Genomic DNA, 68,396 nt, shown 5'->3' with positions numbered 1-68,396 from the left:
TGTTTTCTTTTATTTCTGACAAAGGCTTTAATCACCGGACGTTTCTGTGTGTTGGCTCTCTTTACCCTACACATGTATTTTTCAACCATTTATACGAGAATTGGGTCATGATTACATCGCCCACGGTCTCTGTCCTGAGAAATAGCACGAATCCAGCGTGGGAGAGAGGCTCCTCGGGGGAGAAGGGAGCAGTGAAGATCAGCCAACTGTCCATCTACAACTTCGTCTCTCCTGCAGACCCTTCTCGCCAAGCTAGTCGTCTCCCCATAAAGGTTTTGAAAATGCTTACGGCTCGGGCAGGACACATTTTACACCCGGAGTACCTTCAGCCTTTACCGTCCACTCCTATCAGTCCCATTGAGGTAAGCACTACAACGATTGTGCATTTGCGCACACGGCCATGAATAAAATGTTGGTCAATATTATCCGTTAGAGTAAAAGATGGGCAAGAATACGCTCCAAATGTCAATTCTGGACTTGATTTCCCGGTTGGGTTCAGAATGTTTTTTTTTTTTGTATTATTAGAATAAACTACGTTTTCTGATTTGGACTCACCAAAAATATCAATGACCTTTTTGTGTTCAAATTGATGTCCATGTTTTGAATGTAATTTTGAACGTGTGGCAGTACCATCCAATCTTATCGCCATGTATATCAGCTGTGTGTGCGCGCTTCCCATTAACGTGCCTATTATGCCGAGTTGTTTCGAGTTTCATCACGAGATAAGTTTATGCGCAGTGCGTAAAATACGCGGTGTGCGATTTACCACACAATATCACATGTACATGAGTTGTTGTTTTTTTATTAATCTCATTAATTTTGGTGTTTTCTTATTTCTCAGCTGGATGCCAAGAAGAGTCCGCTGGCTCTTTTGGCCCAAACGTGCTCTCAAATCGGAAAACCGGACCCGCCGTCCTCCTCCAAGCTGTCCTCCGTAACCTCCAATGGATCTAGTGACAAGGAGGCCAAATCCGGACCGCTGAAAATGAGCGACATCGGAGCCGACGACAAATCTAGCTTCAAACCTTACTCGAAATCGTCAGAGAAGAAGGACTCGAGCAGCAGCCTCAGTGGAGATAAAACCAGTTTCCGAGTGCCTAGCGCCACCTGTCAGCCGTTCACCCCTAGGACAGGCAGCCCCAGCTCCTGCACCTCGGTCTCTCCCCTACCGTCTGAAGGCAAAGCGGGGGAAAAAGAGGAAAAAAAGGAGTCCGACAGCAATAAAAGCAGTACGACAGAAAGTAGTGGCGGCCATAGAATAAGTGGAATTACCTCTGATGGCAACCACCAGCAGGAAAACACATCTGGATCCAAGACTGTTACATCAGACTCAACATCTGTAACTTCATCATCTTCCTCTGTCCTCGGCTCTGGACTGGTGGCCCCCGTCTCCCCCTATAAGCCCGGTCACACCGTTTTCCCCCTGCCACCTGCTGGTATTTCCTATCCTGGAAGTTTAGCGGGTGCATATGCAGGTTACCCGCAGCCGTTCCTCCCTCACGGAATGACCCTTGACCCCACCAAATCCAGCAGCCAGCTTTTAAGCGCACAGTTCGCTGCTGCCAGCTCACTGGGATGCAGTAAAGCAGGAACGAGTCCCTTAGCTGGAGCGTCCCCGCCGTCTCTAATGTCTGCCAGTCTGTGTCGAGACCCCTACTGCCTGAGCTACCACTGCACAAGCCATTTGTCCGGTGCCTCCGGCGCTAACTGCGTGCATGACTCTGCGGCTGCTGCCGCCTCGGCGCTCAAGTCTGGATACCAGCTCATGTACCCGACGCACCCGTTACACGGCGTGCACACCTCGGCCCCGTCTTTCAGCGGACATCCCTTATATCCTTACGGGTTTATATTGCCCAATGACCCCCTGCCGCACGTGTGCAACTGGGTGTCTGCTAACGGACCGTGCGACAAGCGCTTTTCCTCCTCCGAGGAGCTCCTCAGCCACTTGCGGACTCACACGGCCTTTGCCGGTACGGAGAAGTTGATATCCGGGTACCCGGGGTCAACGTCTCTCGCCAACGCCGCTGCCGCCGCTGCCATGGCTTGTCACATGCATATGCCTCCAAACGGCAGCCCGGGAAGCCCCGGCACGCTGGCCCTCAGGGGCCCACATCACCCCCTCGGACTCAGCAGCCGCTATCACCCGTATTCAAAGAGCCCCCTGCCCACTCCCGGGGCACCGGTGCCCGTGCCAGCGGCCACCGGGCCATACTACTCCCCTTACGCGTTGTATGGACAAAGACTGACGACAGCCTCAGCCTTAGGATACCAGTAGAGACAAAGAATTATACGTTTATAAAGGAGATTTAGGCCCAATGAGTTTTATATTGTACTTCATGCAGGGACTGGATCCATGTGGGGATCAGTGTATTTATTTGCGATAGCTTCAAGCGTGATTAAAATAAAAAATAATTATAATATACATTTCAAAAGCCTCAATGTGCATTATTTTACACAGAAGACAATACTGGTTTTATGTGATGTGCATCAAAAAGGTATTTTGGAGGAGATTTAAATGGGAGTTATTTTTTATTTGATTTTTTTTTAAAGTAATATGGATTTGAATTATTTTTTTTTGCTGAATCAAATATTAGTCTTTGACTGTGAAAGCAAAAGTTATTTTAATTGCTCCTCACTCAGACAGATCAGAGGGCCGCTTGTGCTGAGTGTTTTGACAGAGTGATGGACTGGAAAATCAATCAGAGCAGCTTCTTCAGAATTGGCATTGATTTATTTTGTGGTGAGCAAAACGTTTCATGAAGCCCGCTTTTACCTGGATGGCATTTTAAAGCTTCTTTCAGCTTTTTCAAGAGCGACTACTTTAAAAACTAAAATTATTATTATGCACGAAATGAGTTACAAGTGGGTCAAATCTGGTCAAAATCTTTAAGTTTCAATAAGAGCAATTTATCACTTTTTTTAGTTTATCTTTTTTATATTTGTTTTTAGGTGTTAGTGTGGCTTTGAAATGGGATCGCAAAAGCGCACTGGGTATTTTTTAAATTAAATATTGATTACAAATTTATTTAATTGATCTATATTTTATTTCTGGATGGTAAACATAAATGTAAAGAGTATATTTGATTTTATTGTAGAAATCCAGTCTTTCATTCATAAATGTGATTTTGGGGTTTGGTGTTGCCATGAGGCTGACAGTGGGGATTGTAAAGGGTCCACAGATGGAATATCAATAATTTCACAAAATATTATAAAACACAAAATATCCTGAATCAGCACGACTTCTTTAAGCATGGTTTCGTTAAATGAATTCATGGTGACAAGCTAAAACCTCTTAACATAGCAATGTAGCTACAGTATTTACAGTGTGTGTGTGTGTGTGTGTGTGTGTGTGTGTGTGTGTGTGTGTGTGTGTGTGTGTGTGTGTGTGTGTGTGTGTGTGTGTGTGTTCAGATGCAAAATCTCGTGGGCTCATCCAAACATGCTAAATCTTCCCAATCAGGACCTCATGGATTATCGCGCTATTAAAAAAAGACAAATGAGCTACCGATATCAACGAGGAGCACGCTAAACAAAGATTTATGATGACACCAGACGTGGGACGTTTGCCACAGCTCCCGTGATCGCTGTAATGAAGCCATGAAGCAGAGAGCATGAAATAAAGCGAGGCCCAGACTATTTAATCAGCCCCTTAAAACAAATCAACTAAATCAAGCCAACAGTGTCATTATCCATCCTCACTAAATCAGGCTGTTCTCCAGCAATAAAACCACCACCATTAACGGTCAGATGTCATATTCATCAAACCCACCCATCCTTCACGTAGACGAGTCCTAAACATAGCGCAGTGATAGATGGCAATAAGGCCGCTAACCCACAATTCAGCGCTGCAAGCAGTCAGCCATGAAGCCAGCGTGGATTAAGTGAGATGCATCTCTTTCCATTTAAAAACAGCACATTAATACGAGGTGAACAGTTTATTGTTTAATTGATGTGACACATCAGTATAAATTCACGCATCCTCTCATGTACAAGCAGAACAAGGCTATTCAGATTCAGATTATTCAGAACGTTTCATTTTACGGTATCAGATAAGTTCCTTTTGAATTTAAGGATGGACGTAGAAGTCTGTGGACTGCAGCAGAGCACCTGTTACATCTTCTGAAAATGAATATTTCCTGAACAAGACTTGGACTCTATAATGTTTGTTTCTTACGTGAATTCTAAATAAAAATCTTTTTCTAATTGTTCAAAGTATGTTATTAAGTGAGGGATTCATATATTAATAAGATTTGCTTGTTTACTGTTGTTTTTTTGGTTTTTTTTTTTTAACAGGAGGTCAAAATCAAGAGTTTTTGTCAAGAGAGAGACGTGACAAATTACAAACAAAACAAAAAAAAAACAACAACAACAAAAAATTACCACCCGAGTCAGCATCATGAACCAGCCAATAGGTTCAAGCACAGACAGAAATTCAAGCTACTGCAAATTATTAAAATTACCAATAAGGAAAACCTGAAAGTTCCTCAGATAAATAAAGTATCTCTGTAACACATTAACCCTGTCTATTATTTACAAGAAGCATAAACACACTGACTGAATCTTTATAAAGTGCTGTAACTATAGTCTACTATACGCACAGAGATATATATACACGTTTAATACGCTATTTCACTGTAACTAAGTCAAACATGTATAGACAAACACTGAAGGACAATATAGTTAAATATGTCTTCGTGGGAAGAAGCCCTTGAAAATTTGTCCTTCCATCTACGTACAATAAGATTTTGTGTTTTAAACCATATATTACTTGTTTACATACTACTCAAATAAATAGGGAGTTAAAGTAAAGTGAACTGCTGCAGTGTCTCTAAAGTTACGATGTTAAGATGTTTTATTCCAGTAAGGTGAGTAGTGCTGGAAACTATTTTACCCTCCTCAGAGTCCCTTGGAACGTTAAGTCAACACTATGATGTTGGTATAAAAAGTTATATTGTAAACAGCTGCTTTCCGAGTTGATTTCAACATCAGGGATAAAAAAATAAATAAAAAAACATTCTTAAATATAACGCTAACTTGAACAATAAGCCCTCAACAAAAGCAGTTGGGGGGAGGAGGGAGAATATTCATACAGCATAGTATAGCAATATTTTGCCTGTCAATAATAAATCAAAACCTGCATGCTAGGTTTTAATATTTAATTATCTAAATATCTAAATCTGTCAAGTGCATGCTACATTTATGAGATGATCCTTTTATGACGGTGCTGGTCGGTCTGTCTGCTCAACAAAAGTGACTGAGGTGATAAACGGACTGAAAATTGATTTAATTAAGAATAGAAAAGAAAGATGTTGACAAAGTTTTGCTCTGGGGGACATAATTTGCAGATGAGAAAGGGTATTAAATTGCAAAGTAATTGCAATTGTATGGTATCGTGACTTGAGTACTGTGATAACATCCTGAGGTCTCCGGGGATTCCCGCCTCGACTTAACAACGTAAACTGACTGCAGTTGTGTAAATGGTCTCCAATGAAAAGTCACCACATACATTATGGACTCTATGATGGTGTATGTGCTCTAATAATGGCAAAAGAAGCTCGTCTGCAGAATATGGATTCAAACAGTTCAATTTTATATTTAATAAGAAAGTTGGTCAGTACGACTTTTGTAACACAACGAGTGTTTCCCTGAATCAACGTTTTTTTTTTTTCGTCTTTAGAGTTTGAGTTGAGAAAAAGGGAAGCTAATTAAAATGAGGTCTTGAGGTCATCGGGGGCAGATGCTGCATCATATGGTCACAGGTAATGGGTATGTCTCTGTTTATTACATCAGGTGGCTCAGCGGACTCCGCGTACATCTCTCCTACCGGGATAAAGTCGATCTATCTTTTCCCTTGTGACGGAGGATGTCTTTCCCACATGTCTGAATGTAAAACGCTGTCAGGAAGATGAGACACTGCTCGGCTTTGTGACTCCATGTTGAATCACAGGGACGGCCCCACCTGCTCCGCTTTGAACTGCAGCGTGAGCGAGACTCGCCGCCTTTCACCTGAGGAGGAACAGATCAGCAGCCCGGCGCGGGCACGTGGTGTTGTTAAAAAAATGGCCACTCCTGCACAGCTGCACGCCATGTGTTGCCCTGTCCACGGTACCGTTATGGTCCATGGACAACATCACCGCTACGCTGAACCGATGTTCCTCCTCAGAACGCCCACGGTCAGGTATGAAAACGGACGTTTCCAAATGGGCTCATGCAGCAAAAACATTCATCAAACCGGCTTTCAAACAATTGTTACGAATGTTGAAGTCATACACCGAATTTAACACCCTTTTGTCAGCCGTATTAATGGTCCAATCAAGGGATTTCCTCATGGTTACATAAACATTTGCCGCTTAGAATAAACCTCCCTCAGTGCTTATGTGCTCTGGAAAGACAAGCGGATCTCTGTTTACAGACACAAAAGGAAAAACCGATGACCTTTTGCATGTTCAATCAGCTGAGAAGTGTGTCTTCCATCATCCACCGAAACGTGGTGGTTTATTTTTGCAAGGAGAAAGGCTTTTGCTTCTCCAAACAAGCCCCATATTTATCATCACTCCATCATTTCCTCCCTTTTGACAAGCAAAGTAAACTGTAGGAATACAGAGTTAAAGCTGGGTTTTACTGAGCCGTTGACCTTTGGAGCCTGTCTTCTTCTATTAACCCTAGTGCGCCATCGTAAAATGAAGGAAATGAGCGCGGTACACCGAGATTATGTGTGTGTGTGTGTGTGTGTGTGTGTGTGTGTGTGTGTGTGTGTGTGTGTGTGTGTGTGTGTGTGTGTGTGTGTGTGTGTGTACGTAGGAGGGAGGGGGGGGGGTATTCTTTATACTCACAATAAACTGTGTCTTTTTGAATTATGTGCCAGCCAATGGGAAATGGAAAAAAAAAAAGGGGAATTTTTCCCTTGAAGAGAGTCTGTCAACACACAAAGCAAAGGAAAGAGCAACAGTGAGTTAAACAGTGGGCCCTTGTCTTTCAGCACTCAACATGCCCTGTAATTTACACACCACTGACAGGGGCCATTTTGAAGTCTGTCATAGGCGGCAAACTTTTTGTCTCCGAACGTCTTGCTCACAGTGAGTCGACTCCTGCTCGTGTCCGGGTGATTAATGACTTATGGCCTTATTGTGTGGAGGTGGCTAATTAACTACAGGCTGACTGAAGAGACACGCTATAAAAACGCGCCTGTGATAACCCCGACTCCCCCCCCCCCCGCCTTCTTCCTCATCTTGGCATGTGGAAGCTCTTACTGACAAATTTGCAAGAAGCAGGCTAGCATTGAGTAAGATGAATGGCCTCTGAGAACAGTAAACAGCCTTTAATTTAACCGTGTTTAAATGTATGACACACTGGCATTGTGCTTCCTCGCTGTTCGTGCTCTCCGGTTGGGAGACGCAGCCAACGTTCCCCCGCTGCTGGTTTAAAATTAGGCTTGGCATATTCATGGAGGGAGTTTCTGGGTGCTCGGGCTGGCAAACATGTGTTCGTTGCCTCTTTAAGTTTTCAGCAGCCCCTTCGGACAGACATTCTGAGACAAAGACAATCAGTTGCTTTAGCAAACTGGTCTTGAACGCACTGATCAGGAAGCCAATGTGAAGGAAGTGTGACACCGTCGTAAACAAAACGCTTATCCTGTGGGAACAGCAGCGAAAGAAGAAAACATCACGCTAACGGTAAACCGAAGACACACAAGCTGCTCCTTAAGATCAGCGGCTCGTTGCAGCCGACACATGACCAGACAGAAATTGTGCAGCACAACCCCCCCCCCCCCACCACCACCACCACCACCACTACCACCAACCTACCCCCGCCTCCTATTATTAGGTTTGTTAACATACAGTATTGCCGTGTTTGCAGTCATGTCGACAGGCTAACTTAATCAAGTTACAATCGAACTCGTGGGCGTCGCCAGGCACGTTTTGGTTTTAGTGCCAGAATTATTGCCTTGACCTATGAGAGGAAATTAGCTGTGGACACAACATGGACACTTTTCTTCCTGGTGGAAAAAAATATATATATTTACACAGTGACAATGATGGAAAATAGGGAACAAAAATGCTCCTTCAATAACGTTGCAAATGAAAAATGCCAAGTGGACCCAAAGTGGTGCAAAATGCATAATGCCAGCTGGCAGACCATTACAGGTGATGGACATATCACTTACCTAAGTCAAATATAACAGACTGCTGTTCATTAATATACAGGAGGGCCTACAGAATCGAGCCTGCCATCTGCTTAAATCGACAGAGTAATCTACAGCTCGTAATTAGGGCTGAGGAGCAGAGTTTCTCTTTAATCTTTTTCAGCTTTCCAAAAAAATTCCATCTGCACCATGTGGCACGTCATTTTTCTTTAAGACAAATGGGTTGTTTTTGTAAGATCCAAAATTAGATCAGCAGAAAACAATCAATCTTGTGAAGGGCCTGGGAAAAGAATTGTGATTTGGATTCCTTTTTTCCCTCCTCTTGTCTTTAGCATCTCACCTCTCACTTTCCTTGCATGACTGGCTTCGCAGCCATCAGCATTACTCCCATGATGCTCTCTGCTCAGTGCCATCACGCTGCATATACTGGGCCCTGGAGTAATGATGAATATGAAAATGTGCCTTAATATATAGATCCATCCGCAGCTTCGTTCCCTGTGGCGCTCCACAACAGATGGTGACCTGTAACAGTCGGTGACACCACAACCAAAATCCACACAGGCAAAAAAGAAGACAAAATACTTCATGTCATCCTGTCGGCAAATTAGTGAGATGACACAACTGTCAGGTGCCAGCCTCCTGTGGCAGTCCCCCCCCTACCCCCTACCCCCACCATTACAGGAGCAGTGATGCTTTCACTGCACGACAAAAGGGAAATGGGTGCATGTTTTTTTATAGGAGACCTGTCTGTCAGCTGGCTCTCAAGTCATAACAAATCACCAGCACTCAGCTGAGGCTGAACATTCAGGGCGTCAGGAGGAAGACGGATGACCTGCAGGCCTTTGAAGTGCTCTGGCAGTTCAGATGGCTCAGCGGCGCTGACAGAGAAATATACACAACAGAGCAACCAATAATGAGAACATTAAACATTCCAGCCACCTGACAGGCTGACAAAAACAGCCTGGCCCCACATCAATCATCTACTGAGTCATAACCTTGACAATTAGTCCCCTCTGATACTGGCCCTAACCCCTGGGCCTGCACTCCACTGTGCCTTCACTTAAGCAAGAGAAAACCAAAGGGCTTAATCTAATTCCTTAATTCTGATTGATAAAGACATAGTAGCGACAGAGCCCGCGATATATGGGTTCAGCAAATGATGGATTCAAAATCAGTTGGCAAGCTCTTTGTAAAGTAATGACTTCCCGAGGATAGATGAGAAAACAGACAAATGCACATACTGTAGTTCCATTACTTTTCCTGGCTGCCTCCGAAGATGTCGCGGCTAAGAACACAAAAATGTATCCAGCATATGTTTATGGTTCTGCCTGCTCGAATATGTGTTTTAATGACAGCCCGCAGGCATTTGGAAGCTATAAATACTTGTAGCGGAGCCAAAACTTGCGTTTCAGTGTAACTCAAGGCATAGATCAGTAACATGAGCAGTTCTTTAATGTGTGCCTAATGAGGCTACATGTCCTACATCTGTATCTGTGTAAACATGTGCTAAATGTCAAGTCTGCTATTAAAAAGCTCTATAACTTTTGAAACACTAAAAGACTGAATATCATAAATGTTAAAAAAAAAAAAGAAAAAAAGAACTTGTTCTTTTGATTAGCACTGTACAAAATATTCTTTAAGTCTTAAGACTTTAGTCTGCACTCCGAATCCAAAGCAGTTGACCCTCTAAAAAAAAAAGCAAGGGGCCACGTTGTCATCACTCCATTCACTCTAACTATGTAGTTGCCGTTTGACAAATGAGCCACGTGAAGTGACATATCCCTTTTGCCTTCACACCTGTAGAGAAAAAGCAAAAGCGTATGAAAGAGGAATTGATGGCACGACCTAAAAAAAAAAAAAAATGTAAAAAAAACCCCGACTGCATCTCCTTCTCATTTGATGAAATGGAAAGAGCCGGGCCAGTGACTGTTTACAAAAACTACCTGAGACGGAGCTGCGGAGTTCCGAGCCCTGAGGATGATAAATGGCTTTGCTAACCCTGTGGGACTGCAGACCCAAATGAGGACGGAGCTAATTGCCGTGCGAAATACTTTGGCATGAATGGAAAGAAAATGCAGGCGATCGGCGGCCAAAAAAGAGCCCAGTTGCTGCTCTGAACTCCGAGTTGGCTTTTGCTTACAAGAGTTCACTTGGTGTCCATAAATCATGGACTGCTTACAGCTGAAACTGCCCTTAGTCATCAACATGCAATAGACTGAGTGACAGATTCCATCCTGACTACATTAGCCCCTGGTTCAAACGAGGCTCCTTTTTTTTTTTTTTTTTTTATAAAATCTCCTACCATCTTGAGCCTCACAGGAAATGAAAAACAGATGGCTGAGGATTGCTGTGTATAACATAAAGCTGAGCTCATATGAGAGAAAAAGACACAAGAGTCTTAAAAAAAAAAAAGAAAGAAAGAAAAAAGTGCGTATACATTGTTGAAGGAAATGACAGGGGTCAATTTGAGGTATCCAGGGTTTTAGATATCCTTCAAGTACTGCCTCAGATATGACTTTATCCTGAGGCTGTGATCTGCAGCACATTACTCATTTTCAACTGACAGGAGAATTGAAATGTGGTTTTCGTCTGTGTTGCTCCCACACAGGTGAGCACAAGTGCAAACTCCTCAGTCGTTTTTAGCTTTGTTTGATTTCTTAACTCCAGTCTTGAACTACCGAACCGTGTAACGCCCCCGTAGGTCCAAAGAAAGTTACACTTTAATGAGAAATAATGTTGTTGGTTTCTTTTCTTTTTTCTTTTTTTTTTTTTTAATCGCATCAGGATCTGACACCAGACACTAATGTGTTGCATGTGCCAGATTTTATGTTTCAGTAAGTGCAATAGTCAGGGGAAAGTGAATGCATAGGTTCAAATGTTAAAAGGTGACTTATCTCGCAGCGTCAAGAAGGCACCTTTTAAAATTCCTGGTTCTGCACCACTAACGTACCAGTTATTAATTGTTACTTTACCCAGTGGGAAAACTCCACACCAACTTTCACTGAAGTCAGTTGTGTGTTTTTAGTAAGTTTAATAGGTTTGAGCAATTAGTTCAATTCTTTCATTAAGAGAACTTAAGGGATAAAGCTGGTGATATTCTATAGTTTTTTTTTCTGCAAATCCTCAGAAAAGACTGAAACGAATGAGTTCACCCGTCTCCCTCTCAGGCAGCCTGTTTGTGGCTCTCCACGCTAAGCCTAATGCTTCCCACTGAAGCTGTTGTTTTGTTTTTTTTAGCCAGCATTAGTAGTAGTTTTAAGCAAGCATTACTTTACTATTGGGATCGTGTTTTGGGTAAGAATTTAATACATTATTGAGTAATTCTGGCAAAGTATCTGGGATTGACTCTAAATAAACGACCATGTCCTTGTTCAGTATAATAAAGGAACATGTTGCCCTGTGCTACGGTGTGGCTCATTCATGTGTTTTTAAAGGAATAACCTACGCAAGGCGATGGTTTCACTTGAAATACTTTTGGTCTTTTAATTGCATTTACTGAAAATGAAAAACATTTGGAATATTACCATTGTTATTGTTCCAGTATTTTGAGTCCTGTAAAGTTTTAATTCTGTCAATTTTGAATGCGAAATGTGTGCAGGAATGTTGCTGTTGCATTTTTTTTTAGCCATGCTAGCAGCATGACTGTAGGTAATGTTGGTATGTCGGTCCACCACTGCTATCAGCAGGTTGACATTTGGGCTTTTGCGGTATTGCCTCTGCAGCTTCTAGGATGAATTCTGCTGACTGGTGAACCAGCAAATCTTTCTCTTAACCGCACAAGTAAATACAAGTTTTCACTTGGTTTGGCTTGCCGGCTCTGGCAGTCATATAAATAACGACAAATCTATTGTGTGACTGTAGGGTTGGGGTTACGTAATGGGTCTACATAATCTGAAATGTTCCACGGGTGGAGGCAGGCTGGGTGGATGGTTCGATACAACAGTTTGTTTGGTAGGTCATAATCATCAAGATTGAGTTTTTGACACATTAAGACATCTACTATGTACTGCTAAAACAAAACGATACAATGACCGATCTTAAACATCCCTTTAACTGCCTAATGAAACACTGATACTGCCTATAAAATGATCAAATCATTTTCTTAGAGGACAAGTCAATATCCCCAGTTCAGTATTAATAAAGGTAATTAGCAGACTGTGTGTCACGTAACGGCACTTATTTATCATTTTGTAACTATGGTTAAACTCTGCCCCAAGGGATTCTGCCAATAAATATTCTATTCCTTTAACCCTCGTGTTGTCCTCGGGTCAAAATGACCCGCAGCTGTGTTCAACCAAGTCCTATTTTATTTTCATATTTTTGGGGGATCATTGGTGACAAGGAGGCTGTGAGAGTTTCTTTAAAGAATGATGACCAATGATCCCAAAAAATATTAAAAAATATAGAAATAAAATAGAACTTGGTTGAACACAGCCGCGGGTCATTTTGACCCGAGGACAACACGAGGGTTAATTTGTAATAGGTAGCTCTAAATGTAGCTTATAGCTCTAGAAGTACCGGCATGATTACACCTTTAAAAGTGTCCCGTTTGTGATCTATAATGTAAAAAGGCCGTGATGCACGTCATGCTCCGATGGTTAAGTAAACGTCAAAGAAACACCACAAAGAGCCTCATGTGGACACGGAGTGCTGCACTACGGGAACAAATGGCTGCAATATACAGGAAAGCTATTCATCATGCAAAGTGAAGCCTTTGTTTTTTTTAATAACAGTGATTTATATACATTTATCTCAGGAATCTTGACTTCACAATAGATTCCTCCTGCAAGCTGCAGTCAATTATATGTTTCGCTTTCTTGCCACCATCAAGCAGATCTCTGAAATATTCCCACCTGCCCTTTATGCTATAACATTATTTGCGTTTTTATATTTTATGAGAAAAGCTAGTTGTGACTCATTTTAATTCAAACTGCACGAACCGGAGGCACAATCTGGTTTTCATGTTCTCTGGCTGGAAACACCTGCCCTGTTCTCACAGCTAATATATTAAGTAGTAAGTGCCTGAGCAGATGTTGTGAGGTCAGCGGGGACTCCAGGGCCTATAGAGCACTCAGTATTTATTGGACTGGATCAGAAGGCAATGACATGAGCCGTCTTTTCTCTTGATAAATCATGTTTTGCATACAGGTAGAAGCTGCGGTGCACTCTACCTTCCCAGAAACACCTTTTCCAATTTGTCAGCTTTTATATTGTTGCAGAGGTCCGATCAGGTCATTTCTGCTGCTAAAAAAAAAAAAAAAAAAAAATGTGTTGCCAATCACAGACAAACCACTTGGAGTATTAAAACAAAACCAAAAAAACAGTTCAACTTTCCTCACTGGAAACCGTAACCCACTGGAATCTTTTATTTGTGTTTGCTTTGCAATCACTCACAGAGATCAAAGCTCGTGCTTACGGCCTCAGTGTCAGCGCAAGACATCAATGACATCTCCCATTCACACCGCATCTTCTCCTCACATCTCGCATGCACTCAGTCGTCACATCCCACAACAAAGAGAGATGCCCCGAGTTATCATCCATCAAACAAAGCCTTTTATGGCCCATCAAAAGACAATGAACTGCCAGAGTGAAAGGAGTGTTTGCAACATGAAGTGACAGCGAATACTCCAGACACAGATTAAACAGTGCTGGAAATGAGAGAACTACATAATGTTTGGGTAATTTGTGAGAATTAGACGCTATGATTCATCTTTATGAAGGGAGGGATGCTCAGATATATGTGCCACACAGGTCCCCGCTCTGATAGTTCAGGCATCTCAATTTACTTTGGTTTGAAATATAGACTTCACTTTGTTTTCAAACATCTTCACATGTCTTTAACGCCTTGGTTCTAAGGTATGAGCTACATGTTAGGATATAAAACAGACCTTCTGGGCTTATTTTTCCTCAAAGACATCCCATTTATTCCATCTACAATCAAAGCAAGGGAGGTTTAAGAATAAAGGGAGCTACTGGCAGCACACTACATCATTGTGTATTTGTAACGTAAACCATCAACAGCTCTTTGTATGTTATCTCCCATGGATTATTCCTCTCAAGTCAACCATCAAGCACTGCGGGTATGGCAGCATGCGAGCGTACATTGTGCTGAAGTGTTCAGCAGAGGCTGAGCGAAACGGGACACCGGCGTGATTATACTGTATCCTGTCTGTTTCTGATTTATTGTGACAGCGGTAACTCCCTGCAGAACCGTGTCGTCAGGTGCTAGGACTGGTGCTGTGGAAGATACTTGATAGGATTCAGGCTTTCGGTAAAGACCTTGTGAAAAGAAAAGGAAAAAGTCCCCGGAGACGCTGCTGAGAACACTCCAAAAAAAAAAAAAAAAAAAAAAAATCTTCATTACTAAATACACAACGGCTCATCGACTAATGTTGAACGGAAACAGGCCGCTCACGTTTGGCTTGCAGAGTAACAGCTGTGACTTTTTTTTTTTTTCCAACTGAAAGAGTTTAAATACCCTGCAATTCTTGAGATATTTCAAAAAGTAGGAAACAGATTTCAGTCAAAAAAAAACGACTGAATGGCCATTGACAGAGGAATGACGCTACATGTGGACATGTAATATCTCATCTTCAGCACAACTGAACTTCTGCACTTACTCGCCATGTGTCTCCTAACACTGTACTCTTATTTGAACATAGTAAAGAGATTATACGTTTCAAACAACTTCTCTTAAAACAACTACACATTTACACTGCTGCCTGCTCCAGTCGCTGCTGATGAACAGTTGTTGCTCTGATGTGTTCAGTCAGCAATTCTTAGAGACCACTTGTAAATAAAGGATCCTATCTCTTTTCCTAAAAACATTTTACTGACTGACTATTTTCTTTTTTCTGATGGAGGATTTATATTTATGTAATTGTACTAGTAAAAAAAAAAAAAATCCTAACTTGTTCTTTACGCAAATATTAAACTACATAAAAGCTGAATTGGTGCTGGAATAAATTACTTTAGAGTTTTAATTAATACTGTACATGTATGCCTCAAATTATATCTTGTTCCACTCAGAGAATAAATGCCTACTCATTCATCTTTACACCAGTGCTGGGCTCCACTTTAATGCTACAGTAAAGTATATATTTTTTTTGTACAATACTATAGAAAAATCAATGTAACTTTCTGTTTTGTACTTACAAGTGATAATTAAATATGTCGATCAAAAACCATGTTTATTTGCGTCTGCCAATTAAATTTCACAAAAAGGAGCAAGATTTTCTCTGGAATATTCCTAGAGCCACTTCACCATCATCTACAAGTAGTTTTTATCAATTTATTTATTTTTATAGATGTTTTCCTTTGAGCATTGCATTAGAACAGCTCTTCACATCAATTAAAGGTCCCATACTTTACACTTTCCTGGTGTTTTATTTGTTTTTTTATGTTTTATGTTAAAAAAAAAAAAAAAAAAAGTTGGGCTTTAAAAACTACGTTAATATAGTTTTAAAATTCTTCTCTTTTTTTTTTTCCCCCCCCCCCCCTTCAAGAACTCAAGGTCTTTAAGGCGCTCTTCAGCATGACACACACACACCTGGGCCAATACAGGTTTTTTTCTTCAGTCTCGTAGCTTGCTGGCTCCGTGAAGGAATGATGTGTTGTCTGCGTTTTCGTCCAGATAAAAGATCAGACAGTGGGCTGTGCTGAGGGCGAACGCCCGACGTGAGCGCGAGTTTGTGACCTCATAAACATGAGGGAAGTCTAAACACCGCATTTGCTGAATGAAGGCTGTGTGCATTTCTGCATGAAGAGAGCCTTTTAACACTTTTATAGTATTGATAAAGCACGTCGTCCCGCTTTATACTGAAAAAGTAATGGAAATGCGGAGTTAGAACATTTGGGACCTTCAAGAAGCGAATTAGAGCGGTCCGTCTTCCCTCGGCCGTGAAGATGTTGCTAAAGGAAATCGCCTCCTAAAAACCGGTCTGAACGGTTTTCCCGTGTATCTGGACACTGAGCAGGACCTTGTCAGAGTGGTGGTGTGGGGTCAGGTGGGGTCGGCTGGGGTCGGGGTGGGGGGGGGGGGGGCTGGGCCTTGGCGCTCCGGTCTTGTCACCTCCGAGAGGTGCGGCTGCACGATTTGAGGAGCCACTTCAGGAGTCTGGATGGAGGGATTATGTTCCACGGCGACCCCATCTGATCCTCCCTTGCGTTACACACCGGAACGTCTTAATCATTGCTTATCGCTCCATTGTCTCACGTCGCATGACATTATGCAGAACCCGGTGTGCTATTTCAGGGACGCCAGTGAACCTCTCTCCTTTTGTTTAGTAACACTCTGCTCTCCGCTGCGAAAATGACATTAAAATTGGTCTAATTAGATACTCAGCAGTAAATTATTCATGATAATATCTCGGTTTGTTCCCCTTAAGGAATAATTGAAAATATTCCTAATTAACACTTTCATTAAAAAGCTTCCCTGAATAATGTGCAATTGTTGCTTCTCTTCTGTCAGCCATAACATGTAATTGCGTAATATATGTTTGTCTAGGGGAAAGGGATGTTTTGAAAAAAAAAAAAAAAAAATACAGTCTGTAGCGGTATCACCTGAACACAGCACTTTGAGCATGAAGGGAGGCATTATTCAGAATAAATGGATTATCAGGGAAACCAGCATAAATGACTCAATAAAACTGTTAAGCAGCCAGCTAGCAGTGGCCAACATGATTAATCGCAGGCGCTCCAAGATTGGATTTATTTTGTCTTTTATTTCTCCTTTAATGACTGGCTGCGAACACCACTCTTAATATATCACCTATGTTTCTAGATTACTGGTGACTAATGAGGATTAAAAATGGCCGTTATCTACATTAATGTCTTTTTATTTGAAAAGTCAATACTGCCCATGTGTGCGTGAGGAATATTTCAGCGGGAGCTTCTCACGGTGATCCGTTATAAGCCTCCCAATTAAAAAGGGTTTTGCAAAACACGAAGGAACATTTATACGAGTGCACAGGTGTATCATTACATTTTCTACCACTCCTGACATTCAAATAACAAGATTTTGCTTCTCCACTTATAAGTATATTTAATGTTCTTCCACATGCATCTGAATTATTTAAAAGGCTCCAAGAGTATGTTGTCACCTATTTTCTCCGCGGAGGATCAATGTTCTGCATTCGGGGGATAAATGAAGCTATACTTTACATGTTGCTGTTTCCAGAGCCCATGGAGGTACAGTATATTCTTGTTGGAGGGATCGTAGAAGCTCTTGCACTGAAGCAGGAGAACATAGCTCAATTTAATGAAAGAGTCCGGCTCAGTAATGACCCCGGTGATTCATATATTCATAAAAGAAATCAATCCCACATCAGCTAAGTGCAGCAACAGGATCTTCAGCGGCCTTAAATCTTACCATTGTGCAATATGCACTAAACTGGGACTTTAAAACTGCCGCGCTCCATTGCTGTACACAATAAGACAGATGAAGTTCATTACACAGCTGAAAACAGGTATGAAGACAAAACACTGACTCCAATAACAGGGCTTTGAAGAGAATGTAAAACGCAGGCCTAAGGCAGTGTTTTGTCAGACTGGACTGTTGTGCCACCAGACTGTTGTTCTTTCCATCTATGATTTAACACAGCTGCGCATGGCTCAATGGCACCCGTGAGAGGACTTGATTTTCATGTTTGCCAATCTTCCTCTATACCTGCCCGAAGTGACCATAAATACACTTTTATGCCTCCCGGAGAAATGCTTAAAGAAGCAGTTTGTCCAAGTCCTGTGTGGACTCGCGTGGTAATATTCTTGATTCATGACAGCGGCAAAGTTTAGAAGACGCCCTGGAGAGTTTTTCCAATCTCGTTTGTTTGGGAGTTTTACATTTGAGCTAAATTCCCGCTTGGCTGCATTTATGTGGGTTTTGGAATCCTCTTCTCTGAGTCTTTTGTTCCCTCAGTTTACTAATGAGGGAGAGCACCACCAGTGGCCACGGTCAGCTCAAAGTGGGACGCTGAAATGTGGCCGCCTCAAAACAAGAACATGATCTCCGGGAAATCTTGAATATGCTTTAGCCAGTTGGTGGACCAATGAATAGCCCTCAGTCAGTTCACCGGATTCAGGATTATCAATGGATGGCTCAGCCTACAGGGCGGCAGCTAACAGTTACTGTCTATTCTGATTTATCGAGTTCCCTATATTAACTATAATTTGTCTGATTATGTACCGTCTAAAATGTACGTGGCGACTTAAAGCAGCTATTGTGACACGATCATGACAAATGGCAACAAGGTAGCTTTCACTAACCATTATTTATTTATCTGTCTATTATCTATATCTTTATTAATACGCTGTTTGGTCTATAAATGTCAGGAAATGGTGAAACATGTCAACCAGTGTTTCCCAAAAGTCAAAGTGTAGCCTAAAATGATTCGATTTTTACAGGGTGCATTTAAGATCAATACAATATGTGCTGATTAAAATAAAAGTCTGAGTACAGCCAGTTCTTACATTTTCTCCTCTGTGTGTGACAGCTGTTTAAAAGAAGCATATTTTAACGACATCTTGTCACCTGTTAAGCCCTCTGGATACTAAACTTGGACTAACAAACTGGGTGGTCTCTGTAGAAAATCTAATGACCCTCTGCCAAAATAAAAACCCCACTGGGCTAAACATAGGGAAGTGATATATGGTAGCAGGATGGCAGAGGGAAGCCATCACACGCAGAAGCTCTAAACTATCAGAAATAACTCCTGTCACATAGCTGGGTGTGTCAGTGCTGATAGAGTTGATCATATTTCTATACGACAAACTTTTCTCTTTGGGTTGTAGTTTATTGACTTTCAGTAGAGCAGTACTGCAATGATATGATCATTTCACAAAGATTAATAAATGATCCCAAATAAATTGACAAACAAAATCGGTGTTAGTTTCTACGTTACTTACGAGAAGAGTTTTGTAATTCAACATTTGAACATCAATTGGTTTGTGTTTGATATGTTTGCTTTTCCCAAAATACTGTATAAATAAAATAATTTAAACGGACTGTCGTCCCCTGAACCACGGCCGTACAGGTCGTCTGTGCAAGCAGCCAAATATGACCCGTGTTTACATTTATTGCGACCTCTAGTGGGCGTAGGAAATGAGACTGGAGCAGAGGAGGAAGTCAGATGATGTAGTATATAGAGTGTAGTATATAGAGTGTCGTAAATAGAGGGTAGGATATAGAGTGAAATATATTGTGTAGTATACAGAGTGTATAGAGTGTCATGTATAGAGTGTCGTATATAGAGGTAGAAAGTCGGCATAGGGTATAGTAGACCGTTGTTCTTGTGTAAAAACTAACTCACATTCTAATTTATATGTAGGTTAGCTTACGTAACATATTTAAGTTACATTATGTCCCGTTACACAACTTATGTAACCAACGTACTGACCTTTTATTAACCTTTACCAATTACTTTTGACACCTAAACCTGACCAAGTTGCGACCGTTTCACAGAAACTGTTTATCGCTACCGTGAATAGAAAAGGTCCAGTACGCCAGTCGAAGACAACCGTGGCACGCCTGAATGAAAGCATTGGTGCAAGTCTATCTGCTAACGGGACCTCCAGCCCCCCCCCCCCCCCCCCCCGCCAGAACAAAAGAAGTGATTATGTTATTTACCGAGAACCTGTGCTCCCGCTTCATTTCAGCGCAGTCTAAGAGTCCCTCATGCATTTTTCCATAACTTAATGTCGCGCTCTTCTGTTCGTAAAAGTTATGACTTGATTTAAAAACAAAATACATTTTATTTGATATTGTATTTGGAGCGAACCAAATATGACAAGCTTTTTTATCCCACAGCACACCTCCCGCCACCAACCTGAATCAGTTGTAACGCCTGAACAGTCCGTGGTGCCATTTTGCAGACTGTGTGAAGACTAAAGTAATCAAACAAGCAGAGAAGTCAAAACATCGTGATTTACCAAGTTGGAAAAATTACCGAAGTTTAAATATATTCAAAAATGACGGATAAACTGTTGAGACAACCACTAGTACAAATTCATAGTTGAACAAATCCACCAGGAGAAGAGAACAAAGCATAAACCTCAACAATTATGGGGTCAAGTCAATTGTATTTTTATAGCTCAACATCACAAGTTACAAATTTGCCTCAAGGGGCTTTCCAACCTGCACATCATGTGACCGTCTCAATCATTAGACCCTTAAAAGTTGTAGAAAAATAATATAAATTTATGTGGAAGAACTCCTTCACAAAAAAAAAAAAAAAAAAAATGTTCCTACAACCTGATATTTCCACGGTCAATGAAAGACCATATGAGAGAGAGAGAGAAGTGCCATAATGCCTGTTGTGTGATCTGGAGTAGAAACTCACAACGCTCTGAGCAAAATGAAGACTGAATGTGACTGAATAACTGGCCCACATGGTTAAACAGATAAATACACTGCTATATAGCACTCGGAGTCACATTACAGCTTTCAGTCAATAACAAGATGATTGGTTGGCAGTGGCATGTCTAGTTAGCGGGATATTGTTGCGCTTGACATTTATCATAGCTCCGGGGTCAGGAACTTGAAGCTAAACAGCAACTGAATCATTAAATTTGAACGGCGGTGGCGTTGCCGTCTCGGAGGCACAGACATAAGTGTTTTCATGCTGAAATGAGTGACTAACTTCCGCAAAGCTACACACGTCTTTGTTGAAACTGGGACATTATGCGCTAAGAGGGACGTATATTTCGGCTTTAGTGAAACAATGGCCGCTTTAACAAGCAGAATATTTGGTGCATTTGGTATTTATATCAATTACCGTTATTGATGGATGTCTTCCTGGAAATCAAGTCATATGTTTTGTCGAGAGAAGCTAAAATTTAAACATTTAAAAAAAGGAACCATCATTTCTATTTCATTGAAGAATGTAAAGGAGCATAATGATTGTAGCAGTCCAAAAAGCAGTTAGCATAAAGATCGAGCTGTCCTCAACAATACAAAGGAATTGCTCCAATGGCTTTACGAGGGGGTAATTTACCTCCGCCGGGCAAGATCCCAGTCACGTTTTGTTATCCTACATTTAAAAACATTTCCACTGCAGACAGAATGTAAAAAAGAAGACGGCTCGGTTATTAGATAAATTAATTCAGTGCAGATTCTGGAGTTCAATAAAACAAACCAAATAGCTGCCTTTCCACTCTTAAGCTCAAAGCAAATAGGATGCTCAATAAAAAACATTGCACTGGCCCTCTCGGTTAAAAAAAAAAAAAAAAAAAAAAAATCAATAGGTAGAGGACAAAGAACCTATAGCCATCACTTAATTCTCTTATCAGTGTGATTTAAGGGACAAGGATGATGTTAAATAACTGTAAATCCTTATCTTTGACTTTGTGGGTGGTTTATGGCAGTTTCAACAGCAGTTCAGAGACAGAATGTCCATACCTTCTGCTGGATACACGATTTATAGCTTTATTACTCTTTGTCTAAAAGAGCAGAGAAACATATAATTGAAAGGAAGAGATAGCAGCTAGCGAGTGGAAGAGCTGGAGAGGGGGCACGCAGGAACTGAGAATCATCATTGCAAGACACATATCACAGCGACAGTTTTATGGCTAAAGAGACGGCCCTCTGTTTTTTGGGGCTCGTTTTTATGAAACGAGCGAGATCCAATTTTCTGATTCATCTGCAAACGGTCCGAATTGAGTTTAGTATTCCGACGCCGGGGTTTCAAACTGGCCTACATGAGCGTAGAGGTCACCGGGAGGGCTCGGGGAGTTGAAGTCATGAGTTTGCGCTCACGCCGTCGCAGGCCTGCTCATATTTTTGCCCTCAGTGACAACAAGCCTATTGTTCTCCCTGATAAGGCTTCAGTGTGCACAGTAATGGGAATTAAGCAGGGCATAAGTCACAGAGAAATTGGGTGACAGCAGATCAATAGGCAGTGTTGAAGCCTCAGGGACCGTTAGTGAAGAGGACCCCTTTGTTTGTCCACTGGTGGGGAGAGTTAGTGGATCTTTGGTTCTGAACTAACCGAGAACACACGGAGCTCAAGAGTGAAGAGGAAAAAGGTTCTCGGTGACACGAGTTCACCAGCCTGACCCGTTTGTTTTTGTAAATAAGAGGAGGTTTCTCTGAGGTCAAATCAATCACAGGCAACGTACTATTGTTACAGACTGCAACAAAGATTGTTTTTTTTTTATTGCTTAATCTCTCAGCTATAATTTCAACTGCCGGCCTCCCGAAGTAATGGTTTATTTGCTGTAACATTTCCAGTTCTATCCTGGAAAATGAAAGTTTGACAGTTGAAAAGTCAATAGCAACAACTGATATTATCAGTTAATACTTGGTCATTGCAGATATATCAATATCCACATATTTGTTTAACAATACGTGCCAATTTAAAAGCTTTTTTTTTTTTTTTCCCTACAGAACATAAAGGCAGAAAAAGATGCTTGGGGAAATGTATAAATGGTGTCGTCACATAGTTTGTCCAGCAGAGCGCGCTTTACCTGCTCACAACGGTCTCAGCAGTGTCTGTAGCGTCCAGTGGCAGAGAACCGGACTCAAGCGTCATCTTCACGACAATTTACGAACTAGTTTGTAAAATACATTTCTGAAAAGTTAATAAACAACGATCCCTTCATTTCCCCAATTCAGTATCTCAAACACTGTATACTACATATAGAGATTAACAGTCGATATATCGCAATCAGAATTGATTTACACCCCAATATTAGTATCGCCTCCAAAAATCCAGCATCGGTTGGGCTCTTTCTCGAAAAAGTGTCTCGGTTACTCTGAATTTTCCATATAACACTGTGAAAATAATTTTCTTCGGGACTATTCACAGTCACAAAGAGAACTGTTGTATGTCTAGGATTTATCAAGCATGATCAGGGCGGTGGTTCTCGAAAAGAGACGTTTCTGTGTTCAATAATCAGACAGCCCTAAACAAAATAGCATTCTCCTCTATTGTATAATAGAGGAGGCAAAAATCCCAGAAGGATATCTCAGGACCTTACGTCTCTTGAAAGCCTTCGAAACGTTAAGGTACATTTGTATTTGTATCGTCTTGCTTTCTTTAAAATCATTTGCAGTATTTTACATGTTTTAATATGTTTGAAGTTCCTGTTTTGATTAATCCCCGAAAAAAACCTAAAAAAAAAAAAAAACTCTATGTCCAACCATCGCTCCACCCATCGTTGATGCGATTGGTTGCTCAGATTTGTGACACATGAAATCCTGGCTCTCTTTTGTTTGTGTTATTTTAGACTGTCTCTGGTACGCTGAACGGGGTCTCGAACTTATTTGACTGTTGAATTTTAAACCCTTGTAATTTTAAAAGGTACATTTTATTCCTAACAAATTTGGTTAATAACGGCAACTGTTAACTCTCCATTGAAGAGCAAATGCGGAACAATCTGCATGGCTAGATACATACAACACTAGTGGTAAGTGAGAATTTGGGTGAATCGCCTATCTATAAAAAAAAAAAAAAAGTCAAGTGTCAGAATATAACAGAAAAAAAAGCATTCAAGCCACTTTTCTTTTTTCTTTTTTCTTTTTAAATCGACCAACAGTCCAAAACCCAAATATATTAATTTGCCAAAATATATATAAAACAAACAATAGCAGTCTTACATTTTAGATGCCAGAAAAAGCAAATGTTTGGGTATTTCTGCATGAAAAAGAAATGACTATCAAAACCTAGGGTCATTAATTCTGACTGAACATTTCAGCACTACAGCCAATTTAGCAATTAGGCGAGAAATGCATTTTAAATCTTTGTTAGCAATGCTGCCTTCAATTCTATTTGTTTAAAGGTCGAAGTGCGTTACAGAGAGGGCGCGTGGCGTACTGTAATTGTGGACTGTGGGAAAAGTGTACAGCTCGATTAAAGATGCCCTGCAGCCCTACGCTGCAGCTAGAGGATGAAAATGCATTAGCCCAAATCTTTAAGGTGTTCAAAATGATTAGTTAGAACATGTGACAACTCTGATAAAACACATTGCCCCACTGAGTACTTAAGGCAAATGCATATTGTGGCCATCACTCCGGGACATTCCCACTTAAATGCACAGATAATTTGTTGTTGCAAATGTATTATTCCTGCCCCATAACCAGACCCCAGCCCAGTGGGCAATGTGCCAATGATAACGAAAGATATTAATTAGTATATCACGATTGTGGCACATGCACTTTCACTTTTAATGAATTCCAAGCCATCGAGTTGTGATTTAATTATAAATTATGTAAATGGTTGCCATGAATCATTTAGGTCCATGCATTTTATTAGCTAAATGGGGGAGCAGAATGTGGGCATATCACAATGATGAGGATTTACACACTCGAGTGATGACAGCACAAGCACAAGAATATTTATAGTGACTAGATCCGAACTTCATGTCGGCCCTCTGCTAATGGCAGAAAACATTTCAGATTGATTAATAATTGACTAAAAGATGTCATTTAATGGCTATTAAAAGGGTCATGTTTACCCATAGGTCTTGGGCTTGAAAACGTTGTCTGTGTGTGTTAAGATTTGAGCACTACATAATGCATCATCTCAACCAAATCCTTCACATCATATATTCTATATACAGTCAAGTAGGGCAATGAAACATTGTTGCTTTTGCTTTTTTTTTTCCCTCGTGGTTGGAGAATGTTTCCAAACCTTGGGCCTCGCTAAAAAATAAAAAATAAAAAAATCTGTATTGTCCACACAAAGATCCATTATTTAGTGGTTCAATGGATTCATCGTTCGGTCTGTAGCCGAGAGCCGATCTCCAAGATCGATACGAGGGCCAATCGAGGCATTTTTTTTTTAAACTGATCGGCTTTATTAAGCGATATCTTGCCCGATCCTTTGTTTTGTATCAACTTGCTGCGTGGGTGTCACTGACAGAGAGCACAGTTTGTGGCAGGATACAGAAATGTTCTGTGGCCTGTTGCATAGCAGCGCGTTGCATTTGCACGGTGTGGAAATATTTTTAAACGGACCATTTTAAAAGACAAATTGATTTCATTTTGTGGGGCAGCAGTAACAGAGGTGTGATCAACACGACTCACTTGATACAGCAACTAATAAACAAGCACTCAACTGAACATTCAATTCGCCCGGGTAACTGATAAAGTTGGACGGTGATTTTTATCTGCTGCGACTGTGAAAGTCAAAATGAAACTGTGACAGTTTAGCTTTGATTATAATTGTCCTTTTGAAGATGTTCTTACTACAATACTGCACTAGAAGTGGAATTGATTAGAGCTATTAATAAAGACAACTATTTATTTTCTGTGTAATATTTTGTCATTATAAGACATGAAAACAAGTGCTGCAACAAGTGGAATACCGATAAAACAAATATATTTTTGTTTGTTTAATTGTCAAAAAATATAAATAAAATGTTTTGTTTTTTTTTGGGGGGGGGGGGGGGGGTTATGTTACGCAACAGCTTGGATGAGAGCATTTTTTCCTTAACGCTTTACAGTTGTCGAGCAATGAACTGATTTTCAAAATTCGAATTAACTAAAGTGTGCACTGTGCAGCTGTATTAACCGGGAATATACAAGAATCAGATTATGATTTGGTGTCAGCAAAAATATCAATAATAATAAATATCAACTGACTCAAATTAGGGACAACAACAACAACAAAAAAAATGATCTGGAAAATAGAGAACACCGACAGTCATCTTTGTTTCTTATTTAGTCTGACAAAACGTCCAAAGACCCTCAGTCAACTAGGACCAAGAAAACTAGAACATATCCAAATCCGAGAGGCAGGACCCATGATATTTTTGTCACTTCAACATATCTAATGAATATTCAAGAAGTAGCTGATTAATTTACCGTCATCAAACCTGTCCACTAACCGCTTCAACTCATGCCCACATAGCCCACATGTCTAATTTGTTCGACAACTGATGGCAGCATTCCCCGTTTGGTGAAGCAATAGAGCAAATTGAATTTGGAAAATGAGAACGAGGACATTATCTATCTCCCCGCGCCAGAGCCGGAAAAATATCAACATAACAACAACAACAAAACGCCGTCAAGCATGGATGACACAGCTGTACAGGTCGCTGAAGTGACTTCCAGAAATAACAACACTTGTTGGCATATTTCTGCACAAAAACCACGAGCTAACCCGTCCTACAGGATCGCTACCGAACCTTCTGTATTGACAAGGCATGACGTTGGTAAGACGGATACGAGACTCGTTATCGAGCGGTTAGGGCAAAACAAAATGACCTCCTCTCCCACACAAAACGGACACGATGTCAGGCTGAAGTGAAACTGAACTGTCAGTTCAGTCTGCTCGTCTGATTCTTCACTGTTTTTGACATTTTATAGCCACTTTAGCGTTTGTCTGACAGGTCCAAGTATTGCATAACAGGCAAAAAAAGAAAAAAGATAGAAGCATAATGGGAAGACTAACTGGACGGGTTTTTCTTTTTTTATTCTTTCATTGTGAAATGTATATTAGAGTATAGATAGCTCAATCTTTTTCTTTTTTTCTAACCACTTTTCTTCCTGTCAAGTTGATGTAGTGCCAGGAACAAGGAGTATATTTGGTCTGAAGAGGGCTGTCAAATCAGACTGTCAGGCTGCACTTTTTGATGGAGTTGTATCGCTTGCTCATCTGTCAGTCAAAGAGAAAGACTGCTGCCAAAGTCAAATTCAAGAGTTGAAACGAGGGGACTTACATGACATTTCATTGTGTGGGAGAGGGAGAGATCTGAGGACCACAGCCCAGCTCTGGTTTCAAATTTGTGGGGCATGTTTGCTCAGTAATAAAATGTAGTAACCAGAAACGCGGTTGACGTTTGATACAGTAGGTCCCTTGAATGTAGAAAAAGATAATTGACTCGTAAAGTTTTCTGGTCACCTTCCTGGAATATTGCCTCATCACACTGACAAAGGCCTACACATTTCAGAGGACATCATTCATCGCGACATCGTAAAACATTTCTTCTCCATGACAGGAGACTCGAGTTCAGCCAGCCTATAAAATTCAATCATCACAACAGTGTCGGACATTGTTCTGGCATCCCAGGAAATCCCCCGCCCCGGGAAGTGTGTCTCTCTGCCTGATTGTTACGGTGTTTACTCACACAAGAGGCTTACCCCGAGGCGAGCTGCACACCTCAGCAGCCCAGCTGGAAGCGTCCCAGCCTCCTGGAGGAGTGCTCCGTCCTCTCCTGCTGTCCGGACTCCGTCAGTAGTCAGCGGTGGGAGCAGGCCAGCGGCCAGATCTGCCCGGGAGCTGCAGATCAGAGAGCAGAGACATCAGATAGCAAGTTATCCATCAGACACAGCAGGTACATGAAAGTTTAATTTAGAAAACAGCAACAGCTCCAAATACTGCACTCGGTGAGAAAGAACATAACCCTCTACGCAATGTCATTGCCAACAAGGAACATTTTATATAACCGTCATCCACGTGCATGAGATTTACTATCATTGTTTGTGTTTGATACATTTTCCAAGTCAGAATATAATGAGTGTTTTATGCTGGTTTTTTTAAGCAGCACTCAAAGAAATGCAGAGCCTGTTCAGTTGCGCCCTCTAGTGGATATATTTCAGTTTGCATATTCCCCAACTTCCCCAGTAGAAGAAAATATGATACCAGAATAGTGCACACCACATTAAATCCACAGTTGAGGTTGTTTTTGGAGTAGAACCCAAAAATATTCAACCTTAAAAGCAGTGAAACTTTTTACAGAAGGATTAAAATGATGTTGGTATGAAACACAGAAAAGAAATTAAACAAACTACAGCTATAAATGTTGCTAAATGGTCATTCGTCTGCTCCAACAATTGAAATTCATGATTTTTATTATTCAATTTAAAGTTAAGTGTACTGCCCACAAACTACACAAATAATTGTTCATTTGAATAATTTATTTCTGTGATTATGGGATCACATCTATATATTTGGGGGGGGGGGTGCAAATTTTAAGATGAGAGAAACATTTTAAAAGGAACATTTGTTTTGCTAATTTCATTATTACATGACAACATTGCATTTTCATTACTAATACAATTATTTATGGTCTAGTTTTTTGTTTTGTTTTGTTTTACAATTAACAAAACAAAATAAATCCAGTTAAAATGATCAGAGTTCTTTTGTTTGAATTTACTCTCAAATCAGTTTTTGTTTTTTTTTTTATTAAAGAAAAGCTCAGTGTCAAACTGGTGTAAAGATTTATATTATCTTTCCTAAGATCAGAGTCAGCACTAGAAACAGTTTTTGCCCTCTGACACAATATAACGAGTCACGTGTGATTCACAAAAAAATTACGAGAATACAATGTTACTCACAGCTGTGGCTTTTAAATGGCTCTTGATGGCAGATAACTAAGCAAAAGCTAAACAGTAATAATTGGACAAACAAAAAAAACCTAGTTTAAAAAAAAAAATGGCCACGATCACCTGGTCTCTAGTTTAAAGTTCACTTTAAGTCATGCTGCTTTTTCCTCTGTCCGCACTGGCACTGGGATCAAACCAGTGTGATGTAAGATGATTAACGTATTAAGACAGAACAAGTCATGTATTAAAGATCAACCATATAATCCACGTGTGGCTACATCACATGTGGACGGCCCAAACCGTCAAAAAATATTTCAAATGGGCACAGTGTTGGCTGGTAATTACTCAGAAAACCTACAATTATTACTATTGGTTTTTTTTTTTAGTGGAGACAAAACCAAAATGTGTGACAACGGCACAGCTGAATTTCATTGCTATGACAACGCTGCCCTTCTGTGCATCAACGCGTGTATTACATGTTCTCCTTCAGCTTCCTGTGGTACATTTGCTTATATTTCATACAAGACATCATCTTTGGATGTATATTTCTCCTCACACATGACGTTAAAACTTTGACTAACTATCAACACAGTTTTCAGTAATACATACAAAACAATCTTTGACATTTCTGCTTTTCGTCAAGTGTATATATATATATATCATTTGTTACCCAGCAGGGAGCCTGTGTTAGAGGTTTCACAGCCACAGAAATTGACTTAGGTTGTACTCAAAATTGTATTCCTTGTACTCCAGTACAATTTTGAAATATTGTCTTTTGAGTATTTCCATTTTAACAAAAGTTTTTACTTCTATTTGACAACACTGCAGATGGAGATATTGTTTGGTTTTTTTTTTTACTCCAATTAATCTGGCATCTTTAAATTTTCATATAAATACTATTGAGGTATTTTTTTTTTTTTTTTAATCTATTTAATATGTTCATTGATCAGAACAGAAAAATGACTGTAAAGTAGCCCGAGTTTACCCTTGAGGCAAATTTTGTATCTGTTGTTCTTGGCTCCTACTGTAACAACTATTTCCATTTTCAATATTCATTTTATCAAAAATAGTTGCCAACTAATTTAAATTTGAGATCAATTAATAACCTTAACTGTTGCAGCAAAAAAAAAAAAGGCATTTGTAATAATAATCCATTCGAGATTCAAGGCTGAACTATGCACAAGATATATTGCACAATGGAGTGCAGTTGTAGCCCCCTTCATCCAACACACACTGAAAATATAAACAAATAATTCAATATTGTAAATTACACTGGAATGAAACTATACAATAAAGTACCGCTAAAAAAAAGCAAGAAATAAAAAGGAAAAACGGAGTTAAATGTGCAAGAATATTTACAGTAATGCCACCATAATGTAGAGTTACAGTCAAGAATATTTAGCTGAATTTGTTTTTTTGTTTTTTTTTGCATGTTTAATTAACTAAACATGAAATGCAGGACTTTTTGGGTTTTTGTGTGTGTGTGTGTGTGTGTGTGTGTGTGTGTGTGTGTGTGTGTGTGTGTGTGTGTGTGTGTGTGTGTGTGTGTGTGTGTGTGTGTGTAATAACCGCGCGGTGGTATTGGTACTTTCCCACCGTTCAGTTTCCTCTTTGGAGCGATCTCATTTCTCTTGACCTCTTTCAACAAACAAAACCGGCCGTGTGATTGCGCACACGTAGTCGAGACGGTGGGCGTTTGTTTCAGAGTCCTATCGTGAGAGCTGCAGCGGGTCATATGACCGTCATCATCTACACATGACTGAATATGATTTTATTTTTTTTTAAGGCTCGATTTAAGCAGGAATTCATCCAGTCGCTGTCTCAGCCAAATCTGGTGAAGGCGTCTTCGTGGTGAGTCGTATGTTTCACGTTTGCTGCTTCATGTCATGATTTCTCCGCGTCGTATCTTTCACGAGGAGAAACTGGGTTTGGGTTCGACTTTTTCGTGTTTTTTTTTTTTTTTTCTTCTTTTAGCCCGTTTTCCCGTTGAGAGATTGGTCTTCGTTTTTTTTTTTTTTTTTTTTTTCGTTATTGCTCCACGCCCTCCCGGCAATGACAGTTACGCGATAACAGCAGAGGGGGGAACTGTTTAACATGGCGAGCCTCTCCAAACGCAACCCGAGCCTCTCCAAACGCAACCCGAGCCTCTCCAAACGCAACCCGAGCCTCTCCAAACGCAACCCGAGTCTCTCCTTCTCACCCGGCGGCTCGTCTCGCTTTCTTGTCACCGCCGCGGTTACTCGCAGCATTACGGTACAAGCGTTCAAGCCAACGCGGAAGAGCTTTCGGTGGCCCGGTTTATAATCGCGTGATATTGGACTTGTATTTTTATTTTTTTTATTTTTTTTAAATCATGTCTTTTCGTAACGTTTCTAAAGAAGCGCTGGTGGGCACCGTGGCACTTGGGGTTGTTTTTGTCACCGGATATTTCCTCGGTAAGAGCGGAGACTTTAAAAGACGTCAAATGTACAAGTGAGCTACATAGTAACCCGTCAAGACCGAGCAGGGTGCAGATCAGTGTCATGAGCCTCGTTTGTTTAATCCAGATATGTTGTTTTATGTTGACTGGGATCTGCAGGGAGGAAGGCAGAGTCTCTTTTGTGTGTGTGTGTGTGTGTGTGTGTGTGTGTGTGTGTGTGTGTGTTTCTGTTTTCACGTGAAGAATAAAAGTTTCAATGTCATCCAGGGTTTTAAAACTGCCTTTCAACTCTTTAAATTGAAATCCGTGCCAGGTTTGAGCTGCATGGTGTGAGGTCTGTGCTGCAGAAGCAGGATTCGCAGTTAGAGAGGACACTTCAGTTTATGCTTGCAGACCTAATCTGCTCTAAAGCTGGCTATGTCTCCCCCCCCCCCCCCCCACCATAACAGATCAAAAATACATAACATCGCTGCCTAATGACCAATCGATTCCTCTTGGAAAATGGCATCACAAGGTCATAGAAGATCTCTGTGGGGGGGGGGGGGGGGGGGGAATGAGAAGCCCCGAGTTGATTCATCCAGGTATTAAGATTTGGATTTAGATTTGACTTTATTAATCCCACAGCGGGGGGAATTCAGTAGCTTCATGTGACAGCTTAACATGATCACATTGTTAGATTTAGTTAAGCCTTTCTTTTTCTTTTTACGTTAACCTTCAAATTTGGTGGTTAAGAATGAAGTGAGCAATGAATTGGCGATTGTGACTGAAAGGGCGCGCATTGAGGCTTATGGAAACAAATGCCGCATTTTGTGACCTAAATCTTTTAGCTGAGATCACATCGTAAACCAGTTAAGCAATACCACAGGATTACATGGAATCTATTGGCATGAATGATGTTTGTTTTTTGGGGGTTGTTTTTTTTTAAATGGATTTTTTTTTTTTTTTTTTAAAGTACACACGGTCATCATGCCAGTCCTCTTATTCACATCAGAGAAAGTATAACGTAACACATAAAGTTCGCAGCGTCGTCCTCTATTTATTCATTTACTTTGCTTGTAATGGTGAATGAATGACTGCAAATCTGTAGAAAAGAAGTTCAAGTGCTGCACGGATTGAGTTACTGAAGCAGTGTCACGTCAGTCTAAGTCATCATTCAGTCAAGATGTCAAACCATATTGTCCTACAATTTCCAGTATTCAGTTCTTTGTGGATTTGTTGCTGCTGTTTGTAATAATGTCATTTCCCCAGAGATAATTTAGGTTTGATCTAATCTAAATCAAATAATTGCATCAGACTTTGGTTTCCTGAAAAATGTATAAGCTGGCTGGTAGGTCCCCTGACATCATCGTGCTCTAACGGTTTCGTGGTTCGTGTTTGCCCCCCCCCCCCCCCTCAGGAAAGAAGAAATCGACCAGAATGAGCATCATCAAAAGTCACAGCGGGGGACAGGACAACCCACTTATGCAGTATGTCCTCACTCATTCCATGAGAGAGCATCCGGCCCTGAAAAACCTCAGACTGGTAAGAAGGTCTCGGTGTCCGGACGACACAGCAGAGCTCTCCGTGTCATGAGACGTAATCGGGCTTCACTGTGTAATTTCAGAAAACAATGGAGGACTCCTGGAACATCATGATGGTCGCCTGTGAGCAGGCGCAGTTCATGGCCAATTTGGCGAGGCTGATACAAACCAAGAAGGCGTTGGAGATCGGTAAGGCAGCCTTGACTCGACGTCACGCCGAGCCACTGAAACGTGCACATCTGTCACGAGTGAGATTCCACCGTCCTCCTTCTTCAGACGCTTGCATGCACACAACAAACCAGGTTACTGGAGAAATCGTGTTGCACGGGAAATCGCATCTATATGCACTGCAGTAACCTGATTGCTGTAAGATGTACTTTTGCCGTGCAGCGATCGCACGGTAGACCTCGCTCCTCAACTCCGATCAGTACCCGCTTCCCGGTTGTCTTTTTGGCAGAGCGTTTTGACTTTGACAGCATGCGTGTACACGATAACCGGCGATTGGGTTTCCTCAGGAGAAATGTAGCTGGTGAAATTGGGTCAAACACGAGAAAGAATTCAAATAAAAGCAGTCGAGCCACATTTGCGCTTTCTAAATAAAAAAAAATCAATTTGGACTTCCTCTTATTCCCCTCGGTTACAGAAACCAGGTTTTTCATTAAAAAAAAAAAATAAATAAATAACCCGAAATAAATCCGATCACTGCAGGAAGCAGACGGTTTACCCGGTAACTCAAGTGCACGAAGCATAAATAAACACGCGCCGCAAAAGCAGAAAGTTACTTTGTTCTCTCTCTGTATTAAAATGTTGCCGTTTTGCTCTTTCTACTGCGGTGCACGATGCTGCTTTGAATGCCTTCTCGTTGCACTTGCAGGAGTTTACACGGGCTACAACACACTGAACATTGCACTGGCCTTGCCTGAAGATGGCGTTATCGTGGCATGTGATATCCGGGAAGACTACCCCAACATCGGCAAGCCCTTCTGGAAAGAGGTACAATTGACATCTAGGTTTCGTTTTAATGTAAAAAGAAAAGAAAAAAAAAAAAGACTGCGTGCGATATAGTCGGGTTCAAATGTGGTGTGTAATATTGTTGTATTATTCTCATATTGCAAAGTGCCGATCAGTGCAGAGGATTATCACAAAGCACAGGTAATAGTCTTTGCGTAGTTCTGCTTGACATCATTGCACCTGCATGGAGAGCTGGCAGACGTCTTGAGTCTGCGAGTCTTTTGTGTGTCTCAGTCTGCCACAGGACGCAGCAACACTGATGAACTAATGTCTTTTAACAAGAAAAAGACGAATTGAACAATTCGTAATTGATTGATAGAAAATTGATCCACAAGAATTTGGATATTCAATTCATGACTCAAGTCATTTATCAAGAAAAAAAAAAAAAAAAGTATTTTAAAGTTCAATAGCAGTTAAAAAAAAAAAATTTGACTTTTAAAAGTTTTTTTATTTACGGTTTTATGACTGATCGAGCAAAGGACTGATTGGATTGGCCGATGAGTGTAACCATCAGATGCCCTGTGGGAGTGCGATTATTCAATAATGTGAAGAAAAGCAAGCACAAAAGGCATGATTGGAAAACTAATTTTAGAAATGATTTGCATCAGGAGTGGCCTCTGAACTTAAATTTCACGATGTTAAAGTTTATTGTCATTGGTCATAAGCAATAAAAACAAATCTAAAGTCAGTGTTTCCAGGCTGATATCACTAGATCTTGTTTTGATTCACCATAATCCAGACAAGAGCAAAACTGGGTCTTATGTACACAATATGTCCACATCGTGCCAAAATGAATAACAGGATAAATATAACCGTGCATGCCGAAACACCCGCAAAAGACATCCTAATACACTGCAACACATTGTTTCTCATCTGTTCTCAGGCAACTTACTTTCTGCACTCTTGAAAATATTCGTGTCTTTTTTGGTTACAGGCTGGAGTCGAGCAAAAAATTGATCTACGCATTCAGCCAGCATTGAAAACTCTGGGTACAGTAACACATCTCTTTTCTTTTTCTTTTTAACTTATTGTTGTGAATTTCACAAGAGACATGTAGTTTATCTGATGCAAATGTTTGAAGTCCAAAAAGGACAGATTCCTAAAATAAATTTTAAAAAAATCACTAAATCAAACTGCACTTTGACCAGGCAGGAGATCAAAGCAATACTACCGTAAGTCTGATACTAATGTGGCAATTCAATTTAGAAAATCTCACGTCTGCTTCAGGTCATTTTTTTTTTTTTTTTTTTAAAGTCAGGAAGAGGATTACTAACTTTTGTACACACAAAATATAGAAATAACAACTATGTATTCTGACAGACAAAATAATCACAGATGTAAAGTAAGATCCACCTGCAGTTACACAGTCCCTGATATTAACCTAATATTTTACAAATTAGTGACCAGGCGGTCGACTGTAAAGATTTAACCTGCTCCATTTGCATTAAAAAAAAAAAAAAAAAAAAAAAAAAAAAACTAAGCCCACATAGGCTATAACAAACAATTATTTCTCATCATTAAAAGTGCATGCATACGTTTTGGTACCTTGATTCCAGTTGTCCCGCCGGTGTCTTTTCCTGCCTGCGCGAACCTCGGTGTGAATTTGGTCAAAGCTAGTCGAATATGCGGGAGCGTTTTTGAGCGCCATTTTTCGAAAATGTTTCCCCAGGTGAGCGAACGCGGAAGACGCCATGTGTGGGTTGTTGTTGTTGTTTGTTTTTTTTTACGCGCACGTCTGTCCACAGCCGTATTTCGTACGTCTCCGGCAGGCGGAAGGAAAAGTAGTTCTTAAGTCTGATGTTTTGACTGAGTCTGGTGATAGCGTGGTTTTTTTTTTGATGATTTTTTAAAAATTAATAATTATATATTTATATATTATATATATTATATATATATATAATATATATATACATTTACTCAAAATTACTGACTTTAAATATCAATCAGAAAATCAATATTTGAATAGAAACGTTTGGAACCGGAAGTATCAATATTTCCATATTGATCGGCACACCACTACTATTCAAACCTTTTTTTTTTTGGAACAACTGTCCCAGGTTTACATTGCTAACCAGTATACGTAGGTTTAATGCAAAATATTGATAAGCGAGTATTTTGCATTTTTGTGTCATTCATTCGCCCGCGCTGCCGCCGTGTGAAGGCCTTAAGACTCGGGTTATTGAATATTTTTCCCAACAAAAATGATGCCAAAGATTTTTGGTCTATCTGTTACCAGCCACTGTGCCATTCTGGAGCCACACTGAGCCAGAGCTAAACACGAAAGAAATTTGATCTTTTCTCCGCACCAGTCAGCGCTCCAGCCCCTAATAATCATTCCTTGATGAACAATACGGCCTTCGCCTCCAATCCGTTATCGGGCCCTAATAATCGTTTGTAGAACAATAGGGGCCCGCGCACCACTTGGTGCTCAATGAGGGATCAAAGTTACACCGTTGGGTCGGCTGAAAGCTACGTGACTTGACTGATGGGGGAGTCACGGTTGGTCGGCTGACTTCCCGCATGATTTTCAAATTAAAAGCCCTCCGGTGATTTTGCATAGCATTCGGTCATTTCCTAGGTTTTTGCCTCGTTTACTCAGTCGTTGCTTCACCCAACTGTTAAATCAACTAACCGCCGACTTATCATTTTCCTTTCTTTCAGATGACCTCTTGTCTTCTGGCCAGGCTGAAACATTTGACTTCGTCTTTATTGACGCAGACAAAGTGAACTACGACAATTATTACGAAAAGGCTCTGCAGCTTCTGAGAAAGGGAGGCGTCATTGCTATCGACAATGTAAGGGGGGAAAAAAATGTCTCGAGTTCTTGCGTCAAGTCATTTCAAGTTGCAAATCCTCCGACCAACCGTTTTTCTGGTGCCGCAGGTGCTGTGGGGTGGGAAGGTGCTGAATCCGGCCCCAGGTGACGAGGACACTGTGGCCATCGACAAGCTGAACAAGAAGTTGCACAAAGATATTCGAATCACTCTGAGCATGCTCACAGTGGGAGATGGGCTCACCCTGGCTGTCAAACTGTAGGGACACATGTCTGCATAGTGCATAAGTTCTGTAAAGCAACAGTGTTTTTCACTTTAAAGTTGTCTGAACTGTTAGAGGTGATATGTGATGGTAGCTAAAAAAAAAAAAAACAAACCTGTGTAATGCTGTCTGGGCTCATGTAACTACAGGTTAAAGTGATTACACAATATCATACTTTATGGAACGTCAAGGTCAATGATATGACCTCAGAAAGTTTGATAACACGATTTTTTACAGCATTCAAACTAAGTGCAACATTTGAATGATACGGTAAAGGTATTTGATATTAAAAAAAATAAAAAAAAAATAAAACAACAACACAGCACATGCTATTTTGTTTTCTTTTCATGTCATCACTGACTTCACACAATTCACCATGCAGCCTAATTGTGTGCACTGAAGTCAAAATGACAGGAGAGAAGAGCGATCGAGTCCGGGACTTTATTTTAAAGGTAGACACACGGCAACACACACACACTGCTCCCTGATTTGTGTCACAGTCCTCAGATGGGATTCATTCCGAGTCACAATGAGGAAAATAAAATGCTCTGGTCTTGCAGCTTGGAAGCAGGTATTGAAGGTAGCAGCAGTCTAAAACTCACCACACAGCACAATTAAGCCTTTCTAGGAAAATAAGTGAAGGGCGGCCACGACACGGGCTTCAAACCTGATGGCACACTATGTCAGTGTCGCCCTTCCGACGGGCAGCGGAGCACTACCGAAACTCAAAACGAAATGTGCAAATGAAACAAAGGGAGGAAGAGCTTTTACATCAGGGTATATTCTACGGTGCAAAATAACAGCTCAGATTTACATTCTACGTCATCACACTTCAGCAAAAATAATTAGCTTTTGGAACCGCCCCGGGATTATCAAACTAAATAATCCAACTTTCAACACCAAGCGGAGGGGTTTTTTTTTTTCTAGCATCATGGGAGGATACATTGGCAGAAGGAGTAACTCATAAATAAATACATAAGGTGAGTGAAACATGACTACTTAAGAGTAACCACGAAGGAAGGAGGTTGGTGGAAAGGTGTCCATCTCGTCGGTGCCCGTGAACTGGGATTCTACTTTGTTTTGGCCTCGTCGTTAAAATATCTGCCGCTGACCACACACGGAGGCTCAAGGCCAGATTCTGCCGATATTCTTCCTCTTCTTACGAAGTGGCAGAGAGGGTCCCTCATGCCTCCAACTCCAGGCCGAGACCTAGTTTGTGACCGCCAGCGTTGATATTCTTCCCATCCACTAGTGCCGAGAGGATGAGTTTCATACCTGAAATACGGTTTGAAGTTCATTGAAAGAGTTCGGTGACCTTTGTAGGTGTTGCGTACCTTTGCATATTGCATATTATTGAAGAGATGTTTCTCACCAGGCCGCAGAGTCTGAGTGTATCCAAATCCTACCAAGCTGGCATTGTTCACCTTAGCCTGCAGAGAAAAAGCGTTAAACTAGTGACCGACGGGGCCACACAAACAAGAGTGTACTAGATTCTTTGAGATGCAAGCAGCAGTTCACGAGAAGAAAAGTGGAAATGTTGGAAAAATGTCGTTTCAAAATGTCCCTTCGACAAACACCGATCCTTTTTTTTTTTCCCCTCGTGCGCTTACCGATATGGTGGCATTGGAGTCTAACTGGTACTTAGCGGCGATTCCAAAGCGAGTGCCGTTGCTGCCCGCGGTCCAGGCAAGATTCACAGCAGTCTCCAGTTTGTCGTTTACCTTCTGATAAATGGATCCACCAAACTCAGAGCCATCATTTCTGGGAGAGAAAGGCAAAAAAAAAAAAAAAAAAAATGCACAACACCGCCTGTTATCGAAAACATTTAACCAATGGATCGATTTGCTGCGCGCCGTGTAGGAACTCATCCTGCTTAATTCAAATGTTCGCTGGTTCTGAAGCGTACATGTTGGTGTGGAGCTGGAAGTCTCCGGTCTTGTAACCAACCGCAAAGTTGCTCTGGCTCATCTTAGATTTGGCCGAGTCGAAGCTCATCTGGTAGCCAGCCAGCCATCCCTCGTAGCCGGCCACTCCTGCTCCGTGGATGGTCGGGCCAGCAAAGTCCATATCTACGTCAACGCCGACGTTGACGTACTCCCTTTTATAAGCCGTCTTCACCTTGCCGCTCTTCTTGCTGTGAAATCAGAAAAAGAAAGTGAAAACTGAGAAGGAGAAGATACGAGAGTTCTCATTCAGTGCTGCCAGTCGTGAGTTTAACTTACCCGGTGTTTGGTGAAAATGTAGTGTCAAAAGTAAGTTTCAGCCCTTGGGTGATCTTAAAAAAACAAAATAAAAACTCCATCAGTCACATAATTTAGAGCTAATTCATTGGTGGGATGATCAACACTATAGTAGTTTTCAATGTACCTTATCCTCAACACAAACTTCGGTTCCAAGTGTGTTTTCTGTGGTCCACTTCTCCGTGAACGTCAGTCCATATTCAGCCCATTTGTACTTGGTTTCCAGGGTCCCAGTGACCTTGCTGGTGTCCACGTTGGATGAGCCGGACGTTTTAAATTCCTGAAGTGAATGGAAGAGGAAATTAGCCCTGCCTGAAACCAACACGGGTCGGAAAAAGTACATCCATCGTCTATCGGCGAAATAGGTTTAGGATTAAGAGACCGGCATGTACACGTGGGACCAATACTGACAACAATATAACAGCCAGTATTCACTCTGTCAGATGAAAGCACAAGTAAACACTGCAGAGAAGTATTGCCATCATAAATGATGGCATTGTGAAGCAGTGTGGGACCGTGGGAGAACCACCAGCGTAGCGGTGAGCAACGCGAGTCTTATGTTTAGTTATTGCTCTTCCTACCGTCAGCTGTTGTAGTTTGCCATAAATCCTGTATTTCCCCAAATATTATAGCAAGCAAGAGAGGTGGTAAAGTGGATATGACAACATTATGACAACCTGAATTGAAATGATGAATTTCTGGGTTTTAACATGATCGGAAACATTTGTGCCGACGCAAGTGCGCAACTCCACAAAATGTAGAACATAGTTCAAGTCATTTTAGTCCTGAAGAGCTACATACTGCACACCGTAAAGCTTGGTTATCAAAGAATTGCGACACAAGACGCGCGTAGTTCATTACGTGTGGGTGGAGCTAAAAGGTTATATATTGGTCACAGAGCGCAAACAGGTGGGCGTTCGTCAAATCATCGGCTCACCGAAGGAGAGTTTTGTGTCCCAAGATTTAGTTTCATAGTTTCTAAGTGTTTCGGTTTAGAAGCTTCGCGAAACCCGTGAGGCCGTCCTTTAATAAATAGTCGGGATCCATCAGAGCTCCGTCGAAAACGCAGACTCGTTCGTTGTACGGTGAATGTTATGGCCTGAGCCTCAGTCTAACCCTGACGAGCTTAGTGGAATTGTTCCACACGGACCAAGTAGGGAAAAATAAATAAATAAATCATCACCACATTATCTGCATCGCACGACTGGGTGTTACAGTTTAAAATGTAAACTCACCACTCCGGTTGAAGACTTGGTCTTCACATCGAGCTTAACCAGCCCAAAACCTGTAAGGACAGTGACAGTGAAAAAAGACTTTCTGGGCTTGGAGATGCATTCACAGAAGCAGCACTGCAAATATACGCGTATAAATCGTGCGTCCGGTTACCATATCCCTTGTTGAAGATGTCTTTTGCCGATTTTCCCAAGTCAGCATACGTTGGAGGAATTGCCATGATGCCTGCCGCAAAAGAGAAGGTTGCAGAGAGTTTAGATAGCGAGTCGAAAAGGACAGAGCAAACAGCTCGCATTAAAAGAAATCCACTCCTAAGTCCGAAGATCAAACCGGGTGACATTCTTCAGGGAATTTTAATGTCTAGTTTCAAAACAAAAAAAAATTGCAACTAATAAAAACAATTGTGTGAAACTGTCAAGTGTTTCTAAAATCTTTGCACAGTCTGACTGCAATTACTGTTTGTTTTTTTTTTTTGTTAAGTAATCTTTAAACTCCAACATGATTTTTTTTTTTTTTACCAAATAGTTAGCGGCATAAGATATCTGCACGGTTTGATCCCGAGTAAGATGGTCTACGGGGCGTTACGAGGATTCGTCTCCTTATTGTCAAGGTTAAACTGGAGGCTGAAAGACGTGCCAGGACTTGAAGGTTGAGGGACGTTAAAGCTGAGACACACCTGGCACACACAAAAAAAAAAAAAAAAAAAAAAAAAAAGCTCTTTCACGCTAAAATGGTCGAAATCAGCATCGAGTCTGTGGAGCGTAATGTTAAAATGAAGTGAAACCAGAGGGCTATCTTTGTCCATTTGTATGTTGTTGTTGTTTGTTTTTTTTTGTTATGCAAAATATGCGCAAGACATTTGCCCCACGACAGGAAATGTACATGACCGCGTCTGCTGGACGTTAAAGGGAGTTTGAACACACGAGTGTTGGCAGGGGGCGTTTTTCTAGCTCCCGAAATGGGATGTTTGATAACCAGCGCCGCTAAAATACAACACGAACTATTACTGTGATTACTTACCGAGATTTACTGCTGTCGGTTGTGTTACTGTCAACTTGTCAGACAAGGAAAAAGCGGCGGGATGAGCGATGGAAACCGGTGTAGGACGATATGGAGGAGACACCGCAAAACCAACAACCTCCTGACCTCGGCGCCGCAGGACCCGACAATGCAGCTGCCTACTTTGTGCCTGACTGAAATAGGAGCGATTTCGTAACGTTTTATTCCTCCGAGACTTGGGAGTTAAGCGTTGATTCTGATATTTTTGTTTTATAGCGGAGAATTCAATTCTTGTCGTTTTCAAAAAGGCGACATTTACGTGGGTGATTTGTGTTACCGGCTAACCGGCGGCTGGGAGACCTCTAAATCACCACGGTAACCATTACGCTCGCGTACCGCTTTACGATCGCGATACTTCAACTTTTCTCACGTTATACGAACATGCGTAAGTGTACAATGTATGTTTTAATCAAACCAAATAAAAGACTTATTGCGCAGTTGTTCACAGCTGCTAGTTACTGTCAAATGCCTTAAATACATCTTTCTTTAAATATTGTCTTTATTAAATTAAAATTAAATAGTGTCTTTATTATGAAATTATTCAATATTTTCCAAAGTCAAATAAACCTCTTATTTCAAGTGCCCTATACATGTCCATTCATTTAGTATGTGTCTAATGTTCATTCATCATATGATTGTGCAGAAAAAAAGGGAAAAAAAAGTCTGATTTCAGCTCTTTAATGATGGAAATGACAGACGAGACAAGAATCAAGTAATGTGGCTTTGCAGTAGCAAATGAATACAACAACATCCTTCCTTACTAAAAAAAGGATGCGTTACACTGTCAACGCCGTTTCTAACATCCAAACAAATGATCCCGCACTACAGTGTTCAGCTTCACCCACTGAAACGCAGAGGACAACCTGAAATTATTATTACACGTAAGTAGCACGTTGTGTTTCGAACAAAATACGTAGTTCAAAGCAACTGTAAACATATTTCTCCATGTGCATGTTGCTGTAACTTTGTATATGCAATATAAAAATACCTATCGACATTTATAAAATGAAATAAATTAATATAAACAAATACATACAAATTTAAGGGTCCGTTTACTACAGATCAATGTCAGTGGATTAATAGCAGGAAAAGCTCATAGTACTTGGTCTTAGTCTAGTTATATACACTGTATTTATATAAAAAAAAAATAATAAAAAATAATAATAATAATAATAATTTAAAAAAAAAGCACTATACATCTATCCAACAGTAAACATGAAAGATTTGGGACATTTACACATTTCATATCATCTTAACACTCAAGGTAGTTGGCAAATGGAATTGTATTTAAGACAGCTGGAAAAACACTCTTTATTTTTGGCCGACGATGACATTTTCTTTCACATTTCTTTTGTTTTGTCTGGTGAGGAAGAAGCAGGCAACAGTCTGTCGACCATTTAAAACGCAAGAGTCAATGTACAGTGTTGTTTTATCTTATAATGAGCCACAAATTTCTCTGTAAGCGACGATTGCAGAAGACCTTCATAACATCCGCTTGTCAATACGATGAAAAATATATTTTCTATACAGTTTAATGTAGATCTATACATATTGCTTTGACAGTGGTCCACGGAGTCGTGTTTTGAGGAATTATGAAGTGGAAGGGACGACAAAAACTCCAGTTCCAAACCTTCAAATGAGTTTAACTGCACAGAAAATGTGAGACTGCTATGAAGGATCAGGTGCAACCAAGCCTGAGAATTTGTTTTTTTGGATGGATCGTGTGATATCCAAAATACCATTATAAAAGATGCAATTTCAAGTTAGGAGGTACAGAAAAATGCAATTCATGCTAAACAACATGATATCCCTTTTAGTGAAAAAAATTAATAACACGAGGTGACGACGGGACCTTTGAGAAACTGTTGAAGGGTTTTGTGTATTTTGTTTGAATGCACCTAAATTTTTTTTTAAAAAAAATAAAAAAATGGTGAGGGAGAAGCAGGTTAGACGCTGAGTCCCAAAGTAAAAAGAGGTTATGGCTCTGTGTATCCCATCAGGCCTCTTGCGCCGACAGGATCACGTCAGGCTTCTTCGTTGTTGGCGATGTCACGCACCGCCTCGGTTGGCAACTCGACAAAGCAGACGAAGCGGCACAGCCTCGGACGCGTCTGACCGCTCACTATCCAATGAGCCTCCTGATCACGGCAGGTCGAGAGAAAGGCCAGCAGTACTCGTTGGGGACGGGCCCGTTCACATTGCACTCGAAGAAGGAGAACATGGGGAACCAGATGCGAGCCCGTCGACTCTGCTGGTAGGCCCGGGTGTTGGCTAGAGTGTGGTAGTACAGGAAGAGTCTGGTGGTGATGTAGAAGGCTATGAACACGTCGATGGAGTAGTGTTCGTGTGCGGCCAGGATGAAGAAGATGCCGAAGAGATTGAGCACCCAGGACAAAGTGTGAATGAAGTTCCAGCTTCGTGGAGTGTCTGTTGGAAAGAAGGAGAAAGAGCAACTTGTGTTACTTGCATGGATTTACATAACTCCGCCCAGAAATGTAGCCCAGTGATTGTTTTAGTCGAGTTCACACTAAGGGGAACATAATGTTTAAATTATACTTGTAATACCGGTGAAGGACGCTGGATGGCAACAGAGGGACAAAGTCTCCAAATACGGTTACGTCGTGTCTCCCTCAAGATTTACTACTTCAACCCCCTAATGTGACTTTTTTTAATGACACGTTGTAATTTCTTTTCATGATGTCAATACAGACAAAACCTGGCAACCATTGTGACCATTTTAAAAGGTATATATTGTCTACTGTTTATTATTTACATCTTGAGAACTAATATCTCATTTTTGGTGCGTGTTTGGAGGTTTAAGGTCTTACGTCACCCCAAAAATAAGGAAAATAAGAAAACTATACGAATAAGCGTAACTACGCTCATCCAGAAAAAGATCTGAATTCATTTAAAAAGAGCCAAAACACTACTGGACAAACATAATAAAGAAAATAATGCCTTATTCATCCAAAAATCTATAACCCGACCAATTTCATCAGATCTGTCAAGTTAATATCTATAATCTTCAGTCATTTGCAACATTAGAGGATATTAGGCAGTATTTTAGGAATCCACTTTTATTTATTAATACTATTAGCATTACTAAATATTTCATGGCCATTTCACCTTAATCTTTACTTTCAAATTGTCACTTTCTTATGATTTGAAGAAAGTCGTTTCCCACTGAATGGTTAACAAACCTCGGAGCCAGACCGTCTCATCTGAAGCTACTCACACTCTGTGACGAAGAAGTTGAGCATGGTCAGGACCACAGTGTGGCCGCTGAACATGTAGTCGCCACACGTATGCACTCCCGTCAGGGTCATCCCGAAACCGCTCCAGATGGCCACGGCTCGCTGCAGTTTGGCCCACATGTCACCGTATATCTACAAAAGGAGAGGAGGAGCGCAACCGTTGATACCGCGATCTCTCTCAAAAGACGTGCAGCGTTTTAGACACGTTACGTGAAACATTCATCCCGCGTTACCTTTCCTGAGCACTGCAGGTGCTGTCCCGGCACGGACAGGGAGGTGACAAACATGGTGATGCAGCGCAGCATGAACACCGTCCCCATGAGGCTGCACAGGCGTCGCAGAAGGATGGACCTGCAAGTCGTGACAGACGGTTAACCCGGGTCTGATCTGCTGCTGATATAAGGAATGATGAATCTCTGCACTTAAATAACACCTTCTTTTTTTTTTTTTTTTTTTTTACATCAGTGGTTTACAGCGGCAATAGAACCGCATGCAAGGTGATCGCGTTCGATCGGGAGCAACTCGGGGTTCAGTGTCTCGCCCAAGGACGCTTCAACACGTGGACAATCAGTGGACAACCCCGTCGCCACCGGAGCCGCAGCCGCCTCAAAACAACACACCGATGCGAACGACTGTCAGGACTCTACCTGTGTTTATGCAGCAGCAGAACCAGCAGCCAGATGTTACAGAGGATCACCCCGCACGCTTCAGCCATGGCGAAGGCCCACGGTATTCTAGGCACGCTGTTGAAAAGGAAACGATCCGCGTGAAAGACAAAATCAGTAAGTCGAACTACACAGATTTAATGGGAAACTAATTACGGTTTCCAGCTTACAAACTGCGAGGATTTGTTGCTTTTCTCTCGTTTTTACATCTTAAAACAAACCAGAATATAATTCAAATATTTTCTGCAATTATTGGTTGTGCTAAACAAGCAGTTTCAAAACATCATCTTCAGCTGTCTAACATAAGATATTCCTTTATCACCATTTTCTGACACGTTATACACTTAATAACTAGCAATTTGTTAATTGTAAAAACAAATTGATAGAGTCATGGACCAATTTATAATAATAGGTATCGAATTAGTAATTTTTCAAAACATTTTCTATGTTACAAGATGTTAAATGACAAATGCTGCAGTTAAAGCTTACAGATCTGGATTCCCCCTGTAGCCGAGCACCATCAACCACACCGGTGCCATCAGGCACGTTTCATCTCTTTTACCGCTCGTTTTTTTTTTTTTTTTCAAACCTTTTTCTTACACGACTCGTATCAAATGGCAAAATATTCACTCGAGCTGTAAAAAAAAAAAAAAAAAATCTCGAACACTCCTAACTAGCCTGAACAACTTGCCTCAGCGCATTTCATTTCTCCACCTCCCCGGTGGCGTTTCCCTGAAATCAGCTGTCTGAGTATGCTATGACAGTCCATGAAAAGATTAAAGCTGGTTATAAACAACAGGTCACAGCTAAAAGTAGGTCACTTTTAAAAAACTTTAAAAAACTAAAAAAAAAACCTCTCAAAAATCTATTTGAACCAAAGCAAGCGCATCAGGACAATAATAGAAACATGCTACAAGTAATTAGGGCAGTTACAGTGTCCACCATCTGCTGTGATCTTCTGACAGCTAATAAAACAAATATTGTTTGGCTTTGTTGAGTCATAAGTAATTGTTGTGGCATTTCACAGCTGGTTAATGCTTTTTGTTGTTAGTTTGTGGCGTAATAAGGCTGAGGAGCGGTCCCACCCACCTGTCGAGGAAAATGTCTGGCAGTGGAGGGTACGTGCGCATGTCGGGAACCCTCTCGTGCACGATGACCATGACGAAGGACGTGAACCCGAACACGAACACCACATAGACAGAGCTGAGCACCGTCTTCCAGTACTCCGGATCGAGGCGCCTCATCTGCTGCTTGTACTTCCCATTGGTGTACTGGTGGTACTCCTCTCCCACCGGTGCCGTGTCGGTGCTGTCGCAGTCTCTGCCCGGGTCTCCGTTGCACAGCCAGTCCAAACTGCCCCCGGAGCCTGTAGGAGAGTGGCCGTCGAAGGGGAGCCCCAGCTCCTCCAACACGTCAATGTTCTGTTTCTGGAGTTTGCGGATGGACACCATCAGCCGCTTGATGTCCCCAAGGACCTTGAGCTCCAGAGGCGGCGAGCGGAGGTCGTACTCGCTGAGGGCGAGCAGGCTGGTGCCGTCCAGCCGGTGCTTGTTGCACAGCAGGTCCACGTAGTCGCAGAAGCCCTCTTCCTTCAGCCACTTGGCGACGTGTTTGGGCGTCCAGCGACGGACGCTCTGCTGGGTCATGTCGTCCTCACTCTGAAGACTGCGGGGAGAAACAACGGCATTTATCAAACAACAAAGCGCTCCCTTACTAATCTCAGTTCCTTATTTACAGTGTCGAGTTACATGTAATCAAATTACAAAATAAAAGTAACTGTAATCACTTATTGTCACAATTTAAAATGTTGGTGATTTCAACAGGGTTGCGTCTGAATATGTTCTTCTTTTTTTTTTTTGGGAGTAAAAACCATTGAGTCTTGTTGATTGGTTCATCTCTTGTCTGCCAATCAAATCAATATGCATTACCTAAACAATCACACCGAGGCAGTTTTCCATGTCGTTGGATAAGACTGAGAGAGATTTAAAGAGTCCCTCAGGGACCAGTGTTAACAAAACTGTGAACAATCACATTTTACACAGCCTTTTTTTTTTTTATTTTTTTTTTTTTTTTAGCTTTATTTATCGGGATTTTTCAGCATTATTTCCCAGTTTAAAAGTAGAAAAGTAACGAAAAGGTAATCGCATATAATAAAGTTATATTACTTTAACGAGGTAATTAAAAAAAAATAGTTACATGACTTATTACAGATTATCCAGACCGTAAATAGTGACGAGTAGACCTCCAACCTTTCGAAAGTAACACTGACCTATTAAGTCAGTACTATTTGGCACATTTTATTTGACACTGAAATCAGCAATTCAAAACTAATTATAATTAAAAAAAAATTAAAAAGAGCATTTACAACCTGACATACGAACACGAGACGAGGTAAAACGAAACCACACCCTAAAAACTGAAGTGAAGAGGCAGACATAGACCCCCCCTTTCCCTCCCCCAGGCCTTTCAGTAACTTTAAACCTTTAGTACCATCTAATAGATTATGATATATTAACACAACAACCCCCCTTTTTTCCCCTCTTCCCCCCCCCCTCCCCCCACCAGCAGGCTAATTGAGCTCAGGCTACCTAGTTTAGCTACCTAGCTCCTGATAGCCTGATCGATACCCGTGATTTACGCTCACTCACCCGGTCTGAGATGAAACCAGCGGACGACGCGGAGCTTTATTTAATCGGCTAACTTAAGTAAGTGGCGTTTTACAGGAATCAGCAGGAATCGTATCAGCGTTTGCAGCGGTAACACGGGCTCGTTGGAAATCATTTCGCCCCGGCTTCGCGCTGGTTAGCATTACTGTTGACAACAACAAGGCGGTAATGTCCCGAGTAGCTGCGCACGTGAAAACTGGCTGCGAGGCCGTAGCTGAAAGCGACAGCGACACTTACCGGTGGAAAGACGGTACTGCACCGTCTTTACCTCGCATATTTTGGGGGATTTTTATGACGACAAAACTTTTTTTTTGTTTGGTTTTTTTTTTGTTCAATTGAAGGTCACAAAATGAAAAATAGCGCAAGGACATAAAAATTTACTTCACGAAGATTTACAGGTGTGAACTAGGACAACTTTTAGAATATAGGTCAATGTTTTAATTTTAGAACAAGTACACCTGTCCTTGTCGGTACCAACACGGTTGTTGTGAAGCCTCAACAGAGTTTGAATTAAGGTTGAGAGAAGAAATCATAGAAATGGATAGTTTCAGAGTTGCATCTGGAGGTAAATATGAATATGCATGTAGTCAACTATGAATAATCCTCAGGGAAACAGTGCTGTTTCTCCTGCCACCCCTTCTGTAAAAGACCTGGTGACGGTTTTGTATGGAGGAAAAAGGTTTGGTAATCATGTGGATGAAGTTTGGCCTAACCTGTTCATTGGGGACATGTAAGTTGTTCACTTTCCTCTTGACGGCTTATACCGAAAAAAAGCAGCACTATGTTTGGTTTTCTTTGAACGTGTTTCCTATTATAAAGACTGTTTTCTTTTGTCTGCAGGTCAGTGGCCAATGACCGCTACAGTGTATGGAAGCTGGGAATCACTCATGTTGTGAATTCAGCACATGGGCGGATGCACAGTGAGGGGAGTCATGACTTCTATGGATCCACTGTGGATTATTATGGCGTGCCTGCAGATGACTCACCGTCTTTTGACCTGTCTCGCTTTTTCTTTCCCTCTGCTGAATACATTCACAACGCTCTTGACACTCCCGGTGGTAAATACCCATCATTATGTTGCTTTAATCTCAGATTTTGCAGTCACCCAATTTATCCAGACTAAAATCCCACATTCAGCACCTGCTTCATGCTCACCGTAATCTTTTTCTTCCCCAGGGCGGGTTTTAGTCCACTGTGCCGTTGGAGTGAGCAGGTCTGCCTCCATCGTCCTGGCCTACCTTATGATCCACCACCATTACATCCTGCTAGAGGCCATCAATAAGGTCAAAGAGCGCAGGTGGATTTTCCCGAACAGAGGATTCCTCAAACAGCTTTGTGCTTTGGATATGAAACTGCAAAATACGTCATGACTGCACTTCAAAAATGAATTCATATTCTAACTTTAAAAGCCTCAAATGTTCCTTTTCCTCAAGGCAAATGACGGATCCAGTACCTACCAGTGGAGGGAGATACTGTGCTTTGGCTTGTTTAAGGAATGGTATTGAATCAAATGGATTTCCCCTGACTCTAGTGCTGTGCTGAGTGTGAATCATGCTGCCTGTTTACAAGATATTGACCCTGATGTTAAAAGGAGATCAGAGTAATCAGCTCAGCTTGAGGCAGAATCAATTTAAGGACTGAATATGAGAAAAAAAGTACTTATTTAACTTTTGTTTTGTGTTGAAGAAGAATCTCACTCATTATGCTGTGTATTTATTTTAATACAGTTCAAGGCTTTGGAGATGTTCTCTTAGATGAACACACACACACACACACACACACACACACACACACACAAAAACCTTGAGTGCATTTACTTTAAAACAGTTTCACTTTAATATCAAATATTGTCTCCAACATTTTAAAGTATTGAATCTCCTTGATGACATTATGCTTTAAATATTTTTTTTGTCAGATTATTGTTAATTAGCTGCTTAAAAAAACGACATGGAGGTGTTAAAGTGAAATGTAACCGTGACTGCTGCTTGAGGACTTAAAAAATACACCTAAGATGATCACTGCTGCTCATAATTACCATGATTTCACAAATGCCTGTGTAGCTCTGCCAGCAGCATGACTTCCTGGCTTCCCGAAGATCTCCTGACTTTGCCTCGCTTCCCAACATGAAGCTTGTGGCTTGGAGCAAAATGTCTCAAAACCCTTTTGATGGATTATCAGGAAATTTGGTTCAGATATTCCTGATCCTTTAACATTTCCTGTTTATGACCCTTTACCTAAAAAAAAAAATAATGTCCTTCCCATTATTTGTGCTTAGTGCCAATTTGTTTGCATGCTAAGACACTGAACCTGCCAAACATCAGCATGTTGTTGCGGTCACTGTGATAATTTCAGCTCTCAGTACAGCGTCACAGAGACATCAACATGGCTGCAGACTCTTAAGTGTTGTTTTCGTCCATTTTTTCATAAGTGATGCAGCTGTTTTCTCCTGTTAATGGGGGGGGGGGACACAGTAACCTTCCTGTTTCTTTCTAATATGTTTCCCATTTCCAGTGGATTCTGATCTGAACGGTCCACCTTGAACTTTTCTGCACGGTAGCAGCTCTTCATAAAGAGTTGGCCAGTCAGCCTTGACTTTGAGTCTCTGGAATAATGGGCTCCCTCCATCCACATCGGTGAAGTCAATGCGTGTCTTAACCTACAAGGCCGAGGCTCTTTTCAGTGAATACAGGTGTTTGAAAAATGACAATGTGCTCTGGCTTTGCTGTAATGAAAGTGACCTTACAACATGACTATCTTCAGATATCCATGGTCTCATATGTGTGGAGTTAAGAATCTTCTTCCTGGAAAACCTGAAATCATTAACAGGTCAGATAGAACTCTACATCTCTGGTTCTCTGCAGAACAAAAGCTCATCCTTATTGACTGCTGAGCAGTCTGGAGCTCAGTGTTGAGGGTTTCTTGGCACTTATGGACAATATTCTCAAAGTTTTATGAACACATCAGGTGGGATTTTGTCCCATCACACACACACACACACACACACACACACACACACACACACACACACACACACACACACACACACACACACACACACACACACACACACACACACACACACACACACGACTATATATTCATCAATAAGCAGAAGCAGCGCTTTAGACGATCAATCAATAAATGTCTGCAGGTCAAAAATGACCTGCAGACATTTATTGACTAAATTTGTATGCAACATCAATACTAACATTTCAGAACACATCATTGTACTTATATTTTACATACACATTCATGACCCTGAATGAAGAAAATTCATCACATTTCATGGTGTAAAAGAGCTGAAAGCTAATTTGTTGTTTTCTTTCATTTAAAAGCTAAAACGAGTGAAATTGACCTGCAACATAAAAGCATGGTTAAAGGAGACATTTGCGCACTACGACAGCTGTTTCAATGTCGTGTGCATCCAACAGTAAAGCTTCACTTTTCATCCAAGACATTTATGTCAGAGCAGTAAACTAGCTCTGCATGAAGCTGTTACAGTATTTCTGTTCCATAAATGCTGAATTACAGTTGACTTTCTGTCATCCAGTATAGGCAATGCACTTAAACATTTTGTCCATAATTACATCCAATTATCACTGCTTTATGGAGTGATTCATCACCGTTTGAGGGTTATTAAATTAGCGTCTCACAGCGGTGGGGGAAAAAGCCGGACCGCGGCTGCACTGTTCGGTGTTCTGCCCTCTGCTCCAGTAAGACTACACGCTAGGTTAAGCACTAAATTGGGTAACTGTCCAGTGACAGCAGATAAACACCTGCTCGTACAGATCATCTTGAGCCAGAGAAAGACTGGAGCTGCTTTAATAGAACAAACATTTGGACCAGTGAGTGAGGGATTTGGACTTAAAATGTCAGCCCTGAAGGGCAAGAGAAAAGAATATCTGACTGTGAAGGATCTGCAGAAGGTTTTGGACTCTTGCAAACTAAACCTCAGTCAAATAGACGAAGTGTGGCCAAAAATATACATAGGAAATGTGTAAGTATATATTTGATCTTTAAACCAGATGTGATGACTCAGCCTGTGTTAATGTGAAGTATTATTTCCCCAAGGTCATTCTCTGTTACTCTTTCCACATATTGTATCATTCTGACATAAAAATCATTGATGCTGTGGTGCTACGCGTTCACATAAGTCTTGAACCTCTTTCTGTCTCTTTGTCTTGCTAGGGCAGTAGCCCAAAACAAGGCTGCCTTGCTGAAATTAGGTATAACTCATGTATTAAACGCTGCTCACTCCAAGCGAGGCAGCATAGGGACCCAAAGCTTTTATGGCAACGACTTTGTGTATTGTGGCATTCCAGCAGATGACTCGACACACTTTGATCTGGATGTTCACTTCCAGCCCGCAGCTGATTTCATTCATAAAGCTCTGAAGTCACCTGAAGGTAAGACTCCTTAAGGCTTCCATCTAACATAAAAGATAAATACTCCTTCAGTTGGTGGAGTTTTCTTCTTTTAAATCCCTGTACGTCACATCTTTTATTTCACTCTGTAAATTCTCCTGTATAGTAAACCCATCCACTCAAATTCTGCCGTCATGCCCTCCTTTCAATGTCACCTGACACCACAGTGTAACACAGCATGGTATTTAAGTGTATTTTCAGCCAGCAGTAATAATAAGCGTCTTACCTTGCAGAATTTAAGTCTATAATGTGACCATGGCTCTGTTCAAAGAAGCTATCAAGCAGAGGACGAGTTGGGATTAAAGGGACAGTCGGGCCCGGTCTGCAAAGGGGACCTGAAACGAACAAAGATGAATGAATTGTGGGCACTATTTTTAGCTCACAGCAGGGAAAAAGAAAGGCCACAGCGTGAGACGGGCAGTCATGTATGATATTAATAAGACTGAGGCCTCTCACTAATCCTTCCTTCGCATCCCCCTCTCCCTTCATCTCCTCTGTTCTTCAGGGAAAGTTCTGGTGCATTGCATCATGGGAATGAGCCGGTCATCGACCTTGGTGTTAGCCTACCTCATGATCTACCATCACCTCCCGCTCAAGCAGGCTTTGCAGAAATTGATCCAGAAGCGAGCAATCTACCCCAACAGGAATTTCCTGGCTTTGCTGCTGGATTTGGATCTTCAGCAGACGAGAAAAAAGACAACATGTCAGGTCCTTTAGTCAAGACGCGTTTGCAGTTTGGTCGCTCCAAAGGTCCAGACTGAAACCTTTCTACAGATAATGTAACGTCATGAAATCTGGAACACATAATGTCTGAATTTCGGTCTGACTCAGTTGTAGCCAACACAACATATTGTGATAGCACGTTTAAAAAAAAAAAAAAAAAAAAAAAAAAAGGAGTACGGAAAAGCTCCACACATAAGTCACTGAATTCATGTCAACTAATGGCTCTTTATTTTATTTTAGCTAGTTAAATGTTGACATGTCAACATAATAATGGGTCAAAATGCTAAATGTTAATGGAAAGAGAAAAATACCCTGCATACACATTATTTTTTTTAAATTATTATTTTTTTTTTTTTTAGTATCTTCCAGCCAATATTACCCTCTTCAGGTCATTTTAAACATGAACTAAGATTAGCTAACACGCTAAGCATAAATATTACAAAGACATGATACTGTATTTTTTTTCCCCCCAATATTCAATATACCAATATTTTCCAAATCTTTTGGATGATAGCGATATCGCACGTTGTTTTTTTGTTGTTGTTGTTTTTGTTTCTCCCACATAATTGCAGAAAGCATCAAGTCTCTCCTGCAGTGGAAACAACATATTAATATGCCTATTTTATTATGAGGGCCCACTGGCAGATGCAAACATGTCTACAATGCTTTTAAAATGTACTCATGGGCAAACTTGACTTGTAAACCATCTCATACTTATTTGGTATGAAACATTTTCTTTCAAAGAGAAAAAAGAAAAAGAAAAAAAGCCCCGGAGGTGTGGACGATGCTTTCCCTGAGATGATCACTCCGAGAAGCAACCTCGCTGCAACCTAGACGCATTGAGGCATTACATAAGCATCATTTTATCGGGCTGTCATATTGGCAGCGATGTTCATTTCCGGTCAACGCCGATATTTAGTTTAAGCCTTTTTCATCGGTTGATATCGCCGATGAATTAGTCGGCGCGTTAACGCACGCCAACACTTTGTTAGCGTTCGAGTAAAGCGGAGCCGAGCCGGAGACAGCTGATGCTGCCAACTCCGATGAGCAGCTGAATAACTGAACCTGAGACGCGGGACTTTCCCCTGGCGCCAAACTTAGACCAAGCTTTGCATTTTTCCACCGCCGGCGGTAAAGACGCAACAGCGGGCTCAAAGTGCAAAATTGCGTCTCCTTTAAAAACTAGTTTTATTGTCTGATATGTCATGACCTTTGTTGTTTTTATAGTTTTGAGGTAGTGATGTTATCGAGAAAGAATGTCTTAAAAAGGCAGAACCGGCTACGGAACAAATTCGCGGGCCGAACAAATGGACGCTGACATTTTACGACCGTTCACGTCTTGCGTCGCGTCTTTACCGCTCGGTCTTGTACGACGGCTTTTACTTTCCAACGTTGTGTTGCAGCAGAAACGAACCAAATGTTTAATGCAACTTATTTTATATATATATTTTTTTACAAAGCATCGTATTTGAGAAAACTGGGAATCAATCTGCAGCATCTGTGCAACACATCAATGTTCGCAGGGTGAAATTCCTTTGGTGCGTTCGTCAAGCCGGTTGAGCTGATGGCCGCTGTGCATCAAAAGGTTGCAGGTCTTCTGATTGTCCATGAAATCATCTGTGGAAACATTAGGAATGACAGACATGCGTCTCCTGCACAGTAGAACATGAAAGCAATGATTTCTACCTCCTATTTTTTTTCCCTCTGGAAATTTTTCAATTGGGCTGTAACGTTAACACTCATAATAAACACGCAAACACCAGACTGAAAAGTTAATTGCAAATAACAGCTCCAAATATTATTATAGGGAAAAATCCGTATGTGGATGACAACACAGAACTATCACATGATTTGCTCTGATGTAGTCAGAGGTTCAATTTCACAACAAGAGTTTTGATCTGTGTACATTATATTTGGACGCAAGTAAAACGACACAATGAATTTAGAAGATTTTGCAAAGGAATGTTTGACTTGTTTGCGCGTACTGTTTGTTCATCTCTCTACACGTGTATCATTTTTCAGATCTTTTTTTTTTTTTTGTGCTTTAGCTGAAACTGAGAATGTCAATAATGTGATGTTAAGGTGCAGGTTTTTCTTATGAAATCTAGTAAAAGAAATTTAAAAAAAAAAAAATCTCTAAACGATCCACATTCAAAATTAGAATGAACAAACAAAATGAACAGGTGTTGATTTAAACACATTTCACTGTAGGGGGAAAAAAAAAATCTCAGGAAAGAGCGTGTCAGATTTAAACTCAAGTGAAGCAGCACTGATCTAATTTTCTTGCTATTGAAAAAGCCGTGTCCTATCCTCCCTCCTGTGCTGGCAGCTCGGATAACCTTTAAGGAATGCAGAAGAGGATGCCAGAATTATTTTGGGCTGAGATTCAGATGTTAAAATAGCAAAAAAGGTTGCAGGGTAGATTACCAAGGAGAATGCAGACAGTTGTGCTGTCGACCTACATGTAGCTCTTACACAGGGAGACCATGAAAAGCAACGTTTGCAGCCGAGGCAAGTGTCTACTAACAATGTGTTCTCACAAATGTATTCTACGTTAGGGAAATATTTATTAGTATGTAGAGAATATATAATCTGAAGTGTGTGGATTTATTGCACTGTGTGACTTTATTTGCAAGGTAAACATGTTTCTAAAGCACTTTTATAAATGAGTGCATGCTGTGATGATACTACGTTGCCTGACGGATTACTGCACTTTCTTTTTTGTATTAATTTGCCCACAAATCCAGATGAACCACATCTGAAAGGCTAAAGAGGAAAGTGTAATTCATAAAACTACCGAGAAGAGGCCCGGAGGAGGTAAAAAGCCATTTCTATTTGCCCTCCGTGTTAACCGTGGGCACTTTCCCGTACACGGCGTCTTTAATTACACAGAAGTGGAGCAGGAAGGACAGGTTAGCCTAAGGGGGAGAGGCTATGAAAGCAGCGCTGCAGCTCAACATGTGCACCAGGGAAATCAGTTCTCTGCCCCTGACTGTGGGAGGGAGGGAAAAGGTTGTACTTATAGATCAATGAGGAGAAAGAAGAGCCTCCAGGTACTCTTGGCACATGTTGTACTTGTGCGAAGACACACACACACACACACACACACACACACACACACACACACACACACACACACACACACACACACACACACACACACGCACGCACTCTCTGCTCTGCCCTGACACTCTCGTATGCGTGCAGCGCACACCGGGCCGGATGCGGCTTTTCTTGCATACACGCGTGCTCCGAGTGACACGCAGTACAACAATGCAGAGATGGATAAAGCCGTCGTGATGTTCGAGCGCACCTCCATATGCCACGGCGGCTTAACAAAAGGTCACTGAAACAGATTTGGTCCCAATGAGTCATCCCCGTGGGCACGACCACGAGCCTCCAAACCCTGAGAGCCACATCGTGTCACGCGGGAAGAATGCAAATAAGAAGCGGAGCTGCCATCGGTTTCTTTACTATAACAATGCACACACACACCTCCACACACACGCCACTTGTACATGCCCAGCCTGGAGCACAATCACACACACACACACACCTGCCTAAATGGATGCTAATGTATACAGTGTGCATAGTATAAGTTCCCTCTAAAGCCCAGTGTGTAAATTGTAAATGCGCGGGTTAGACTTGCCTGCAGGAAATGAAAAGCTGTTTATAGCTGTTTTGTGGGGCGTGAATAGCAATTTACTGTATCTCTGGTGATAAATAAATCCACCAAATGCAACTGAACCGGAGGTAAAATAATTAGAGCGTCGTAAGGTCAGCGTCCAATTATGTGATCTTGTGGCTCTTCGCCCTCTCTGGAGCGTATTTATTGGCAGGGAAGCTGGCTCGGTCAACGCTTTCAAAAGAAAGCTCGTAACATACCTCTTTACGTCAGCCTTTAACTAGCTACTCTTGAAGCTCTCTTACACCTGCAATGCACTTGAACTACCGCGCCTTGAAATGCGTATTGATCAATTTTATATTTCCCACTTGTATTCCTTTTCATGCGTTTTATCTGTTTCTTATGCATTTGATCTGTTTTATCTACTTTCTTTTCTACAATTTTTAATTGTTCCTTTATATCTGTTTTTATGGGAAACACTGTGTATAATTATTTTTGCTGTGAAGCACTTTGAGCTGCATTTATTGTATGAAAGGAGCTATACAAATAAAGTTATGATTATTATTATTATTATTATTGTTATTATAATTATGGTAATTATGGTAATTATGGTGTGTGTGTGTGTGTATATATATATATATATATATATAAGCTCTATACCGGATGCTCTAATTAATGATCCTCACTTTAATCCCACATTGCATCGAGCTCTCAGTGGTACCTGAGATGACGCTCTCACTTCAATTTAGCTTATTAGACTTTATCAGTGGAGTGGCATTATATATATATATATATAAAAAGAAAAAAGCAGATGGTGCCTGAAACTTTTTGCACATGTCCTTTGTTAAGCGGTAAAAGAGAAAAGGAAAGCGACGTGAACATTTCTGACCTTTCTGATGGCTTTCTCAGCGCTCGTTGAGGTCCAGATTGCTTTGAAATGGCTGATGCTGTTCTTAGCGACAGGTTGGAAAAGCAGCAGTGGAGCATCCAGACATGCCCAGAGGCCTCAGCTGTCTGGCGAGCCCGGAGGGGAAGAACGGCAGGTACGAGACCCCTCCAGCTTCGGAGCTCCAGAGGCTGATGTGGACCAAGAAAGGGACCAGCAGCCATCTGGATGAGGTTCAGCCCAGGATCTACATTGGAGACATGTGAGAACAGGAAATCCATTTTTCCAAAACTTAATTCAGTACTACCAGCAAAATAAAATGACTTAGCATGTTGAATTTATGAATTATTATTTTGTGCCTGGCAAATCTATGACTTTCCCAAAAAGCTTTTCGCTTTACTTGGTGCTATTAGATAAAAAAAAAAAAAAAGGTAGCGAGCTAATATGCTAAACTGACGTGATCCATATTATTCATATTATTCATCATCATTCATCACTACAGGCTTAACATCAGCAGATTAGAATTATCACTGTGAGCATGTTAGCGTGCTGACATTGGCATTTAGGTCAAAGATCCATTGCGCCTAAAACGCAGCCGCGCAGCGCTGCCGGCACGGCCGCAGACTAATCCTGTTATTTTTTTTATTTTTTTTTTTATAACTAGGGAAAACAGTTTTTCCTTTTAATTCTTTAAGACAAGTCGGGTTGCGCGATATATCGGCCTGCGATTGAAATGGGTCCACAATCTCGTAACACAAAAGTTTGTATTATTTTTGAATTAAGAGTTAACCGCGAGGCCGCTAAATTTTGTGAGCGCGAGTGTCAAATCTACCGAACGCTCGCAGAAAACGTTCTTTCGCAGGTAACTCTTCATTTCCCCCTTCAGGTACGCAGCCAAAGACAAGAGGACGCTCCAGGCTCACCGCATCACCCACGTGCTCAACGCCGCTGACGGGAAGTTCAGCGTGAACACGGGGCCCGGCTTCTACAGAGACACCAAAATCACTTATCACGGAGTGGAAGCTTTTGACATGCCGTCCTTTAACTTGAGTCCCTTCTTTTACCCGGCGGCCAATTTTATCAAGAACGCTTTGAGCTCGCCCACAGGTGAGGAAGCTCTCACGGCGCTCGAGGTATTTCGCATCACTTGTGCGCGTTAACTCGGGGAGGACGGGGGGGGGGGGGGGGGGGCAGGGCGCAGACGCCGTTTTGTCAAGTCAATTCCCATTACAGCAGCTCCCGGTTGTATTAGTCATTAAAATGCAAATCAAACACTAAACATAATATCAAGCTAATATCTTTCCCCCACGGTAATCTTCTCATAAGCTCAGACCTCGGCCAAGGAAAATTGGTTTTAAATGGATCGCCCCGGTAATTTGTAAGCAACACTCTTATTGGACATGGAAATTACACAATTATGTTTGTGGCCTGTGTCTGCCCCGGCCTGTTATGCAAAGTGAAGTCGGTATCTGACATGACAGTAATAAGACGAGGCCTCCTTCTTCGCATGCTGGTTGATCGGGGGGGGGGGGGGGGGGGCTCCAGTGTGTGGCGGGGCCTACAGTAATCCGCCGGCAGAAATACACAGAAGCCAAGACAGTTCAATTACGCGCTCCTCTGCGCCCTAATCCTCGGGCCCCGATAAGGAACCGGGGATTACCGTGTGTAGAAACATTTGTTGCAACATTGTGGAAAACTTTTTTAGTCGGGAGTCGGAAGCACTCCTCTCTTTTGATGCGCCCGGCTTTTAATCCACAATGGGGCGACAAATTAGACATTCGGAATACAGTTTCACCGCAGTAATCCGCCGATTGCGCGCTTGTAAATGCAGACACGGGGCATGCGGGGAGGGGAGGGGGGGGTGGGGACGAGCTCCGACATGACGGACAGGGAGTGAAGTTTTTGTTTTGCCGCTGCTTGGCAGGTAAAGTGTTCGTCCACTGCGCGATGGGCCTCAGCCGGTCGTCCACCTTGGTCCTGGCCTACCTGATGATCCACGAGGACTTGGCACTGGCGGACGCCGTCAAAGCGGTCGGCGCCAACCGGAACATTTGTCCGAACAGCGGTTTCCTGGAGCAGCTGCGAGAGCTGGACGAAAGCCTGCGCCGCCGGGGATCGTCGAGGAGGAGCTGGAGCGTCAACGGGCGGACCTCCAAATAAAATACGTCGATTTGGATTGCGGCGTCGCCTCCTGTCAGTGTCTTATCGGTTTGAAAGCGGCTGCGGCATCGAAGACGTGGAGGCGAGAGCATGTTCCGCGTTCACTTCGCAAGGCGCGTTGCGGTTTTTTTTTTGGGCCTCCGGCCGTTGCTGTCCTCGGAGAAATGTCTTCAATTTGGGCACAAACATTCACTCGGTCCTAAGGAAGGACTGAGGAGATTTTGGAGGTCAAAGGTTAAGGTCACAGTGACACTTACAAGTCCCTTTTTTTTTGTTTTGTTGTTTTTTGTTTTTTTTGTGAGCACGGTATCTTAGAAACGCCTGAAGAGAATTTCTTCAAATTTGGCACAAACGTTTACCTTCACGTCGGAGAGCTTAGTTTAGCAGCCTGACCGTCACCCCCCCGGAGCGCACCCGTTCGCACGTTACGTCTCGTTCGTTTAATCTCTGCGCAAACGGAAATGCGCGAGCGAGGTTTAACGCATTCGTCGCGGTAACTTATTTACCGGCCCCGGGGGGGGACTTCCTGGCGTGTCCCTCCCAGGCGGTCCGGCGAATCTAAAATCTAAAATACGGCGCAGGCGTCCAACTTGGGCCTTCGGGGTGAACTGACCTGAGGTTGCGGTCAAAGCTCCCGGTGACCTTCACGTAACACAGATCAATAATGTATACGCCGAATAAAAGAAACGGCCACACAAATCGGTGACAGGATCAAATGACGAAGCGATGACGTTTTATAGCCAAAAGGTCAAAGGTCAAATGCACTCCGGCATCATTATGTTCTGCAAAAAAACAACAACAAAAACACCTTTCCTGCCGTTATGGATAAAGAATTTGCGACCGCAGCGATCGTGTAGATCTTCTGCGCTGTCAAGGTTGAATTGTGCGTGCGAATTTTTGCAGCTTCTTTGCAGCGGCGTACATTCGAAGCGTTGTTCACCGTCACGGCTGCCACTTTTGCGTTTCAATCAGAATCAAGTCAATCGGTCCAGAGTGTGAACACATAGAACGTTTTGTTTCACTTAATAGAGTCGCACACTAATACAACAGACACGAAGCAGAACAAAAAAAAACAAAAAAAACAAAGCTTAAAAAGATCGAGTCCAATTCAATTGTATTTTTTAATTAATGTGTCGGAAATCCTGGACGTAAACTGCAGCTTAACCAGTTGGCAGCGGCACGCGACCACGAGGCAAATAACGACGACGAGTCGTTCAGAGTTGAGCGATAAAAAAAATAAATAATAAAACACCCGCGTCATCCTTCCAATTCTCCAGAAACCCATCAGCGTGGCGACCCGGCAGTCACTCCGCACCATGTTTTGAATCATATGCGCTATTGCGACTGTTCAAACTGCAGCGGGCTCCGTGGTCGAGGTTGTCACAACAACAGGCAGCCCCGGCTTCTGTCACAGTCATCTGAGGAATAAATAGCGCGCGTTGCTTCTGCCCGGTCTCCGGTATGTTCAGCTGTTCTTTCCTTTTCCACAGCGAGGCCCGGCCTCAACAGAACGCCGATACTTTCTCGCTCGGACGGAAAAATCCGAGCGAGCCGCACCGGAGGGGGGTGGGAGGAGGGGTGGGGGGGCGGGGGGGCGGGGGGCGAGGTGGGGGGGGGGGAGGGAAAGTTTCCCGTTGCGTGCACGCTGAGCTGAATATAAATTGCGATAATTATACGACAACACTGAGGTGAGAGGCGCAGATAGGAGCTCAGAGGAGGAGCGAAAGTATCAGACACCGCCCACCTGCGATCTGCTCGGCCTTCTGCTGAAGAACAGACGCCCCCCCACCGGGAGCCGTCGGCGAGGTTTGGCCCAGCCGCCGACGTCGGTAGACGCGCGGGCGACATTCTCGCTTCGGGGAGGGGGGGGGGGCGCCGCAAATATGACGGATCTGATTGCGAAACCGTTGCTGCAAACAAGTCGAGTATTTGGCCAACCGACGGGACAAATATAGAAAAATCTGTACATTTGAGTCACCGGTGATGCATTTGCTAACATATTGCCTCCGGAGACGGCCGCGGGCGAGAGGAAACGCCAAAACAAAAAACAACAAATACAAATAAATAAAAAAAATTTTTTTTTTTTTTTTTTTAAAACACCCTGCATCGCTTATATCATCCCTCGGTGTCGTTTGCAGGGCCACAACTCAGCGCAAAACCCTGTTAGCGAATGTGGGAATAACGCTGCCGACGGGCCCCCCCCCCCCTCCCGGCACATTGACACGGGGCCGCGTTTCTACAATGACAGCAGCGTACCGTGCCGCGGAGTGGAAGCAGCGGACCGCGGACACTTTGACTTGAGCCCGTTTCTCACCGAGACGGCAGATTTCATTCACGGCGGTCCGAGCCGGAGAGGTACGAGTCCATTTCAGCCGACAGAAAACAATAGAAATACATCGAGGGCGGAGGTGTAGTAATGTATCACGGTTCAACGTATCACAACACGGCGATGCGACGCATCGCCCAACTGAGAAAAAAACAAACCGAATTGGATCGTCAACTAAAATCAAAACCACTTCAATTCAAATTCAAGTTTGAATGGTGACATTTTTGTATTTTTGAATATATTTCATCAAAGAAGGGATAAGAAAAAAAAAAAAAAGACTTTGTTGTCAATAAAGGGCTTTTTTTTTTTTTTTTTTTTTTTTTTTTTACAGCATCGGTCAAAGCAGAGCTTTTAAATAAGAAAATAAACGATGGCTGAATTCCATTTAGGTAGGTAGGTAGGTAGGTAGGTATATACTTTATTAATCCCCGAGGGGAAATTTTTTCGCCACAACAGCATACATACAGGAGCAATAATAGAAACAATAGAATAAAATAATGCTTCGGTTTCAGGGTCCTGCTTTTTTTGTGTGTGATGTTTCTCGCCTTAAACAGCGCAGCTTTAATGTTATTATAACACCAGTTGTTCCCCCCCCCCCTTATTATTTCTGCTCTGAAAAAGGCCTGTTGTCAGTGATGAACCATGAGCTCATCGTGTTGTTTCTCCCCCCCCCCCACACACACAAATTAAGAGATTAATCCCTTTCTGGTGGCAACGCAGTAAAATAATCTACCGAGTTTCACGGTGTGTATGAGTACAGCTGTCATTTATGGGGATTGTGAGTTTTGTCCTTGCAGGTAAGGCGCTCGAGGGACTCTCGTGTCGGCCTTCCTCATGATCCGAGAAGGACTGACCCCGGCGGAGGCTGTTCGCAGGCGCAGAAACATTCTCCCAAATGTTGGATTGGAAAAGTTGTTCATGTCATTTTTCATATCTTGCGGGCGGTCATCGTTTTCTATTAAACTGTGAGTGCAAAAAAAAAATCAAAAAAAAAAATCGATTAACTCAACACTTTGATCGCAAAGTACATGTATTCCACGTGTTATGTTGTTTACAAGCAGATTTGTTTGAAAACCTCTTAATGTGCATATAAAATATAGACCCTTTCTGTAATGCCCACTTGATGTACACTGAAGAAAGCCCGGTCAAAGGAAGAAGCACGCATGGGGTTGGCAGGTTTGTTTGTGGAGATAGAAAAGGACATTTTGAATGGTGAAATCTCTGCTGCTAAAGTGATTAATTGAAGAGTAGATGTTTAGATGAAGGTTTGTGTAATGTTAAATCAGAGAAATATCTTGCCCAATTTCTTACCTCTGCCGTTGTTTCTCATTTCCAATCTTCTTCTGATTTTACGGGCGGTTGGTCAACTGATTTTGTGTGCGTTACTGCCACCAACGGACCCGGAGTGTTAGACTAAATACACACCCTTTCTGTAACACCTCTCGAGGAAGCGGTTATTCAAATTGAAGATAGAGTCGATGGCCTCGACTGCGATTCGTAAACGGTCTTAAATAGCTTAAGAGCGAAATGTGCCACTGTAAGTCTCAAGAGATCCAGCATGACAGCGAAACGAGGCTTAATCTGGTCCGGTCGATGCGTCCGGCCTTAATCTCGTTTCCCTATTGCCAAAGCGTGGCTGCGCAGGTGCAGCTGGGTCAAGCCGGGTGAGCGACGAGCTCTGCGCTTACACAAAGTAAGACCTGCGCGTTCACGCGCGCCGGCGAGGCCTCCCCCCGTTGAGTGGCGGGTCGGGAGGGTTAATGGGAGCTGCTGCTCGGGACCCCTCGCAGTTGTCCTGGTCTGTTCGTGACGGAGCCTCGAGCCTCCTGCATTAAACCAGCTGCTCCCGGTCGTCCCAACGCCAGCAGCTTTAAATATTTACGTTATTTCATTGCGTCTGTGTCAGAGTTGTTCTCGAAAAGGCGATTCGTCTCAGCGACGCGCGCTCCGCGGAACGTCGTGACGAGAGCGCCTGAAATGTCTGATAAAACATGTTAAAAAAACAACAACAACAACAACGTGTTTTTGCATTTGAAAACAGCAACAAAAAAAAATGCAAAGTACGCATGAAATGTATTTGAGGAGCTAAAATGTTCCAAGACAAGGGTATCGGTCCTTCAAGCTCGTGTCTAAAACGCAGCTCAATCGGTATCAACTGCCAAAGACCCCCGCTGTCCTGAACAACACAAAGACAGCGTACGCCTATAAATAAACGATGCTCCACTTACTTATTCGCGTTTCTGAAAACACTGCGTCTTAACTGCAGCAATCCAGTGGCGTACAGTTAAAACTGCGATGCGTCTAAAGAGGCTTGATACAAGATGACAAAAAAAAAAAAAATATGCCAGCGTGTTTCTGAGCGTGTATACAGATTCAGGTCAGACTTTGAAAAGAGATGAAACACTGAAGCCATCTTAATAAGAGATGCTCTCCAGAGCTCGCTGGGAGAGAGATGCTGTCAAAATAAAAGGAATTGGATATCACAGGTTTAATGATTTCACTGTCAGAATGAATGATGGCAGAGTGTGAAGATATGAGGGAAAAATAAAGGAGTCTGATGGTGCGAAAACTCCGTCTGACATGTTAGCGGCTTCATCCAGCCATTCCGCAATACAGTCATCATCGCGCTCTCACTTTGGGCGGATTGCATTTATATCACTGAATGGACCACGCGTATCATGTAATGGGGGAATCAAAGACGTGTGCCATCCGGTGAAAAAACTCATCTGTCTAACAGTCCTGACACATTTCGGTTTCTCTTTTGGACACCCCCCCCCCCACCACCACCACCTCCCTCCCGAGAGGCTCCAGAAGATGCAGAACATCCTCAGCGGGTGTCGCGAGGCCGGCGCTTACACGGTTTCTCCGAGCGTCAGAAGATATGCAGAAAGGCTAAAAGAGACCGACACAATTTCGAGGAGGCGCTGGTACGGCTGAGCGAAAGCTCAGAGTGCCCTGTTCACTCCAGTGAATACGGGTATCCTCTGGCAAGTGCAGAGTTTGGATAAGCACAGCTTCCTGCCAGCAGCAGAGATTAAAGTTGTGTGTTTAGAAGAGGATGGCAGGGAAACCGGCTGGGTGGAAGTTTTCCCCACAGGCGGAGAACGTGGCGGCTAAGGTCAGGGGCCCCGCCACATCACAGCCCTAAAAATATCCTCCGCATTTGATGCCCGTCGCGGAGCGGTTATACAATCTGTGCCCTGACTCGAGCCTGCCAGAACTAAACCTTACCGTGTTCTGCCTTTGAGGGCTTTCTCGCAACAAGCTGCCAGAACGATGAAAACCAAATTCTCGAGTTAGGGGAAACGAAGGACTTCGATCCGTCGGTGAGTGGTACTGAAGACGCATGTTGAAAAACGGTAAACAAAACTGTGCATTTTTTTAATTTTTTTATATATGACTGCAGACGGAGGGAGGCGAGAGGTGGTGGTGGTGGTGGTGGTGGACGTGGGGAAGGGGGGGGTGAGAGGGGAAAAAAAACAACAACAAAAAAAACGCAAGTGTGGTATTTCTTTTTCTCCTCAAGCACATAAATCGTGTGTGAAAGGAAGCCACAGTGAGAAAATGGCTTCTCGCAAGTCGAAGACTGGCACCAAGATAAATGTTGCGAAAGCAGCAGAGGAACCCGGTCCAGCGGATGATTATGTCACACCTGGGAGCTACGAGCTGGAGAAAATTCTCAACCGCGGGACTGTGGCTTACACTCACGTCAACGAGGTCTGGCCTAACGTCTACGTCGGGGACGAGTAAGTACGAAACACAAATCGCCGAAACCGAGTAAGAGAACGGAGGAGGGTTCAAATGACGTTCACTCTGGCTCGTCGCAGGCGGACCGCGAAGGACAAGCACAACCTGAAGAGGCTGGGGATTACGCACGTCCTGAACGCAGCGGAGGGGACGTGGAACAACGTGGACACCGGAGCCGGTTACTACGGCGACACGGACATCGTCTACTCCGGCGTGGTGGCCGAGGACGTCCCCGCCTTCGACCTGAGCCAGCACTTCTTCTCCGCCGCACGGTTCATCCAGGAGACGCTGAGCGTCCCTCAGAGTAAGACCATTTCCACAGCAGGCCCTTTTTGGTTTCGTTGGCTACAAGCCGCCGGCCGCGTTAAAACCGATACCCCCCCCCGCCCCGCCCCGCTTTCATTTCTCCTCCAGACAAACTGCTGGTGCACTGCGTGATGGGGAGGAGCCGCTCCGCCACGCTCGTCCTCGCCTACCTGATGATCTGCCAGGACATGACGGTGGTCGACGCCATCGAGCGAGTGAAAACCCGCCGGCGGATCGTCCCCAACTGGGGCTTCCTGAAACAGCTGAGAGAGCTGGACCGGCGCCTGCTGGAGAAAAGGAAAGACTCCACGGAGGAGAGGTGACTGTCGGCGAGTCTCGAGTCGGCGGAGACGCGTCGCCGGGTTGAGGACGAGTCCCGAGTCCCGGGAATTTCGGGGCAAACCTCAAGTGTAAAATCATTTGAAACAAGTCGGCTCTCGGGTCGGTTGAGGGGGTGGGGGGTTGGGGGGGGGAGCTAGTCGAGCGCCGGGCGCGTTGAAAGTCGAGACGAGTCCAATTTCGAGTCCAAAAGTAATTCGAGACGAGTCCGAGTCAAGTCTGGAGTCCGTCGGGGCAAATCTGAAGCCGAGTTTAAAGTCATTTAAAAACGAGGCCGAGTCGTAAGTAATTTGAGTCCAAGTCCAAGTCGCGTGCCAAGTCGAGCTCTCATCGCAGGAAGTCTGACAGGCAAGTCACTGTGGACGGGTCAAGTCTCAAATACCGCGAGACAAATCCAAGCCAAACGTCTCGTCATTGAAGTCCAGGTCTTTCGAACCCCGATCGTTTTTGCAGCATTCAATAACTTGCATAATAAAATATTCACTGCGTGTGCCCATGAAAAAAAAAAAAACCATTTGTTGTTGTTTGTTGTTTGTTTTTTTTTGCCGTGGGGAATTCTACCAGGTAAAAAACCTCGACGACGTCCGGCTGCGAAGTTTTCACGCCGAGCCCAAGTTTTTCCTCCAGTTGAAATCTCGCGTGAAAACGAAGTCTCGGAAGAGTCGAGTTGAAATCGAGTTTCCTTTTTTAAAACATGCGCCTTTTTTTAAACTACTTTTCCGCCCGAGCCAACGGCCGCCCCGGATTAACGAGAAGCCTTTTTTTTGTTTTTTTTTTGTTTTTGTTTTTTCCGGGATCGCACCGCCGCGTCCCGCGCCGCGCTTCGAGGCTCGGCGGTGCGTTCGAATTGAAAGGAGAACAAATCAAGTACATGGTCAATCATAATTTATTCTTATGCTAAAATGTACAGCATTTTAAGTGACTGACAAAAGGAGAAAAGTCATAAATACAAGAATGTCATTCTGTCCGATTTGTGTGCACATAGCCAGGTATCCCCTCCCCTCCCCTCCCCTTCCCCCCACCATCCCGTTCTCACCAGCAACTCTGTACAGGTACAAAGGCTACAAAAAGAGCAATATAAACAAAAACACAAGTACAAGTTGCGTTTTACATGCAATCCATTAGCTTAGTTTGGTCTATTCACAGGCTCTATTCTTCTACACTTCGGTAAAATATAAATCCCAACATTTTATAAAGATAGAAAACAAATCTACAGATGGAATGAAAACGTAGCTTTTTTTTTTTTTTTTTTTTTTTTTTTTTTTTAAAAGGCATTATGTAAAATATTGACTTTGGACTAAATTTATATCTTCTTTATTGTTATTCGTCGTTATAATCATTTAGTTCTTTTTTTTTTATTTTTATTTTTTTTTAAAATTCTGCCACACTTCTGGACATTTGGAAATGTTTCAGAATTTTCAGGGTACAAACACTGAGATATGCTTCGTTATTTTTTGACAGAAATCAGTCTGCTTTATTAAACAGAAAGCTGCCTCAAGGAGATCTGTTACAAAAGACTTCAGAATTATACATACATAGCAATAAAACCTCTCAAAAAAAAAAAAAAAAAAAAAAAAACAACAGAAAAACAGGACTAAGTTTACATTTTTTTTTTTTTTACATTATTAGAATTAACAAAATATAGTTTTTATCTTTCTCCCTGCGGAGGGAAACCTAATAAAAGGCCAGATATTTTTGAAAATGGCTTGCTATTTAAGCACAACACTTGTACAGTACTACTCAATGCACTGTCACTAACAAGAGACTGAAGCATGCTAGTTGTCACTTTACAAAATAAGTACAATAATTTAAATATACAAAGGCATGAGTATAGTACAAACTAATCGTCAGCACTGTTAGACAGGTACACTGAACAGGTTCAAACAGCCACTATTCTCCACTTGTAGCAGGCACATTTAATGGCTTCGTTTTGAGTAGCTGCTACACGACTGCAAGACCGCTGATGAAATCTCTACCTCGGAACTCTGAACCCGCCCGGCCTAAAAGACACATCAGAGACACTGACACTAATTAAATAGATTTTCATCGTAATGATGTAAGGCTTCCCCCGTCTGGAGGAACAAAAATACTTTTTTTTTTTTTAAATTTTTTTTTTTAAATTTATTTTTTTTTAACATTAGCTTCAAAGTTTACTCACTGATGAACATTTTTGCATTCTTTCCAAGTGCTGCTGCTGGTTTTTAAGTAATAAAACGATAACAAAAGGAATCCCCCCCCCCAAAAAAATAAAAAAAAACAAATAAAATAAAATAAAAAATAAAACAAGGCCAGATCAGTGCATCTTCAAACAGCAAAATGCACGTGAGAAGAACCAGCTCGGTCCTGCGGAG

General features: G+C 42.1%; 9 protein-coding genes and 1 pseudogene across 14 annotated transcripts in view; 7 read left to right on the top strand and 3 right to left on the bottom strand.

The window, feature by feature from the left end:
- Positions 1–3,033, top strand: part of LOC138617118 (zinc finger protein 503-like) — a 3,286-nt gene extending 253 nt beyond the window's left edge. Inside the window, exons 1-2 of the mRNA XM_069691839.1 lie at positions 1–362; positions 842–3,033. The exon at positions 1–362 is cut by the window's left edge and continues 253 nt beyond it. Of these exons, the coding sequence (XP_069547940.1) occupies positions 108–362; positions 842–2,275 (1,689 nt within the window). The 5' untranslated portion in view covers positions 1–107 and the 3' untranslated portion in view covers positions 2,276–3,033. The remainder of the gene's footprint in view (positions 363–841) is intronic.
- Positions 3,034–30,118: 27,085 nt separating this feature from the next.
- LOC138617108 (catechol O-methyltransferase domain-containing protein 1-like) lies at positions 30,119–36,506 on the top strand. Of its 2 annotated transcripts, none has more exons than XM_069691827.1 (7): positions 30,119–30,257; positions 32,222–32,346; positions 32,429–32,534; positions 33,220–33,338; positions 34,291–34,345; positions 36,018–36,151; positions 36,240–36,506. In XM_069691827.1, the coding sequence occupies exons 2-7, from the start codon at positions 32,242–32,244 to the stop codon at positions 36,390–36,392; spliced, it is 672 nt and encodes a 223-aa protein (XP_069547928.1). In that variant the 5' UTR covers positions 30,119–30,257; positions 32,222–32,241; the 3' UTR covers positions 36,393–36,506. The 2 variants fall into 2 exon arrangements, with proteins under 2 accessions (XP_069547928.1, XP_069547927.1); XM_069691826.1 differs by lacking the exon at positions 30,119–30,257 and adding an exon at positions 30,690–30,841.
- A 308-nt stretch (positions 36,507–36,814) lies between these two features.
- On the bottom strand, positions 36,815–41,015 carry LOC138617107 (voltage-dependent anion-selective channel protein 2-like). Its single transcript, XM_069691825.1, has 9 exons — positions 40,886–41,015; positions 40,019–40,090; positions 39,868–39,917; positions 38,760–38,912; positions 38,615–38,667; positions 38,299–38,526; positions 38,003–38,153; positions 37,765–37,822; positions 36,815–37,667 (listed from the first exon to the last, which is right to left on the bottom strand). The coding sequence occupies exons 2-9, from the start codon at positions 40,083–40,085 to the stop codon at positions 37,576–37,578; spliced, it is 852 nt and encodes a 283-aa protein (XP_069547926.1). The 5' UTR covers positions 40,086–40,090; positions 40,886–41,015; the 3' UTR covers positions 36,815–37,575.
- A 571-nt stretch (positions 41,016–41,586) lies between these two features.
- samd8 (sterile alpha motif domain containing 8) lies at positions 41,587–47,668 on the bottom strand. The gene is made up of 6 exons (XM_069691820.1): positions 47,492–47,668; positions 45,933–46,508; positions 44,826–44,921; positions 44,412–44,529; positions 44,160–44,310; positions 41,587–43,351 (listed from the first exon to the last, which is right to left on the bottom strand). The coding sequence occupies exons 2-6, from the start codon at positions 46,487–46,489 to the stop codon at positions 43,047–43,049; spliced, it is 1,227 nt and encodes a 408-aa protein (XP_069547921.1). The 5' UTR covers positions 46,490–46,508; positions 47,492–47,668; the 3' UTR covers positions 41,587–43,046.
- Positions 47,669–47,985: 317 nt separating this feature from the next.
- On the top strand, positions 47,986–49,280 carry LOC138617114 (dual specificity protein phosphatase 13A-like). Its single transcript, XM_069691835.1, has 3 exons — positions 47,986–48,239; positions 48,350–48,567; positions 48,686–49,280. The coding sequence occupies exons 1-3, from the start codon at positions 48,103–48,105 to the stop codon at positions 48,877–48,879; spliced, it is 549 nt and encodes a 182-aa protein (XP_069547936.1). The 5' UTR covers positions 47,986–48,102; the 3' UTR covers positions 48,880–49,280.
- A 2,005-nt stretch (positions 49,281–51,285) lies between these two features.
- On the top strand, positions 51,286–53,002 carry LOC138617113 (dual specificity protein phosphatase 26-like). The gene is made up of 3 exons (XM_069691834.1): positions 51,286–51,506; positions 51,698–51,915; positions 52,439–53,002. The coding sequence occupies exons 1-3, from the start codon at positions 51,379–51,381 to the stop codon at positions 52,648–52,650; spliced, it is 558 nt and encodes a 185-aa protein (XP_069547935.1). The 5' UTR covers positions 51,286–51,378; the 3' UTR covers positions 52,651–53,002.
- Positions 53,003–54,260: 1,258 nt separating this feature from the next.
- On the top strand, positions 54,261–59,343 carry LOC138617088 (dual specificity phosphatase 29-like). Of its 2 annotated transcripts, XM_069691769.1 has the most exons (5): positions 54,261–55,167; positions 55,404–55,473; positions 57,239–57,429; positions 58,054–58,274; positions 59,092–59,343. In XM_069691769.1, exons 3-5 carry the CDS (start codon positions 57,275–57,277, stop codon positions 59,325–59,327), a joined length of 612 nt encoding a protein of 203 aa, XP_069547870.1. In that variant the 5' UTR covers positions 54,261–55,167; positions 55,404–55,473; positions 57,239–57,274; the 3' UTR covers positions 59,328–59,343. The 2 variants fall into 2 exon arrangements, with proteins under 2 accessions (XP_069547870.1, XP_069547871.1); XM_069691770.1 differs by lacking the exon at positions 55,404–55,473.
- A 710-nt stretch (positions 59,344–60,053) lies between these two features.
- Positions 60,054–62,677, top strand: LOC138616761 (dual specificity protein phosphatase 13B-like; annotated as a pseudogene).
- A 1,795-nt stretch (positions 62,678–64,472) lies between these two features.
- On the top strand, positions 64,473–66,253 carry LOC138617087 (dual specificity phosphatase 29-like). Its single transcript, XM_069691768.1, has 4 exons — positions 64,473–64,979; positions 65,180–65,399; positions 65,481–65,704; positions 65,815–66,253. Exons 2-4 carry the CDS (start codon positions 65,218–65,220, stop codon positions 66,027–66,029), a joined length of 621 nt encoding a protein of 206 aa, XP_069547869.1. The 5' UTR covers positions 64,473–64,979; positions 65,180–65,217; the 3' UTR covers positions 66,030–66,253.
- Positions 66,254–68,318: 2,065 nt separating this feature from the next.
- kat6b (K(lysine) acetyltransferase 6B) overlaps positions 68,319–68,396 on the bottom strand; it is a 24,079-nt gene continuing 24,001 nt past the window's right edge. For all 4 annotated transcript variants that reach the window (XM_069691763.1, XM_069691767.1, XM_069691764.1 and 1 more), the window contains exon 17: positions 68,319–68,396. This exon is cut by the window's right edge and continues 2,911 nt beyond it. The gene's annotated coding sequence lies outside the window, so the exon portion shown is untranslated.

The sequence above is a fragment of the Brachyistius frenatus genome, unplaced genomic scaffold, assembly GCF_029030835.1.
Source record: "Brachyistius frenatus isolate BFR_SWC_R1_liver_20210118 unplaced genomic scaffold, ASM2903083v1 Contig_11, whole genome shotgun sequence".
NCBI classification, from domain to species: Eukaryota; Metazoa; Chordata; class Actinopteri; family Embiotocidae; genus Brachyistius; species Brachyistius frenatus.
This window is presented reverse-complemented; position numbering and strand designations above follow the sequence as displayed.

Bases quoted from the DNA above. Each gene is read 5' to 3' on its own strand.
- LOC138617114 (XM_069691835.1), top strand. From the start codon at position 48,103: ATGAATAATCCTCAGGGAAACAGTGCTGTTTCTCCTGCCACCCCTTCT. The intron at 48,240-48,349 runs GTAAGTTGTTCA...TTTTGTCTGCAG, and splicing joins AACCTGTTCATTGGGGACAT to GTCAGTGGCCAATGACCGCT. The intron at 48,568-48,685 runs GTAAATACCCAT...TTTCTTCCCCAG, and splicing joins CGCTCTTGACACTCCCGGTG to GGCGGGTTTTAGTCCACTGT.
- LOC138617108 (XM_069691826.1), top strand. From the start codon at position 30,760: ATGTCTTTTCGTAACGTTTCTAAAGAAGCGCTGGTGGGCACCGTGGCA. The intron at 33,339-34,290 runs GTACAATTGACA...TTTTGGTTACAG, and splicing joins GCAAGCCCTTCTGGAAAGAG to GCTGGAGTCGAGCAAAAAAT. The intron at 34,346-36,017 runs GTACAGTAACAC...CCTTTCTTTCAG, and splicing joins GCCAGCATTGAAAACTCTGG to ATGACCTCTTGTCTTCTGGC.
- LOC138617087 (XM_069691768.1), top strand. From the start codon at position 65,218: ATGGCTTCTCGCAAGTCGAAGACTGGCACCAAGATAAATGTTGCGAAA. The intron at 65,400-65,480 runs GTAAGTACGAAA...GGCTCGTCGCAG, and splicing joins AACGTCTACGTCGGGGACGA to GCGGACCGCGAAGGACAAGC. The intron at 65,705-65,814 runs GTAAGACCATTT...TTTCTCCTCCAG, and splicing joins GACGCTGAGCGTCCCTCAGA to ACAAACTGCTGGTGCACTGC.
- LOC138617088 (XM_069691770.1), top strand. From the start codon at position 57,275: ATGCCCAGAGGCCTCAGCTGTCTGGCGAGCCCGGAGGGGAAGAACGGC. The intron at 57,430-58,053 runs GTGAGAACAGGA...TTCCCCCTTCAG, and splicing joins AGGATCTACATTGGAGACAT to GTACGCAGCCAAAGACAAGA. The intron at 58,275-59,091 runs GTGAGGAAGCTC...GCTGCTTGGCAG, and splicing joins CGCTTTGAGCTCGCCCACAG to GTAAAGTGTTCGTCCACTGC.
- samd8 (XM_069691820.1), bottom strand. From the start codon at position 46,489: ATGACCCAGCAGAGCGTCCGTCGCTGGACGCCCAAACACGTCGCCAAG. The intron at 44,922-45,932 runs GTGGGTGGGACC...CCTTTTCAACAG, and splicing joins CCAGACATTTTCCTCGACAG to CGTGCCTAGAATACCGTGGG. The intron at 44,311-44,411 runs GTAACGCGGGAT...CTCCTTTTGTAG, and splicing joins ACCTGCAGTGCTCAGGAAAG to ATATACGGTGACATGTGGGC.
- LOC138617113 (XM_069691834.1), top strand. From the start codon at position 51,379: ATGTCAGCCCTGAAGGGCAAGAGAAAAGAATATCTGACTGTGAAGGAT. The intron at 51,507-51,697 runs GTAAGTATATAT...TTGTCTTGCTAG, and splicing joins AAAATATACATAGGAAATGT to GGCAGTAGCCCAAAACAAGG. The intron at 51,916-52,438 runs GTAAGACTCCTT...TCTGTTCTTCAG, and splicing joins AGCTCTGAAGTCACCTGAAG to GGAAAGTTCTGGTGCATTGC.
- LOC138617107 (XM_069691825.1), bottom strand. From the start codon at position 40,085: ATGGCAATTCCTCCAACGTATGCTGACTTGGGAAAATCGGCAAAAGAC. The intron at 38,668-38,759 runs GTACATTGAAAA...TGTTTTTTTAAG, and splicing joins AAGTTTGTGTTGAGGATAAG to ATCACCCAAGGGCTGAAACT. The intron at 38,154-38,298 runs GTACGCTTCAGA...TTTCTCTCCCAG, and splicing joins TTCCAGCTCCACACCAACAT to AAATGATGGCTCTGAGTTTG.